Source organism: Lathyrus oleraceus, chromosome 3, assembly GCF_024323335.1.
Source record: "Lathyrus oleraceus cultivar Zhongwan6 chromosome 3, CAAS_Psat_ZW6_1.0, whole genome shotgun sequence".
In the NCBI taxonomy this organism is placed as follows: domain Eukaryota; kingdom Viridiplantae; phylum Streptophyta; class Magnoliopsida; order Fabales; family Fabaceae; genus Lathyrus; species Lathyrus oleraceus.
Window position 1 is genome coordinate 158,568,419 of NC_066581.1, and position 72,089 is coordinate 158,640,507.

At 40.3% G+C, this 72,089-nt stretch overlaps 1 protein-coding gene and 1 non-coding gene across 2 annotated transcripts; one reads left to right on the forward strand and one right to left on the reverse strand.

The window, feature by feature from the left end:
- Positions 1-24,753: 24,753 nt before the first annotated feature.
- LOC127133268 (small nucleolar RNA R71) lies at positions 24,754-24,860 on the reverse strand. The gene has a single exon (XR_007807256.1). It is a non-coding gene; the product is annotated as a small nucleolar RNA R71 (small nucleolar RNA).
- Positions 24,861-31,854: 6,994 nt separating this feature from the next.
- Positions 31,855-40,480, forward strand: LOC127130185 (uncharacterized). Its single transcript, XM_051059249.1, has 2 exons — positions 31,855-31,961; positions 39,271-40,480. Exons 1-2 carry the CDS (start codon positions 31,855-31,857, stop codon positions 40,478-40,480), a joined length of 1,317 nt encoding a protein of 438 aa, XP_050915206.1.
- Positions 40,481-72,089: the final 31,609 nt, after the last annotated feature.

Here is a 72,089-nt window from a genome sequence, read left to right on the forward strand (position 1 = left end):
CTGTAGGGAGAAGAATTATGGTGTGCAATCTTGAATTCAGCGCACAACTCATCCATCATCTTATTATTCAGATTAGATCCATTATCAGTAATGATCCTCTCTGGCACACCATAACGGCAAATCAGTTGGTTCTTGATAAACTTCACAACCACCTGTCTGGTTACATTCGCATACGAAGCGGCTTCAACCCATTTGGTGAAGTAATCGATTGCTACGAGAATGAACCGGTGTCCGTTAGACGCTTTCGGCTCAATCATGCCAATCATGTCAATTCCCCACATAGAGAAAGGCCATGGTGATGAAATCACATTCAGAAGTGTCGGAGGAATATGAATCTTATCCGCATATATTTGACACTTGTGGCATTTCTTCACATATTTGCAGCAGTCAGACTCCATTGTCAGCCAATAGTAGCCTGCTCTCAACATCTTCTTAGCCATGGCATGTCCATTGGAATGAGTACCAAATGAACCCTCATGGACCTCAGTCATCAACAGGTTTGCTTCGTGTCTATCCACGCATCTGAGCAAAACCATATCAAAATTTCTCTTGTACAACACTTCACCACTGAGGTAGAAACTGCCTGACAACCTTCTCAAAGTTTTCCTATCTTTCACGGATGCCCCATGCGGGTAGACCTGGTTCTGGAGGAAATTCTTGATATCGAAATACCAAGGCTTGTCATCATTCACTTCTTCAATTGCAAATATGTGAGCTGGTCTATCCAAGCGCATCACAGTAATGTTGGGGACATCATTCCACCATCTGACCACAATCATGGAAGCAAGCGTAGCAAGAGCATCTGCCATCCGATTATCCTCTCGAGGGATGTGATGAAAGTCGATTTCTGTGAAGAATGTTGAAATTCTTCTTGCATAATCTCTGTATGGGATGAGACTTGGCTGATTCGTCTCCCATTCACCCTTGATCTGATTAACAACCAGGGCCGAATCACCATAAACATCAAGGTACTTGATTCTCAAATCAATACACTCTTCAAGTCCCATGATACAGGCTTCGTACTCCGCCATATTATTCGTGCATTTGAAAGTTAGCCTTGCCGTAAATGGAATATGGGTACCTTGCGGATTAACAATCACTGCCCCAATTCCGTTTCCATACTGATTAACAGCGCCATCAAACACCATCGTCCATCTGGAACCAGGTTCTGGACCTTCATCAAGTGTAGGCTCATCGCAATCTTTCATTTTCAAATACAGAATTTCCTCATCAGGGAAGTCGTACTGAATAGACTGATGATCTTCAATCGGCTGGTGCGCTAAATGGTCAGCCAAGATACTACCTTTAATAGCTTTCTGAGCTCGATACTCGATATCATACTCAGACAACAGCATCTGCCAACGGGCAATCCTCCCAGTTAAAGCAGGCTTCTCGAAGATATACTTGATTGGATCCATTCTGGATATCAACCAAGTTGTATGATTTATCATGTATTGGCGCAAACGCTTAGCAGCCCAAGCCAAAGCACAGCACGTCTTCTCAAGCATAGAGTACTGAGACTCACAATCAGTAAACTTCTTACTGAGGTAGTAGATAGCGAACTCCTTCTTCCCTGATTCATCTTGTTGACCGAGTACACAACCCATCGAGTCTTCAAGAACTGTCAGATACATAATCAGAGGTCTTCCTTCCACAGGCGGAGACAAGATCGGAGGTTCGGACAGATACTCTTTGATGCTGTCGAAAGCCTTCTGGCAATCCTCGGTCCAATCATGAGACTGATCTTTCCGAAGGAGCTTGAATATCGGCACACATGTGGCAGTCATGTGGGATATAAATCTGGAAATGTAGTTCAAGCGGCCAAGAAAACCTCGGACTTGCTTCTCAGTTTTGGGTGCAGGCATCTCTTGTATTGCTTTGACCTTTGCAGGATCAACTTCAATACCTTTCTCGCTGACAATGAAACCCAATAACTTTCCAGAACGGACTCCAAAGGTACATTTGTTCGGATTCAGGTGAAGTTTAAACTTCCTCAAACGCTGAAAAAGCTTCAACAAATGCTCAACATGTTCAACTTCCGTTCGGGACTTAGCAATCATATCATCAACGTAGACCTCTATCTCCTTGTGCATCATGTCATGAAACAAGGTAGTCATAGCTCGTTGATACGTGGCTCCGGCGTTCTTCAGACCGAAGGGCATCACTCGATAACAGAATGTTCCCCAAGGTGTGATGAATGTTGTCTTCTCCATATCCTTTGGTGCCATCTTAATTTGATTATACCCGGAAAATCTGTCCATAAACGAAAAGACTTTGAATTTAGCTGTATTATCTACCAACATATCGATGTGTGGTAGTGGAAAATCATCTTTTGGACTAGCTTTATTCAAATCTCTGTAATCAACGCACATGCGGACTTTTCCGTCCTTCTTAGGAACAGGCACAATATTGGCCACCCATTGAGGATATACAGAAGTCACCAGAAACCCTGCATCAATTTGCTTCTGAACTTCCTCTTTGATCTTCACTGCCATATCTGGATGAGTTCTTCTGAGCTTCTGCTTCACAGGCACGCACTCAGGCTTCAAAGGCAGGAAATGTTGCACAATATCTGTATCCAAACCCGGCATGCCTTCATATGACCAAGCAAAGATATCTGAATATTCTCGTAGCAAACTGATCAAATCTTTCTTGACAGACTCTTCAAGGAGTGCCCCAATCTTCACCAGGCGAATACAATCTGCGGACCCCAAGTTGACTGTTTCCAAGTGTTCGAGATGCGGCTGAATGATCTTCTCCTCGTGCTCAAGGAGACGGGTGATCTCATCAGGAATCTCTTCAATATCATCTTCCTCTGCCTCGAATACAGGGGACTCAAAATTGGGAGATGGCGTTGGATCATTATGTTCAATGGGTTTTAAGATCAACCTGCATAATGATTTTGGTTAATGAAAAACTTTAGAATTTAAACAAGCAAATCACTATGCAGATGAAAAACGTTTGCTTTTATTCTTGTTTTTATGGGTTTTTTGTGATCACTGATTTCATGCAAAAGCGAAAAGTGAAAACAAATGGAAAAACAAATGTTTGACAATGCATTAATTGAATGAAACATCATTGTATATATGAGCCAACAATGTCATCACTTCTCCTTTTGGCATGGGAGAAGGGTTTTAAAAAAAGTGAGCATATTACTCTGATTTATGGATAACTGTAGGAACATCCACAGCGACCCAATTGTGGCAGACACCACCAGGAATAACAAAGTTTCTCGTATCCTCTGCATCTTCTTCAATGATAGCAGCAGCTTCCTCTTCAGGCTGATCATGATGGATGAATCCTCCACTTGTGAACATACCTTGCTCATTATATGCCCCAGAACAGTAGCCAATGCCAGTCCGGGATTTATTGTCTTCTAGCTCGATCACCTTCCCTAAACCAGCGACTGCACCACATTCAATGGCCAGCTTTGCATCTTTATAGGAAATGAATGAAGGAGACTTCTTCTCTACAGGTTCATCAATAGATAAAGCTTGGAACGGAGTTCCAACCTCATCCTCTGCATCAATATACGAGAAGGAAGACAGGTGGCTAACCAGGAGAGCCTTTTCTCCCCCTACCACAACCAGTTTTTTATTCTTCACAAATTTTAGCTTCTGGTGTAGGGTGGATGTCACGGCGCCAGCCTCATGAATCCATGGTCTGCCAAGGAGACAGCTATATGATGGGTGGATGTCCATTACCTGGAAGGTAACCTGGAAATCACTTGGGCCTATCTTGATAGGGAGATCAACTTCCCCAATTACAGTCTTTCGCGACCCATCAAATGCCTTCACAACAACCCCACTCTGCCTCATAGGAGGACCTTGATATGACAATCGAGCGAGTGTAGATTTTGGCAACACATTTAATGATGATCCAGTGTCCACTAGCACGTTGGACATAACATCAGATTTGCAGTTCAGAGATATGTGTAGAGCCATGTTGTGGTCTCTTCCCTCCTCAGGGAGATCAGCGTCACTAAAACTCAAAGTGTTGCAAGCAATGATGTTTGCAACAATACTGTCAAACTGTTCAATAGTGATGTCGTGATCAACGTACGCCAGGTCCAATACTTTCTGCAGAGCCTCCCTATGGGGTTCTGAATGCATCAACAATGATAGTATGGAGATTTTGGATGGCGTGTGTAGAAGCTGGTCTACAACGTTATACTCGCTTTTCTTGATGAGCCTCAGCATCTCATCAGATTCTTCGTCCACAATGCCACTCGGGCCAACTGAAGAAGTAGGAGTTTTTTGTATAGAGGAGGGTCTGGCAACATCAAGTGCCGGATTCTGACTATTAACCGCAGTCCCAACTGGACGCTCAGTAAATTCTGAAGCAACGGCCTTAGGAGGCGCAGAGAATACTCGACCACTCCGGGTCAGACCGCTTACATCGGCAATATTGGTCACAGCAGTCGAAGGCAGAGGCACTTCGACCCCATCTTGCACAACAACTGGGTTGTATCTGAAAGGCACAGCTTTATCAGATGAATATGGCACAGGGCCTGCAGGTTTAATGACCAAAGAAGGAGAAGTCTTCGGCTTGCTGCTATCGTAGCGAATAACAACAGGCTCTGGCAGCTTGAACACGGGAGATATAACATTGACTTCCGGTTCGTCTTCATCAACATTGCGATTCTGGAGAATCTCAATGGTTCCTTCGTCAAGCAATTCTTGCAGTTCTCGGCGGACCAGATTGCACCCCAAGCAATTTACTGAGCAGATCCGGCACTTGTCATGGTCGTGCTCCATATGGCTGTATTGGCATAACAACCGATGTAACTCCACCAGCGATCGTCGAATATGGCTGACATATTTGACTTTATATTTCCCAGGGCATCCCTGGACCATGTTCACAGATTTCCCATGCGGAGGCAATGGGTTCTTGGTGACGTTTGGGCCCGAATCTTCGAAGCTCAAAATCCCACATCTCATAAGGTCCTGAACCTTAGTCTTGAGTGGATAACAGTTTTCGATGTTGTGGCCCGGAGCTCCGGAATGATACACACAATGTTGATCTGGTTTGTACCACCACTGTGGATTAGCAGGAATAGCAGGAGGATCCCTGGGAGTGACCAATTTTCTCTCCAATAAGGAGGGATAGAGCTCTGCGTATGACACTGGGATAGGATCAAAGCTGATCCTTTTCCGGTCATAACTCAAGTTGGCTTGATTTGTCGTGCTCCCACGAGGCTGGTAGGCCTGTTGCTGTGGGCGTTGTTGTTGCTGATATTGAGGCTGCTGGTACTGTTACTGCTGATACTGCTGATGTTGAGCATTATCTTTGAATACAGGTGCTATGTGAGCCACCTGGTGCTGATGTCCGGCACGGCGTGCTGGTTTCCTCTAGATTGGAGGTTTCCTGGATCTATGGGACTGCACAACATGTGCTTCCCCATCCTTCTTCTTAGAAAACGAGCCATACCTCTTGCTAGAAGAGCCTTCATCTTTGGCCAAACGTCCTTCACGGACACCCTCTTCAAGTCTCATCCCCATATTCACCATCTCGGTGAAGTCAGAGGGAGCACTAGCCACCATTCGCTCATAATAAAATGAGCTAAGAGTTTTCAGGAAAATCTTAGTCATTTCTTTCTCCTCGAGCGGTGGAGTGATCTGAGCCGCCAGCTCTCACCACCTTTGGGCGTACTCTTTGAACGTTTCCTTATCCTTCTGCGACATAGACCTGAGTTGATCTCTGTCAGGCGCCATATCGACGTTATATTTGTATTGCTTGACGAAGGCCTCGCCAAGGTCGTTGAAGGATCTGATGTTGGCGCTGTCCAGGCTCATGTACCAACGAAGTGCAGCACCAGACAGACTGTCCTGAAAGTAGTGGATCAATAGCTGATCATTGTCGGTCTGAGTAGACATCTTCCTGGCGTACATAACCAGGTGGGCGAGAGGACAGGTGTTCCCTTTATATTTTTCAAAGTCAGGAACTTTGAACTTGATTGGTATTTTCACACCGGGAACCAAGCAGAGCTCGGCAGCAGACTTGCCGAATAGATCTTTACCTCTGAGGGTCTTCAATTCCTTCCTCAGCTCGAGGAATTGGTCGTTCATAGCTTCCATCTTCTCATTGACGTCCGGGCCCTCAGACGGCTTGGAATGATAGATGGTTTCATCTGCCCTTGGCAAAGTATGCACAACAGGAGGAGCAGCAGTAATGACCGGGCTAGATGCCGGCAAGTGAGCGAAAGTTGGAGCAGGCAAGTCAGGCATGAAACCTGGGGGCATTCCCCACGGGAACCCGGCTGGCATGGCATTGGGCACGGTTCTCTTGCTCTAGCTGATCCATTACTCTTGAGGAATTGGCACGGGTATAATACCGGTGAGTCAGCTTGTCTTCAAAATAAATGAAGAACACAGAGTTAGGACAAGGAGACCGGAAACAAGGGTACCTGCTTATGCAAAATGATGCATGAAATGCTCGTGCAGATGCTTTGTTTTATTTTCAAGGAACCCTTAGGGTATTATTTGCAATATTTTGAATGTTTTAAGCATTTTGAATTTCATATGGAAAATATCTCATTCAATACATTCAATCAAAGAAGTACAACATTTTTCGATTATTACAAAGAGAAAAGGAAAACAACATCCTATGGATCCCTAGAAGCTCGGGATGCTGGGAGACGATAAGTACACAACTTCTTGATCTCTCTCTCATAAGCTGCTTCCATATCTGCTTTCTCCTTAGCTAACTGATCATATCTCCTCTTCCAAAACTTAGAAGACTGAGGTAGCAGAGAAGTCCATGTGTCATTAGGATCGTCGATCACCTTATGCTCAAGGAACTCAATCAGGGCGTCCTTCTCCTTAAGCTGTTGCAATAATTCCTCTCTTTCACGGATCCAAGCACGTGAAAGGTCTTCCTCTCTCAACTCCTCTACACGTTGGATAGGGAGGGTTGAAGGCCCAGCCACATCCAAAGGTGTAGGTCTCGGATGGTCGTATGGCATCAAGTAAGTGGCAGCTCTCTGTCTGACCCAGGAAGTATATGGTTCCAAAGCAATGCAATTCTTCGGACCCAACTCATTCCTACTCTTCTTGCAGATCCTGCGCCATGCGCGGACGAATCTAGCTTTCAGGCCTTGGGGATCTTTACCCTCCTGAAAGAATACACCCTCTAACAGAATGTTATGAGGTTTATCCTTTAGGGGGAACCCAAGCTGACGACGCACGAGTATAGGATTGTAGCTAATCCCACCACATGTACCGAGAAGAGGCACATTCGGGAACTCACCACAATAATCAATGATCTGGACGGTCTCGTACACACGATCATACCAAGAGATATCATTATTAGTGAGAGACATAAGCCTCTGAGACCAACGTAGACAACTCTTGTTCTCCTTAAAAGCAACTGTCTGCGGCAAGTGCGAAATAAACCACTTGTACAGCAGAGGCAGACAGCAGACAATGACTCCACCACCCTTCATATTCCTCAGGTGCAGAGAGAAATAGGCATCGCCCAACAATGTCGGAACTGGATTAAGCACTGAAAAGATCCTAATAGCATTCATGTCCACGAACTTGTCAAAGTTGGGAAACAACACTATCCCATAGATGAGTAATACAAATAGAGCCTCAAAGGCATCTTCACTCCTGGCTTCTCCATAGAAGGTAGCTTGAGCGACAAGGAACTCGGAAGAAAAACCCTGAATTCCACCTTTGGTAATCAGATTAGCTCTAATCAGGTCTTCGTCGATATGCAACAGACTGGCAATCTCTTGAGCAGAAGGAATTCTCTCTAGGCCACTGAACGGCACCTAATCCAGAATCGGGATCCCAATGATGTGAGAATACTCCTCCAAAGTAGGCAATAACTGGAAGTCCGGAAAAGAGAAGTAGTGATACAGCGGATCGTAGAACTGAGCTAGAGTACTCATCAATCCCTCATCAACCTGAGTAGTGAGCAGAGGTAGAAGCTTCCCATAGCAAGCCTTGAAACCCAAGGGATCTAACACATAGGATGTCAGGTTCCTTAACTCCTTTACATCGGGCTGTCGAAAACTGTACTTCTTCGTATGCCTTTTTGGTCTTTCCATGTCTGAAAATTTTGCAAATAAACCCTTTTAAGTTCCTTGAAAATTTTCTCTTTTCGATGACATGGAATGCGGATGAATGCATGAATGTATGAATGCAACAATCACACTCAAGGATCAAGCAAAGCACACCAAACAAAGGTCATGGGAAAGCTCATTGTATCCCTAATATCAATCATCCATTTTGGTGGATTTAGGTTTTCACCTTATCGACACCCAAGTTCCATTGATATTAACGGTACATGAACCGGATCTGACATCCTTAATATCAACCATCCTTCTTGGTGGATTTAGGTTTTACACCTGATCAACACCCAGGTTCCATTGATATTAACGGTGTCTGAATGACTCAACCATGAATCACGGGTTTGTTGAGAGTCACGAGCATGGAGTCTCGGTTAAGAACCACCCAAAGGGAGTGTACTAGGGTTTAAACCTGCCAGACATGTTCTATCAGAGGTTCCCATAATCATCGTTCCATCTTTTGGATATTATCGGAGGAACGAATACTCGTATTCCAAAAATATTCTCAAGAGAAACTCTTATGAGTGTAGTATCGTGTGACAATCGTATCAGAACTTACATCTGAACGACCTCCGCACTACGTCCTAAAAATAGGCCAATATGGGCTTGGTAAACTAAGGTCCTTGGCTTCTAAGGCACATGATTGAAAGAATAATGCCTAACCACAAATAACATGTGTGACATTATTAATCCAACATGACCTCCACCAAGTGAATGGACTCGCAAGTCAACTGGCTAAGGAATACTCTACACCAGTCAACAAGACTATGCCATTCTCCTATCCTAGAGTGCACTCGAGTTCGGGTATAGAACTCATCTCACAGAGATCACCAAAGCAAACAGCATTCGTATATCAAGCAATTCAAACATTACAATCAATACAGTTATCCCAAATTGTATAAAAATATGTCAAATAACAAATAATAACATATCACACAAATGGTGAAAAGTAGGCAATACCACCAAGGATATTCTCCCCAACAGAGTCGCCACTTTTCTGTAGCGGTGTATTCGTCGCTATATGATCTATTGATTAAATCATAAGCAAGGTATACAATAAACATAGAGTCGCCACCGCACTTTTATTTATCCTAAGGACTGGCTAAAAAGCGAACAAAAGCCTAAGAAGTTTTACACATAGAAAACTAATGAAAAGATCAGAGATCGGGGTAAGGGGTAAATTACGCAAAGGGAAGGTGTTAGGCACCCAATGCGTCCTAGGTACTCCTAGGGAGCCCTTTTCACACTTGTTGTTTGAAAATTATTATTTGTTATGACATAAGCATTGTGCAAACATGATTGGGATGAAGAGGAAAGAATGTACAAGTTAATTATTTTTGTGTTCGAACGGATGAACCCGTTGCCTACGTACCTTTCCATAAAAGGTAAAGGATCAAAACGCCGTAGTTCGGCTAAAAGATTTCCAAAAGGTTTGTGAGTTCAATTTTAAAACAATAGCACTAAGGTTTTTCATTACCAAGGTGAGAACACTCAACCAATAACAACAAGTCCACCATGTGAGAAAAGCTTCCACTTGCTAGGGAGGGGTTAACCCTATAATAAGCAAGGAAGTCTTACAATTCAATCACTAAGGACACGGTAAGATTTACATCAACCACCATGATAATTGAAACCTATGGCTAATGTATGAAAACATATTGACAAGTATGGACAAAGCCACAAAATCATTGAATGGGTGAAGTTAATTGATTTGGATTATTCACAAAGTATGGTCAGAGTATGATTAAAGTCAATTCAAAATGAGTATTTACAAAAATGGAATTTGGAAAATCATGGACTTAAGGTCCAAGTTTCTAATTTGGAAAGAGGGTGAGGATGTTTGCATAACACTTATTTCAAAGTTTTAAAACATGTGTGAAAAGGTTTAGGACACAATGGATGAATGGATAATGGATGAAGGAATGTAAAACTTCTTAGAAGGTTCACCTCTTGAAATCATATAGAAGATGATTCAAGGGTGTCCTTAGGAATAAGCAATGGACAATGAGGAATAAACAAGATAAGGTGATACCGGATGCCACTCAATGGTCTTACACCAATCTCACAACAAAAGCGGATACCGGATACCAATATATGGATTTACACCAATCTCCTAAAACAAACATGGATATCAGATGCCACTTAATGGACTTACACTAATCTCCTGAAGGCAAAACAAATAAAAGGGATACCGGATGCCAATAAATGGGCTTATACCAATCTTCTACATATGATCATAGGAATACAAATGCCACATCACAGGGACTTACAATGAATCCTCACATAAACAAAATGAAAGCAAAATATGGATGTCAGATGCCAATCTATCTGGGCTTACTCTAACCTCCACAATATGGTCATTGGCATACAAATGCCACATAACAGGGACTTACAATGAATCCTCACATACAACACCAACAAGGTGCATCAAGCAAAGAGCAAAGAGGATATGAGTGACCAATGAGGTCTTACACTCTATCCCTTCCATATCATGGGAACAAATGCCAATCTACATGGGCTTACAATTGTCCTCAATGGGTAAACAACAATGTGTCACAAAGACAAATGAAATGATCATGCATTAATGGCAAACAATGATGATGAATGCACAATGGCAAACTCAAGTAATCATGTATAAATGAATCAGGTAATCAATCACATAAGTTCAAGTAGCACACACTATAACCATTCAATTAGGCTTAAGCAAGTGGGTGAGGCATTAAAGCCAACTGGAATAGGGTTAAAGTTGCTCTTAACCTTGCCATTGAGGGGCTAAGGTGAAGCAGATGAAAGGATATGAGGGGTGTGCCTCATCACTCTTATCTCTGGTCAGAGAGGGTATTGAATATCAGAAGGTGTGGGAGTTCAGAAAGTTGGAACTCTCTCCACATTTTATTGACTCTATAGATCTTGGGTTTGGATCTCAATGCTACAACCATGTAATGGGAGCAAAGAGAAGACTCACAGAATAGTAGGAGATAGGCTACATATCTCTTTGATCTACCAATTGCCTTATTTAAAGGACTTTTCCTGCTTGGGACAAACATAAACAATCACAAACATTGCCTCTTAAGGAGGACTTCAGACAGGTGCCTGGCTAAGTAACAAGCCAGGTCTTCCAGACTACATGGAGACAAGAGAGTCTACCTCAATGCAAATGCTATCAAAGCAAAGCAATGCAAGTTCTTAAGAGAACTGAGCAACTAAGGGTACCTGAAATCAATCAAATATAATCAGCATCCCAATCATTAAAACAGAACAGACAAGGTAATAAACCAATAGTCAATCACAATCAAACATGTGCAAAAGCACAAGGCTCAGAGCTCAAATGAGATAAGCATCCTACAAAACAAACAATTAGTCAAATGAATTCAGCTCAGATATGCATCAACCTTCTTAAGGCATTAGCTTTTTAACCTGAAAAGTCAAAGTCAAGCTCAAACATAAGTAACAAGACCACTAGGACAAGCCTAGGGTCCAAAGGATGGAAAAATCTTAAAACAGCAAGTGAATCATGATCAAAGTCAAGATAATTCAAATAAGAAGAGATCCCAATTGGTCTCACATCCAAACTATGCACTAATTTCATTTTATGCACAAATTAAGACAAAGTGAACAAAGTTGAATCACATATGAACAACCAGAATGATTACATCCAAACAAATATCAAAACAGCTCCAAAAATTCTACAAAAATTATATCCTAAACAGAGGACATTCAATGAGCTACCTATCAATTTTCATGCCATTTGGACTAGTGGAGCTATGTCAATTAAATCAACATGTTAAGGCATGCAAAAACACAACCAAATTAAGTCACCAAATGTACACCAACTTCAATCAATGGTAAAACAGTGAAATCAAATCAAAAATGAGTGGGACCAAAGCCAAATCAAAGCTATACATGTTAGGAAGCACTCCACCAAATTTCACATTCATAGGACAAGGGATGAGCATTTAACAACACATGTACATTTGTCACTCATAAAACAAACCAAAATTGCTAAACAGCAATCAAAAATCCAAATCAATTAGAAAATGGATCAATTAAATCTACAAAAATTCAGGGTGAAACCTAATACATATATTGTATCTCATGCAAAAAATCAGGGCCATAGGCCTAGGGGAAGCATGGAAAAATAATTCATGAACTCAGCCTAGCATAGTGTGACACATTTTGTCACACTCAAAAATAATAATTCATATCTAACAAACTAGAGGTCCAAAAATTACAAATCATATATCAAAATCTCCAAGAATGTGTCAAGAATCATCATATGAAATTTCATTAAATTTGGATAAGGCATGAATATTTGGTGATCAAAATGGTGAAACATGCAAATTTGTCACACATGTCAAAAATCAATAAGCCATTCTAAAATTCTACCAGGCACAACTTACACTACTATGCCTAAAAAATTCTAGAGAAAAAATGGGATCCAACAAAAAAATTGCCACCTAATTTGGACTAATATTGGATTTTATATGAATTTTTTAAGTTTTGTAATATTTGTTGAATAATTATTTAAAGATTATGTGAATTAATTAACAGCGATGGCATTACTGTAATTACGCCCAGCCGGTCCAAAACGACAGCGCCTCATTTATTTGCTGGCAGCGTCTGATTCGTCAGCTTCCGCGGGAAACACCATTCGAAAGTTGCCATGCGAATTAGCGGATCGAACAGGAAAAAATTCCAGAAAATCTCGTGTTCTTGCGCCTCCATGTGTTCATCAAGCTGCAGATTTAGTTAGGACCTTTTCTCAACGAAAATCAACGAGCCTTATACCGTTGTCTTTGTCTTTCAACGTAGGTTGCAATTATGGCCACGCTTTTGTCTAAAGGTTAACGCACGCAAAGAACCGATCGAAAGAAGATTCACATACAAATATTCAGATCAACATATCTAGCTCGATACCTAATGGATTCGCACGATTCGAAGTTTAACGTAACCTACATGCTAAGATCTACAAGATCCATATAGAAATTGCAAGAATCGAAGACATTGAAATCTTACCTCTTGATGAATCCAATGTGAAATCCGCGTGAGTTTGACTCCAAATGATGAAAACAGATGAAGTATGTTGCTTAGTAAGGTGTATGGTGATGATCTTTCAGCTCAAGAACGCACGAATCAGAGGATCTTGCCAACTGCCATTGAAGAAGACGCTTTGCACAGTTGGAGTTTTGGACGGTTTTTGCTTCAATTTGCTACAAACAGAGCTCTAAGATTACCTGCCAATGAAGATTCAACCAAGAATTCGCAGAAACAATAGTAAATTATTGAAGAATTGATGAAAAAGTGTATGTGGAAATTGGAGAAAAAGTGAGAGAATTTGAGAGTTTTTTTGGATGAATCTGAAAAAGTGATTATTGATCTGAGTTTCTGTTATAATTAGACTTATATATGTGCTCTTAATCTCAACTTTAATCATGATTAGTCAAATTTGAGAATTAGCAAAATGAGCACATTATGGCAAATTGGCATTTTTGCCCTTGGAGAGTTCCATGCAATGCAACAGTGAATTTTCAATTTGAACAAGTCATAATTTGCATTTAGAAGCTATTGGAATTGGTCCCATGCCAAAATTCCATGTACTTTGAGTTTTGGACCATTTTGCCCTTGCATTTTAATTGGTTCACTTGAAAAATGGCCTTTTTATGTGAAGGTTTTTGGCAAAATGTGATGATGGATTATGAAAGTACATATCAAATGTGGTTTGCTCAAAGAAGAACCATCCAATTCGTACATTCCATGTGCAAGTTATGCCACTTTGAATTCGGGCATTTTCTGAAATTGATCGGACCATATCTTGTCAACCACACATGGGAATTGAGTGTTCTTGGACTTTTTGGAAAGGTGAGAATAAGATCTTCAACTTTCATGTTGGACAAAATTTCATTTGAAGCTTTCTTGGACATGTAATTTTTGGGAGAAAAAGTTTCCATTTTGGGCAGGTGAGAATTACAGGTCATTTCCATTTTGGGAAACTTTTTGTCTGACTTCAAATCCTTCAACCTTGGTCTTTGAAATGTCAAATGAGACTTGTATGGACATGAATGAGGTCTTTCTAACCATCTCACACCTTCCAATCCCTGATTAAATCCACAGTTGACCATGATTGACTTTTCTAGGGTTTTGGCTGACTGATGAATGTTCTGATGAATTCCAAGCTTCTTTCAATTGAGATCTTGATTCCAAATGATATCACAAGTTATATGAACTCTTGATGATTGATCATAGTGCCCAAATTCTTCAAGAATGGCCACTATCCATTGCTCAAGGCCTGATTCAACTGCTTTGACCTAGTTAGCTTCATCTGCAAATAACATGGTTAGACGACAATATTTTTGTACTTTTGGTTAGTAAACATATGAAAAGCAATGATATACAAATGCAATACATGCTTGGTGATCAAGAATCTCACTCAAAGGCATCCCACCCACTAGGAAGGAAGTTAGGGCATGCAATGGTCCTTGAGGCCATGATATGATATGATATGGGCCATGAGGGATCTTAGGGCCAAAATTGGGGTCTTACACTTCAACTTTAGCTTGATCAACTTCGAGGCCTTTGGAGGAGACTTTATGGTCGAGCACAATACCCTTCGTAACCTGAAATTGCATTTTTCCCAATTGAGAACCAAGTTGGTTTCCACGCATCTTCTTAACACGGTATCAAAATTCTTTAAACATGGATCAAATGACGAACCAAATACAAAGAAATCATCCATAAAAACTTTGATTCATTTCTCGATCAAGTCAGAAAAAATAGCTTGCATACATCGTTGAAAGGTTGTCGGTGCATTACATAACCCAAAAGGAATTCTTTGATAAGTAAAGATACCAAAGGGGTATGTAAAAGCAGTTTTCTCGTGGTCTTCCGGATTGAATATGATTTGATTGTAACCCAAATATCTATCCAAAAAGCAATAAAATTCTTGACCGGACAACCCCTCGAGCATTTGATCCATGAAAGGTAAAGGGAAGTGATATTTCCCCGTAGCTTGATTAAGCCTACGATAATCAATACACATTCTTCATCCCATCGTTCTTATCATTCTGAATCACTGTTATTCCACCCTTTTTAGGTACCACTTGAACATGACTAACCCACGCACTATCCGAAATTGGATAAATCATTATGACTTTCAACATCTCACCAATTCCTTCCTCACAACCTCTTTTATGGTAGGATTCAAGCAACGTTGAGGTTGGGCTACCGGTTTGAAATCATCCTTCATCAATCTCTTGTACATACAATAAGATAGACTTATTCCTTTTAAATCGGAAAGAGTACAACCCATTGCACTTTGATTTTCTTCAAGACATCAATCAAGTTTTCTTCTTCATTCTTGGATAGAGTGTTGCTTATTATCACCGGTTTGTGCCCATCTTCTTCAAGAAATACATATTTCAAGTGTGAATGTACCATCTTCAGTTCAAGTTTGAACTCTTCTATCTATGGTTCTTCTTTAAAATTTTCAACTTTTGCTTCCAATGGAGAAATTTCTTCCAATGCCTCAAGCCCTCTTAGACATTCTTCAATTTATTTTTCTTCGTCCTTATTGAGAACTTTGAGCGCATTGGTAAGAGATTTTTCAAGGGGAGTGGACACATGGACTTGCCTTTTTTACTTCCATTATAGCCTCACCGGTTGCATCAATTCGGAAATAATCACCTGTATCCTTTGAATTCTTCATGTCTTCAAAGAGATTGAAGCAAACCTCTTCATCTTGAACTCTCACCTTCATTAGACCATCGTCGATGTCAATCATCATTCTAGCGGTCTTCATGAAAGGTCAACCAAGAACTAATGGAGCATCATCGTCTTCCTCTATGTCAACGATAACAAAATCAATCGGGAAAAAGAATTTATCCACATTTACTAGCACATCTTCTGTTACTCCATGAGGACGGGTTATAGACTTGTCGGCTAATTTCAATGTCATCCTTGCTGTTTTCAACTCGATGCTTCCTAACCTTTTCACAACGGATAACAGAATCAAGTTGATGCTAGAGCCCAAATCAATCAAATATTTTCCAATGTAAACATTTCCTATTGTGACCGGTAATGTAACCCTTCCTGGATCGCTTTCTTTTCGCGGTAGAGTCTTTTGAATGATTGCGTTATAACTAGCATCAAGAGTGATTCTTTCTTGATCCAAATATCTTCTCTTCTTTGTAAGGATTATTGGTGTAAGCCCTAGAGGCCAATACTTTTGGTACTTGTATCGAATTATTTATTAATAATAAAAGGCATTTTCTTTATTATGTTTGATTAATAAAGTCCCTAGAATAGTTAGTCCGTTTAATGCATCAAGTGTGACTTGATCATGAGACCACATTAAACATAAGGACACTATTCTTAAAGTATCCGTAGTCGAGCTTTATTGGGAAGTGGGATAACAGTAAAGCATTGAGACTATTATGTTTGTAGACTGATGATCACATCTCATGGATAATGGATAAAGAGTTATCAAGTCTTAAACATAGGTATGAATATTAAGAGTAATATTTATACCGGATTGACCCGCTATGAGAATACTATATAGAAAGTTATGCAAAGTGTCATAAGTTATTCTCATGGTGATAATGGTGTATACCACTCTTCGACCTGAAACCACTATGGATCCTAGATGTAGAGTCGAGTGCTTTATTGCTGATCCAACATTGTCCGTAACTGGATAACCATAAAAACAGTTGATGGGTACTCCACAAAGCATGCTGAGGGACATGAGTGTCCTAGATGGAATTTGCACATCCTGCGTAACAGGATAAATGTCTATGGGCCCAATATTGAACTGGACAAGGATGACACGGTCTATACCTTGTGTTCAATATAGACATAAGGGCAAAAGGGTAATTATACACATAATTATTATCACAGGAGGTTTTGTCAGATCACATGACATTTTCGTGACTTGGGTAGCAGTGATGTGTTGCTAGATACCGCTCACTATTTATTATTTTAAATGCGTGATTTAATATAATTGCCAACGTCGCGAAAACCTACAGGGTCACACACAAAGGACGGATTGATGAGAGATAGATTAACTAAGGAACACCGTAAGGTATGGTGCACTTAAGTGGAATACGAAATATGGTAAGGTACCAAATACTTAAGTGATTTTGGCATATTATGAGATATGGGCCAAAATACACTTAAGTGGCTTTTAGCTTGAAGCCCACACAAGTGGTTCTATAAATAGAACCCTTGGGTAGAAGCATTGTAACTTAGAGACTCAAATTCAAGTGAAGACTTGGAATTTCGTTTCCCTCTCTCTCTCTCTCTCACTCAAAGCCTTCATTTGTACCAGCTAACACCGAGATTGAAGGAACTCATTCGTATGGACTGAGTAGAGACGTTGTCTTCGTTCAGCGTTCGTGATCGTTCCGTGGATTTGTATCCAAGGTTTTGATCGTTACAAGAGATCTGCACTTAAGGTTTGAATCGCCACAAGAGCTAACGATTCTATCACTGATCATGCCCATTCGTAAGGATCACTAAATGGAGAAATTTTTAAATTCCGTTGCGCCTTGGATGGTAATTCTCCTTCAGTGGTATCAGAGCCACTTACGAAACCATGAATCTGATAACTGTTTTTTGTTCTGTATTAATATGACTAAAGATAGAATGAATCAAAGATTAAATTGAGATCGATCAAGTTACATATATATGATATATGTAATCCTGATGCAAAATACATTATATATGATATAGTGTTCTCGTTTCGTTCATTCAAACACTCAATGATTGTTTTCCTTTGAGCGATCAATGGTCGTTTGCTTCTTGATCCGACATTAGTATGGTGAAGCAATGACGTGTTGATCAATCATACTGAATTAACAATCGAGATATGTTTGACGGTCTGAAATTGGTGCATCAGGGTTAGTGACGGCACAAGGGTTGTGTTGTCAGAGAGTTATGCGATTAGGGTTTGACTGCACAAGAGTTGTGCTTTCTAAACACTTTTTGAAACAGTGTTAACCGGTTAACGCATATGGTTAACCAGTTAACGCAATACGAAATAAAATTTTTGAGTTTTTCAAACAGTGTTAACCGGTTAACGCTTTTGGTTAACCGGTTAACGCAAGACGGTATACAGTTTTCCAAGAGATTTTCAAACAGTGTTAACCAGTTAACACATTTGGTTAACCGGTTAACGCAAGGCAGAAAACAATTTTCTGAACAGATTTCAAACAGTGTTAACCGGTTAACGCATATGGTTAACCGGTTAACGCAAGGCAAAATTCACCCGTTCGGCTAACTCAATGCTTTAAAAGTATCAAGTGTTGATACGAAAAATGACGTCGATTTTAAATAAATTGTTCATTAAAATTTCGGCTTTGCGTAGTGTGATCGGTCGTCGAAATTTTATTTGGTTTTAATTAATTAAAGGATTAATAATGAAGTGTTTATTATTGTCTTGTGGTGATCGGTTATGGCCTTAGTTTTCCTTTATTCTGTTTTGGGTTTTAAAATACGACCTGTGTGTCGTGCCTCTCTCTTAATCTCCCAAATGTAACTTCTTTTCTCATCTCACTCCCTCGTATGTAAAACAAGTTTCTTTTATGTAATGTAATGTTATGAAGAAAGCAAAGAAGTCAGTGCCAAAGGAGGACAACCTTGAAGATGTTTCTTGGAGAAGCTTAGATCGTTGTTAGGTTAGCTTAGGTTCTCTCATTGGCTTGGGAGAACAATTGTGCTAGGGGCCATAACTGTTTCATTATGTATTTATGTATGTTGATGCATGTGAATATATGTTGATGCATGTGAGAGACGGTTTATATGATAAACAAGCCGGTGATATCAGAAAATTGCAATCCCCTCAAATTAAATATTAAGTTTATGCTTTCCAAGTTTTAACACTCATCAAGACTAGTATCGAATAATGTAGGTTTCGCCTACGCGAGGTGCATGTTCTATATTAGTAAGGTGCGATGGGATAATTGTAATATCCAACTGTTAAAACAATGGGTCAAACTTAACTAAACAAATTATAATAAGATTATATATATGTTTAGAAGCAAGAGTTGGGAATGATCCGTATGATGGATTGGAATAAGGAGTTATTCACCCAACTAAATTTTTTGAGAGTTGTATGAGATACAATTGGAAGGAGTTCCTACCTAAATAACCTAGTTTTGTGTAATCCGCCTACACGGACTTAGAACGAAGTGAAATATGGATCTCGACCCACTAGAAAATCTTCCAACGGGATTTTCTGAATCAAATGATGAGGGTCATTTGTTTTGAGTAAAATAGTGGGAGCATATTCAATTAAAGGCCTAATTAAATATGTCAATGATACTTATATTTTCATTAATCCTTATGTAGATTACCATGACAACAAACACCTCTAACAACATCTTGCGATCAATCCCTGACAAGGAAAAATTATCTGGGATAAATTTTCTTGATTGGTACCAAAACCTGAGGATTGTCCTCAAACATGATAAAGGGAAAGGCAAGGAAGTTGCCAAACCCAAACCCACTAGTGCTGCTTTAAAGCCTAGTGGAAGCATAGAAAAGGAAGGCACCTGCTTCCATTGCGGTAAGACCACACACTGGAAGAGGAACTGCCCAAAGTACCTGGAAGATAGGAATAATGGAGTAGAGACTCCAACTTCAGGTATTTTTGTTATTGAAATTAATTTATCTACTTCTGCATCATGGGTATTAGATACTGGATGCGGTTCTCACATTTATACAAATGTGCATGGACTAAAAAGGAGTAGAGATTTGGCAAAAGGTGAAGTCGACCTACGAGTTGGCAATGGAGCAAAGGTTGTTGCCTTAGTCGTAGGAACTTATGAATTGACTTTACCTAGTGGTTTAATAATTCAGTTAGAGAACTGTTATTATGTACCAGCAATTAGCAGGAATATTATTTTCCTTTCTTGTTTGGACAAGTTTGATTTTTCATTTATAATAAAGAGCAACTGTTGCTCAATTTATTTGAATGATATATTCTATGCTACTGCACAAATGACCAATGGACTATATGTCCTTGATCTTGAAATGCCTATTTATAACATTAATACTAAAAGGATTAAACCTAATGAGTTAAATCCAACTTACCTTTGGCATTGTCGATTAGGCCACATAAATGAGAAACGCATTCCCAAACTCCATAAAGATGGACTCTTGGACTCTTTTGATTATGAATCATATGAGACATGCAGATCTTGTTTAATTGGAAAGATGACAAAGTCTCCATTCACAGGAAAAGGTGAAAGAGCTAATGATCTTTTGGCCCTCATACATACTGATGTATGTGGACCACTGAACATACCAGCCAGAGGAGGCTTTCAATACTTCATCACATTTACTGATGATTTCAGTAGATATGGTTATGTGTATTTAATGAAACACAAATCAGAGTCCTTTGAAAAGTTCAAGGAATTCAAGAATGAAGTACAAAACCAACTAGGTAAGAATATTAAAACTCTTCGATCAGATCGAGGTGGTGAGTATTTAAGCCTAGAGTTTGATGACCATCTGAAAGAGTGTGGGATCCTTTCCCAACTTACTCCTCCTGGAACACTCCAATGGAATGGTGTATCTGAGAGAAGAAATCGAACCCTGTTAGACATGGTCCGATCCATGATGAGTCACGCCGATCTTACAAACTCCTTTTAGGGACATGCGTTGTTGACAGCAGCTTACACACTTAACCGTGTTCCATCCAAAAAGGTTGAGAAGACACCATATGAGATATGGAGTGGTGAGAAACCACATATGTATTACATGAAGATCTGGGGTTGCGAAGTTTATGTGAAATGATAAATTTCAACTAAGCTTGAGCCCAAATCTGACAAATGCTTATGTGTGGGGTATCCTAAAGAAACAAGAGGGTATCACTTCTACAATCCTTCTGAGGGCAAAGTGTTTGTCGCTCGAACTGGAGTTTTCCTAGAAAAGGATTTTATTTCCAAAGGAACCAGTGGGAGGAAAGTAGAGCTTGAAGAAATTCAAGAATCACAAAGTATCGATACACCTATGGAGGAATTAGAGCAGTAAACACAAGTGGTTGTGGAAGAGCAACCTGCTCAAGTAGAACAAGACCAGCGTAGGTCAAGCAGGATACGTCACCTACCTGAGAGATATGGATATCTCATAACAGATCAAGGTGATGTATTACTCATGGATCAAGATGAGCCTGTGACCTACCAAGAGGCCATAACTGGTCCCGAGTCTGAGAAGTGGCTAGAAGCCATGAAATCTGAAATGGATTCCATGTACACAAACCAAGTTTAGACCTTGGTAGAGCCTCCTGTAGGAGTTAATCCTATAGGATGCAAGTGGGTCTTCAAAAAGAAGACTGACATGGATGGTAAAGTACATACCTATAAGGCAAGACTGGTTGCAAAAGGATATAAACAAATTCATGGAGTTGACTATGATGAAACCTTTTCACCAGTTGCAATGCTTAAATCTGTTCAGATTTTACTTGCTATCGCTGCATATCATGATTATGAAATATGGCAGATGGATGTCAAAATTGCTTTCCTTAATGGGAATCTTCTTGAGGATGTGTACATGACACAGCCTGAAGGATTTGACATACCAGAAGAAGCCCAAAAGATATGTAAGCTACAAAAATCAATCTATGGATTGAAGCAAGCTTCCAGAAGCTGGAATCTTCGTTTTGATGAAACGGTAAAACAATATGGATTCATCAAGAACGAAGATGAGCCTTGTGTCTACAAGAAGGTTAGTGGGAGCATGATCGTGTTCCTGGTGTTATATGTAGATGACATATTACTCATTGGAAACAATGTCCCTACCCTGCAACAAGTAAAGTCTTGGTTGGGGAAATGCTTTTGTATGAAGGACCTAGGTGAAGCAGCCTATATATTAGGAATCATAATCTATAGAGATAGATCACGAAAACTGCTTGGCCTAAGTCAGAGTACATACATAGACAAAGTGCTGAGACGCTTTAATATGCATGATTCCAAGAAAGGATTCATACCTATGCAACATGGCCTGTGTCTATCAAAAACACAATCCCCTTCAACTAAGGAAGAAAGGGAACACATGAATAAGATTCCAAATGCATCTGCAATAGGATCTATCATGTATGCCATGTTATGTACTCGACCAGATGTCTCGTATGCTTTAAGTGCAACGAGTAGGTACCAATCTGATCCTGGTGATGCCCATTGGGTAGCTGTTAAGAATATCCTTAAGTACTTGAGAAGGACTAAGGAATCATTCTTGATATATGGAGGTCAGGAAGAGTTGGCTGTAATTGGTTACACCGATGCTAGCTTCCAGACAGATAAGGATGACTTTTGATAACATGAAATAATATCACACTTTTGGACTCGATTTAATTAAATTATATTATTATTTATTTCGATTTATTTTATATTATTCGATATTGCTTGGTATTTTCCTTCTATTTATTTCAGGTAACACTATTTGAAGCATACGTGAAAAAGAAAGAAATGGGGTGTAAAAAGAGGATGAAAAGCATTTCACTAAAGCCCAACCCACAAAGAAGCACTGAGACTCTGTGACGACCGCCACACAAGGCGTGACGAGCGTCACGCCCCTGCTAAGTGTTACGAGCGTAACACATGGTGTTACGAGCGTCACACCCCATTCCTATATTTTTGGTTTTGACGCGTAACAGAAGGCACGTTCCTCCTTTTCCTTCGCTTGACCAGTGGACTCGTTGAAGCAAACTGAATGGATTGACGCGTAAACGGTCACCTAATGGATTGATATAAATAGGTACAATTATGGAACCCTGGGGCTCTCGTTCAATTTTCCAGATTTCGGCACCGTACATTATTTTTACTACTTTTTAATTTTCCAGCACTTTACTTCCCTAGCAATTTTTATTTCCTTTTTTCTTTTCCAAGCATTCAATTAATTTTTCACACAATAGTTTCTACACCGGAAACTATTGTGTATCTTTTACTGGATCTAACCTTATGTTAGGTCATAGTATTTTATTCCTTCGATTTTATTTTCCTGTCTGATCGAAGATTGTGAAGAACAAATCCAACCGGTTTGTGGTGGAGTGTTCAAAGCATTGAGGCTAGGAATAATCAAGATTTCTATTAATTTTACAGGTTCTTTAATTTTATTATTTTAATTTATATATGCTCTATACTATTGTTTATCTATACTGTTTGTCTGATATGGCTGTATTTAAGCATAATTATTGTTTATGCGCGTTTAGCATGTCCGGTTAATTACTTAGATATCGGTATGTAAAGTAAGCGGAATAAAGGAATCAAAACTAAGTTGGTTTAAATTTGTTTACAAATAAAGTCACTCTTTTTAATGGTCTCAATTTAAAGAATTAATACCAAAGTTTTTGTACGAGAGTAAAAGACATAAAGAAGTTAAAATCAATAGAATGACGGTTTGAGCTTTTAACTGGACAGTGTAAATTGGACATTAACCTTAAATCAGGGAGAGATCAATTTTTAAGGTTAATTAAATTCTAATCATTTTCAAAAAGTATTTTTAAAGGTTAAATGTGAGGACGAGAGTTAAGCATTTAGGTTTAATCATATAATCTAAGTCAACAGAGCGAGAGTTTGAGACGAGGGCGTTTAAATGGTTAGTATTTTCTAAAAAAGAGTTTCTAAAGATCCTATTGTTTTCAAAAAGTGATTTTAGACTTAACTAAATAGTGAGAGCATACGTTAATTTAAAGTCATAGTTTTATTCAACAGAGCGAGAGTTTGAGAAAAGACTTTTAATCAATAGTGTCTACCGAAAGGACTTATTTTAAAACTAAGAAACCAACGAAGATTTGATTCCCCAATTACGACGAACTACATACCGATATCCGCGTTATCTAATATTTAATCTAGATCTTATTTTAGTTTTATTTTCCTCCCCAATCATAAAAATATCATCCGCCTTAGCTTTACGAAGTAACCTTAGAGAAACGGTATATCGATTCATAAGTCCCTGTGGGATCGATATCTTTTAAAACTACGCGATTAGACTGTGCACTTGCAGTTAATACCCCAATCGACTCATAAAGTCGCGATCAAGTTTTTGGCGCCGTTGCCGGTGACTTTTATTTAGTCGATATCGTAACTCTTCTGTTACGCTGTAGAGACTAAGGCAATTTTTATTTCTTTCTTTCGTTGATTTGTATGCCACATACTCGCTCACAAAGCAAACTGTTTTACTTACGAATCAACGACGTTGAACTATATCTCTGAATCTTACGACGAATTCGAGAGTATCGTGCTGCAAACAATCTTTCTCCTACCGAAGTTCCTGATCTCAAAAATCTTCTTCCTTCGCAGATACCCGAGATGGCAGAACCATATCGTGCTCTTCGAGATTACGCTGCTCCATCGCAAGATGAGCCACATTCGAGTATTGCTCCATCCGCAATCGAAGCAAACAACTTCGAACTTAAACCTTCGCTGTTGCAGGCAGTGCAACAAAATCAATTCTCTGGAAATCCTACCGAGGATCCAAACCTTCATTTATCCGTATTTGTCCAATACGCTGATACTGTCAAAGCTAATGGTGTCACTTCAGAGGCAATTCGACTTCGTCTTTTTCCTTTCTCGTTAAGAGATAAAGCTAGAAGATGGCTTCAGTCTCTTCCTTCCAACTCAGTCACCACATGGAATGAGTTGAAGAAAGTCTTTCTTGCCCGATATTTTCCTCCAAGCAAAACAGCTATGTTAAGAGCCCAGATAAATGGATTTAAATAGAAAGATAACGAGTCTCTTTTCGAAGCATGGGAAAGATACAAAGACATGATGAGACTTTGTCCACACCATGGCTTAGAGGACTGGTTAGTGATTCATACCTTCTATAATGGTCTCTTATACAACACAAGGTTAATAATAGGCGCCGCCGCAGGTGGTGCGCTTATGGATAAACCTTATGTCTATGCTTACCAACTTATCGAAAGCATGGCCCAAAACCATTATCAGTGGGGAAGCGACCGAACAATGGTAGAGAAACCTCAAACGAAAAGTGGCATGTACGAGATAAGTAGCCTTGATCACGTTAATGCGAAAGTGGATGCTCTTGCCCAGAAAATTGAAAGTTTAAATGTATCACCTCCAGCCACCGTGGTTGCCGTAACTCAAAATTGCGAAATTTGTGGAATTCAAGGTCACACTCCTACAGATTGTCAACTCCTAACAGGAATCCAAGCAGAGCAAGTAAACTATGCTCAAGGAAATCCCTATTCGCATACCTATAACTCAAACTGGAAGAACCATCCTAATTTTTCATATAAGAGTAACAATGCTTTATATGCACCAGGTCAAGCTCCCAGTCAAGCCCCAGCTATACCTCCTGGATATCAAAAGCCGACCCCATCTACACCTAACAACAATGTTCCTAGGAAATCCAACCTAGAAGTCATGATGGAGAACTTCATAGCTTCTCAACAGCAAACCAATAAAGAGTTCTTAAACCAGAATGTACACACTAACGAACAGATTAAACAACTAGCAAGTAAAGTAGATGCCCTGGCTACCCATAACAAGATGTTGGAAACACAAATCTCACAAGTAGCTCAACAACAAGCGCCTACTGCTGCCCCATCTGGTACATTTCCTGGACAGCCCCAACCTAACCCAAAAAGCCACGCTCATGCAATTATATTGAGAAGTGGAACAGAGGTAGAAGGACCGTCTGACCCAAGAATTGAAAACCAAAACTCTAAAAAGTCAACTGAGGAAGAAAAACCTAAGGAAAAGGAAGAGAGTAATAAGGAAACCATAGAGAAGAAAGAACCTTATGTACCTCCGCCGCCTTATAAACCACCCATCCCTTACCCTCAAAGGCTTATTAAAACCAAAGACGCGGGCCAGTTTAAAAAATTTGTTGACCTACTGAAACAATTAAACGTCACAATTCCATTTACAAAAGCTATTACACAGATGCCCTCATATGCTAAGTTTTTAAAAGAAATTTTATCTAATAAAAGGAAACTTGAAGATAGCGAAACCGTCACACTCACTGTTGAGTGTAGTGCTATAATCCAGAATATGCCTCCTAAACTTAAAGATCCTGGTAGTTTCTCTATACCCTGTCACATAGGAAAATTTGTCATAGATAAAGCCTTATGCGATTTAGGAGCTGGTATCAGTGTTATGCCCTTATCCATATGCAAGAAACTTGAAATGGGAGAATTAAGACCAACTAAAACGTCTGTGCAATTGGCCGATCGTTCTGTTAGATATCCCGTAGGAATTCTTGAAAACGTTCCCGTGCGTATAGGACAATTCTACATCCCAACCGATTTTATAATTATGGACATAAGGGAAGATGAAGTTACACCCATTATATTAGGAAGACCATTCTTAGCAACCACCGGTGCCATCATAGACGTAAAACGAGGACGACTCACTTTCGAAGTAGGAGAAGAGAAAATTGAGTTCATTCTTTCCAAATTTTTGAAGGCACCTGCAATAGAAGACACATGTTACTTCATGGATATCATCGACAAATGCATAAAAGATACAAAAATAGAAAATGACAAATTGTCTGACTATCGTACATAAGACAAACTGAATCAATGTTTAGCAATAACATCAGATCCTACGCAAGGCCTTAAGAAACCGACCCTCGACCTGAAAACACTTCCCAAAAATCTGAGATATGAATTCCTAGACCTAGAACTTGAACGACCAGTGATAGTTAATGCTGACCTAGGAAAACTCGAAACCGAAAAACTCCTACATATCTTAAGAAAATATCCAACCGCACTAGGATACAACATCTCTGATCTTAAAGGGATAAGTCCTTCTATTTGTATGCACCGCATCATGCTAGAAGAAGACTGTAAAACTTCTAGGGAACACCAGAGGAGACTAAACCCGATCCTGAGTGAGGTAGTGAAGAAGGAAGTAACGAAGTTATTAGAGGCGGGTATAATATATCCTATATCTGATAGCAAAAGGGTTAGTCCTGTACACATAGTACCAAAGAAGGGAGGTATAACCGTTATCGAAAATGAAAAAGGAGAAACTATAACCAAACGAATCGAATCGGGATGGAGAATATGCATTGACTATAGAAAGCTAAACAAAGCAACCCGAAAAGATCACTTTCCTTTACCATTCATAGACCAGATGTTAGAGCGATTAACAAAGCATTCTCATTTCTGCTATCTGGACGGTTACTCAGGCTTCTTTCAAATACCAATTCATCCTGATGACCAAGAAAAGACAACATTCACATGCCCTTTTGGTACCTTCGCTTATCGAAGAATACCGTTTGGCTTGTGCAACGCTCCCACAACCTTCCAAAGGTGCATGATGGCAATATTCGCCGATTTTCTCGAAAATAGCATGGAAGTCTTTATGGATGACTTTTCCGTATGCAGGCAAAGTTTCGAAGAATGTCTTGAAAACCTAGAAAGAGTTCTAGAACGATGTGTAAAAGTAAACCTAGTACTTAATTGGGAAAAATGTCACTTTATGGTACAAGAAGGAATTGTTTTAGGACACATCATATCAAATAGAGGAATTGAAGTAGACAAAGCCAAAATAGAAGTAATCGAAAACCTTCAACCCCCGAAAACTGAGAGAAGTACGAAGCTTCCTAGGACATGCCGGTTTTTACCGACGATTTATTAAAGATTTCTCTAAAATAACTAAACCTTTAACCGGATTACTATTGAAAGACGCTGAATTCATATTCGACAACAAATGTTTAGAAGCATTTCAAACACTTAAACAAGCATTTATCTCCGCGCCCATAATGCAGACTCCGGATTGGAATGAACCATTCGAAATAATGTGTGACGCAAGTGACTACGCCGTAGGCGCTGTTTTAGGACAACGAAAGGATAAAAAACTTCACGTCATATATTATGCAAGTAGAACTCTAGATGAAGCACAGATGAATTACGCCACGACCGAGAAAGAACTTTTAGCAGTAGTGTTCGTATTAGATAAATTTCGTTCTTACTTGGTCGGAGCTAAAATAGTTGTTTACACTGACCACGCTGCCATTAAGTACCTCTTAACAAAAAAGGATTCTAAACCTAGACTTATAAGGTGGATCTTGTTGTTACAAGAATTTGATTTGGAAATCAAAGATAAAAAAGGAACTGAAAACGTAGTAGCAGATCACCTTTCTAGACTTGAAAACCTGGATCCAGAAAGAACATCGATCAATGATGACTTCTCGTACGATAAACTCATAGCTAATCTGGAAGAAAATAGAGCTGATGAACAGGTAAGGACCACCTTGGTTGTATGCGTTACACCATGGTACGCCGACTTTGTCAATTATTTAGCCGCCGGAATAGTTCCACTTGATTTATCCTACCAACAAAAGAAACGATTCTTCCATGACATGAAACAGTATTACTGGGACGACCCTTTACTTTTCAAAAGAGGCCCCGATGGTATTTTCCGTCGGTGTATACCTGAAGAAGAGGTGGAAAGTATAATCCAACATTGTCATTCCGCTCCTTATGGTGGACACGCAAGTACATCCAAGACCTGCTCTAAAATCTTACAAGCCGGTCTTTATTGGCCAAACATATGGAAGGATGTACATGCTGCTATCAAGAAATGTGATAGATGTCAACGCACAGGAAACATATCTAGACGTGACGAGATGCCACAAAAGGGCATTTTGGAAGTAGAGATTTTCGACGTGTGGGGAATAGATTTCATGGGACCTTTTCTACCTTCTTTCGGTAACAAGTACATACTTGTAGCGGTTGACTACGTATCGAAATGGATTGAAGCTATAGCTTCTCCAACAAACGACACACGAGTAGTAACTAGACTCTTTAAGAATATAATCTTTCCAAGATTTGGTGTCCCAAGAATAGTCGTCAGTGATGGTGGATCGCATTTCATATCCAGGATACTCGAAAAATTATTGGTTAAGTATGGTGTAAAACATCGAGTAGCAACACCTTACCATCCTCAAACCAGTGGACAAGTGGAAGTGTCTAACAGAGAAATTAAACAAATATTGGAAAAAACAGTCGCCACCTCAAGGAAAGACTGGTCAACGAAATTACCCGAAGCTTTATGGGCATATCGAACCGCTTACAAGACTCCCATAGGAACAACCCCATTTAAGCTTGTTTATGGTAAATCCTGCCACCTCCCTGTAGAGTTAGAACATAAGGCCTATTGGGCTATTAAAAACTTAAATTTAAACTATAAGGCCGCCGGTGAAAAGCGAATCCTTGATATAAACGAATTAGAGGAACTCAGACGAGACGCTTACGAAAATGCCAAGATCTACAAAGAAAGAACGAAAAAATGGCATGATAAGCGCATATCAAGAAAAACTTTCAACCAAGGCGACGTAGTCCTGTTGTTTAACTCTAGGCTTAAGTTATTTCCAGGAAAACTATGATCTAGATGGTCAGGCCCTTTCCAAGTCACTAATGTTTTCCCTAGTGGAGCTGTGGAAATTAAAGGCAAATCTACTGAAGCATTTATCGTAAACGGGAAGCGTCTGAAACATTATCACTATGATGAAAACAATGAAGACTCACAAATCCTGCACTTAGACGTATTGTCTCCTAAATCTATAGATTAAGATTTACTAGTTTTATGTCGAGCTTGCGACATTAAACAAAGTGCTTCGTGGGAGACAACCCACAACTTTCTATTTTTATTTTTTTTCTTTGATTATCCCTTTTGATTTTATTTAGTATTCATTCTTCAGTTATTTTATTTTATAAAACTTTTCTTCTTTTCTCCTTTCGGCATCTGGCCAAATCCTGACTAAATTCCTGTTTTTCTTTTCTTTAGTTAACACTAACCTGATGGGACAAATTGATCGTATGGGTATCAAATTCAGAGGGAAAGCTCAGAAACAAAAGTTTGAAGAACTAGCAGAGAGAGAGATGCTACCTAGTTTCTATGCTGATGATTGGGCAATGACTGCCCTTGGACTAAGAGAGAGTGTCATGTATTTGCTGAGTCAAATAGGGTGGGAAACCACTCCTATTCGAAGATAATTTGTCACTTACCGGAGGCTAACTCTAGAATTCCTTAGCTCCCTGATCTATCTACCCAGCCATGGAAAAGGAATAAGCAGAGGTTTCATTCAGTTCAGGATGTTCAATATGGAGTATCAATTTAACATTCAAGACTTCACTAACCTTTTAGGGTTCCCTACCTCTTTTGATACATTCACAGTGAGCCAAGAAGACTTTTTTGAATATAGAGAACTTGAACAATTTTGGGGAAGTTTGACTGGAAATGACGACCCCGAGGAACATGAGTTTCTTTCTGGGAACATACATAACCCTACCTTTCGTTATTTCCATAAGATCCTGGCCCACACCCTTTTTGGGAAGAAGTCAAATATTACTACAGTTTCACGTGATGAACTCTTCATCATATTTTGTGCTTCCCAAAACCGCCCAGTTAATGGTGCCACTTTTATGTTGGCGAATTTTGACCGCCTTATTCAAGATGACCGAGCACCAATTCAAATAGGCGGATTGATAACCATGATTGGTAATGCTATCAGATTACGCCAACCCATGCTTGACTTGAGCCCTTTTTGTGGCATTGCACCTATGAGTATACCCTTCCTCTTCAACACTATGTATATAAGAAACCTAGGGCTTGAAGAGTTTGAACTGATAGTCAACAACCAAGTTCTTTGCTTATTCACCTTGCCTAGTCCGAGGACTAGTGTTCATAACCGAAACAATTGGCTCTACAATCTGAATGGAATACCTTCTCCTGTTAGATCTACTGAATCCATCCAAGACTATGAGATTTGTGACGACCTGACTCCTTATGCTGAGTCTGACCCTCAAACACCATCTGGTTATTATGATGTTGACTCTCCACCTCATCCTATCCCGACCGAAAAGTCGGCAATACCTGATCTTAGACATCATATGCCCGGAACTGATTATAACACCGCCATTCAAGCTTTGATGTCAGAACAAGACGCCATCAGGGAAGAGTTAGCTAATATGGGACAAGAATTTATGGAATGCATGGGTCGAATGACAAATCAATTCCACGAGTTGCTAAACCGTGTTGACTCCTTTGCTCCTCCGGCAAAAGATACGTTAAGTGGCTAGAAGTTTTTAGTTAATTAGTTTTAGTTTTAGGAAATTTATAGTTTGGTTTCACATTACTTTTAATCTTAGTATTTGTTTTTCGCATGTTTTCTCTTATCTTCAAATGTTACATTATGTTTATTTTATGAAGCTATTGCATTATTGGTTTATTTTATTTTATCTTGATCTATGCAATATCTGCAATTATCAATAATGATATTTATTATATGCTACTTACATGGCCTATTAGAAGAAAAAAATATTTACACTATGGTGTGTAATAGAGTAACAGCAGTTCAAAAAGGTAACAATAGCCAACTATAATAAACATAAACAAAACAAAATAAAAACAATAAAAATAATAATAACAAATTATGAAGAACCCACGAAAGTGACCGTTGCAAGCTGGTGTGATGAGCGTCACACAAGTCATCACGGTCGTCACGCAAGTGCATGTGACGCCCGTAACGCCCCTATCACGAGCGTGACAGCCCCAGAATAGGTGATCGTTGCTAACCGTTGGGGACACGACCGTTGCTCCCCCACCTTTTTATTTTCCCCATTCATTCACCTCTTTACTCCATCCCACTCACATTCAATCACATTTATTTTCCTTTCACCCACCTCTCTTCCAACTTCCAAAAACTTTCCCTATAAATACCTACACTCAATTTCTCCCTAAATCACATCATTCTAACAAACAATTCTATACAAATACATTTTCATCTTCTTTCCTTCTTTCAACCCACCTGTCAATATGGCAGAAAACCAACAACTCGGAAATATTATCTTCCGATCCGAAGATGATAATTACCAACGCGAGCAGTTCGAGCGGTTTCAACAACGAGGTGTCGTCTCTACCAGGTATCCTGATTTAAATTGCTTACAAGAATTAGGACTGCTTCAAGGTGTGCAATGGCTACTTAGGCTTGCTGATTTAACCTTTCTGTGCACACACAATCAACCTACCTACCCATCACTCACCTTAAAATTTTTAAGTTCCTATTCCTACACAACTTCAACCGGTGAAGACGAGTATTTAACCGGTACCGCAACTTTCCGCATGTTCAACACCGAGTATTCACTATCCCAGAACCAATTGAGTGCCATGCTACACTTCCCTGTAGAAGGCCAGGTCCACCCAAGAATCCCTCCGAACTCACAGTGGCACATAAACGCCTTTGACCTCTTTAGAAGAATATCCGGTGTGGAAACCAACAACTGGGATGCACTACTTGCTTCGCACATACATAACCCAACCATTCGGTACTTTATCCGCATCATGCAAAACACCATTTTTGGTCGACCCAACAACAGCAAAGTCAACGCCAAGGAATTATTCTTCCTCCACTGCGTCTTTGAAATGAATACAAAGGTAAACGCCGCCTCTTTCTTATTTCATCATATTCGCACCCTATGTGCTAGAGGCCGCCAACCTTTTGTGATTGGGGGATTAATAACCACAATAGCGCTTGGTCTGAATCTAGGGCACCGACTCCAAAATTTACAATCCTTGCCACCCCTTTTATGGACATAAGCTATTGTCGTTCCAGCCGCCTAATCAAAAACAGGGTAGGCGGAAGGTACTATCTTATGGTAAATAACCAAGAAGTCCCAAGCGTTGTCTTGCCCAACATAACCCTCACAGATGTCACCAACCCCGACCGATTCCTCTACGACCTGAATGCTCCCGAAGATACCGAGGCTACACAAGCAAACCCGCCCCCGGACGAGTTTGAGGAAATGGAGCAAGGTGATCAAGATCCTGAGCAACAGTCAACCCCGCTAAACCCTTCCGAGAATGCAAGCGGTCCATCCTCCCGACGTCGTCGAAGAAGAAGGCCAGCCACTAATGATGACATCATGGATGCTATAGAACATCAAACCCAACGACTTGATGCCATGCAGGTGCAGAACAACGAAGTGATGCAACTGATGCGCCAGATGCAACAACAACAGGAAGTAAGAAATGCAATAACCGACCAGCGGTTCACCGATTTGCTCAGTAGGTTCGATGACTTGGAAGTTCATCAACGATCACCGGGGCCGAGAACAAGAGGACGTCGGCAAAATTAAGCATTTTTTTTTATTATTTCCCTTCTTTTCGCTTTTCTTCAAAACATTGAGGACAATGTTTCGTTTAAGCATAGGGGGGAAAACTTTGTTTCAGTATGATTATTCCTCTTTCAACATCTCTTTTTCAAGTATGCTATTTTCCCTTTCATTGTTATTTCCCTTTCATTTATATCATAATTTAAAAAAAAAATTAATAATATATATTTATTTTAAGTTGAATCCCTAGTGTGAAAATTTCTATTATCTATTCCCCTCAATTTTCTTGAGCCACAACAAAAAATTAACACACTCGATAAGTATAAAGGTTGCTTAATTTAAAACTTGAGTAAATTAAGACAAAAAATTATTACCGCCCCAACGCTCTAAACAAACCTCAACATGTTAGATCAGAAAAAGTACCTATTATACCAAGTCCTTGAACTTTTAGTTTTATAGTAACCCCAAGTAGTTTATACGAGAAGTCAGCACCATCCTAATAGCAAACTACGTGGAGAGCCGATGAATGTAAGTGAATGATTCCCAAGACAATATATTAGAAAAAAAATCAGGAAATGCACTAATTAAGTTAGGTGATCGTTACCCGATCATTTAATCCAAAGGTTGCGAATCCTACAAAAACATGGTATGAATGATCCATTGTGAGTTGGTTCAGCGGTTTCTGGTGCTGAACTTGGTAGGGCGGACTACGGTCCGATCCTCCGCAATCTGCAATGGACTAAATAACGAAGTTATCCAACTTATGTACCAGAACTTCAAGCTAAAAAGGGGATCAGAATCACTAACCGGTTACTCCACTATGTGCGCGAAAAGATAAAGGGCTTAATGTGATTTCGCTAGAATGAAAACGGGTGAAATAAGAGTAAAGGAACCAGGATAGCTGTAATAGCGTGACTCGAACTGGTTTGCATAAAGGGGGATTATTGAGTATTGTAACGGTAGTTGTTGATGTTAAGATTAAGCTCAGGCTATCTTTTAAACGAGATTCACTTGCAACCTACTATGAATTGATGTGTGTTTGGAAATTTCATCTGGCTAATATTTTAAAACAATTTCTATACTGTATCTTGCTTGAGGACAAGCAAAGGTCTAAGTATGGGGGAGTTTGATAACATGAAATAATATCACACTTTTGGACTCGATTTAATTAAATTATATTATTATTTGTTTCGATTTATTTTATATTATTCGATATTGCTTGGTATTTTCCTTCTATTTATTTCAAGTAACACTATTTGAAGCATACGTGAAAAAAGAAAGAAATGAGGTGTAAAAAGAGGATGAAAAGCATTTCACTAAAGCCCAGCCCACAAAGAAGCACTGAGACTCTGTGACGACCGCCACACAAGGCGTGACGAGCGTCACGCCCCTGCTAAGTGTTACGAGCGTAACACATGGTGTTACGAGCGTCACACCCCATTCCTATATTTTTGGTTTTGACGCGTAATAGAAGGCACGTTCCTCCTTTTCCTTCGCTTGACCAGTGGACTCGTTGAAGCAAACTGAATGGATTGACGCATAAACGGTCACCTAATGGATTGATATAAATATGTCCAATTGTGGAACCCTGGGGCTCTCGTTCAATTTTCCAGATTTCGGCACCGTACATTATTTTTACTACTTTTTAATTTTCCAGCACTTTACTTCCCTAGCAATTTTTATTTCCTTTTTTTCTTTTCCAAGCATTCAATTAATTTTTCACACAATAGTTTCTACACCGGAAACTATTGTGTATCTTTTACTGGATCTAACCTTACGTTAGGTCATAGTATTTTATTCCTTCGATTTTATTTTCCTGTCTGATCGAAGATTGTGAAGAACAAATCCAACCGGTTTGTGGTGGAGTGTTCAAAGCATCGAGGCTATGAATAATCAAGATTTCTATTAATTTTACAGGTTCTTTAATTTTATTGTTTTAATTTATATATGCTCTATACTATTGTTTATCTATACTGTTTGTCTGATATGGCTGTATTTAAGCATAATTATTGTTTATGCGCGTTTAGCATGTCCGGCTAATTACTTAGATATCGGTATGTAAAGTAAGTGGAATAAAGGAATCAAAACTAAGTTGATTTAAATTTATTTACAAATAAAGTCACTCTTTTTAATGGTCTCAATTTACAGAATTAATACCAAAGTTTTTGTACGAGAGTAAAAGACATAAAGAAGTTAAAATCAATAGAACGACAGTTTTAGCTTTTAACTGGACAGTGTAAATTGGACATTAACCTTAAATCAGGGCAAGAGCAATTTTTAAGGTTAATTAAATTCTAATCATTTTCAAAAAGTATTTTTAAAGGTTAAATATGAGGATGAGAGTTAAGAATTTAGGTTTAATCATATAATCTAAGTCAACAGAGCGAGAGTTTGAGACGAGGGCGTTTAAATGGTTAGTATTTTCTAAAAAAGAGTTTCTAAAGATCCTATTGTTTTCAAAAAGTGATTTTAGACTTAACTAAATAGTGAGAGCATACGTTAATTTAAAGTCATAGTTTTATTCAACAGAGCGAGAGTTTGAGAAAAGACTTTTAACCAATAGTGTCTACTGAAAGGACTTATTTTAAAACTAAGAAACCAACGAAGATTTGATTCCCCAATTACGACGAACTACATACCGATATCCGCGTTATCTAATATTTAATCTAGATCTTATTTTAGTTTTATTTTCCTCCCCAATCATAAAAACATCATCCGCCTTAGCTTTACAAAGTAACCTTAGAGAAATGGTATATCGATTCATAAGTCCCTATGGGATCGATATCTTTTAAAACTACGCGATTAGACTGTGCACTTGCAGTTAATACCCCAATCGACTCATAAAGTCGCGATTAACTTTAGATCGCAATCTGGTTATGTGTTTTGCTTGAACGGTGGCGCTGTGAGCTGGAAAAGTTCAAAGCAAGATACAGTTGCTGATTCTACAACCGAGGCCGAGTATATTGCTGCCTCAAGTGCAGCAAAGGAAGCTGTTTGGATAAAAAAGTTCATTAGTGAACTTGGCATGGTCCCTAGCATTGTGGATCCCATTGGTCTCTATTGTGATAACAATGGTGCTATCGCACAAGCTAAGGAGCCTAGATCTCACCAACGATCCAAACACATACTCAGGCGTTATCATCTCATTCGAGAGATAATAGATAGAGGAGATGTGAAAATATGTAGAGTACCTACACTTGACAATATTGCTGACCCACTGACAAAGCCTCTTGCGCAGCAGAAGCATGATGGCCATACTAGATCAATGGGCATTAGGGGTATGCCTGATTGGCTCTAGTGCTAGTGGGAGATTGTTGGTGTAAGCCATAGAGGCCAATACTTTTGGTACTTGTATCGAATTATTTATTAATAATAACAGGCATTTTCTTTATTATGTTTGATTAATAAAGTCCCTAGAATAGTTAGTCCGTTTAATGCATCAAGTGTGACTTGATCATGAGACCACATTAAACATAAGGATACTATTCTTAAAGTATCCGTAGTCGAGCTTTATTGGGAAGTGGGATAACAGTAAAGTATTGAGACTATTATGTTTGTAGACTGATGATCACATCTCATGGATCATGGATAAAGAGTTATCAAGTCTTAAACATAGGTATGAATATTAAGAGTAATATTTATACCGGATTGACCCGCTATGAGAATACTATATAGAAAGTTATGCAAAGTGTCATAAGTTATTCTCATGGTGATAATGGTGTATACCACTCTTCGACCTGAAACCACTATGGATCCTAGATGTAGAGTCGAGTGCTTTATTGTTGATCCAACGTTGTCCTTAACTGGATAACCATAAAGACAGTTGATGGGTACTCCACAAAGCATGCTGAGGGACATGAGTGTCCTAGATGGAATTTGCCCATCCTGCGTAACAAGATAAATGTCTATGGGCCCAATATTGAACTGGACAAGGATGACACAGTCTATACCTTGTGTTCAATATAGACATAAGGGCAAAAGGGTAATTATACACATAATTATTATCACATGAGGTTTTGTCAAATCACATGACATTTTCGTGACTTGGGTAGCAGTGATGTGTTGCTAGATACCGCTCACTGTTTATTATGTTAAATGCGTGATTTAATATAATTGCCAACGTCGCGAAAACCTATAGGGTCACACACAAAGGACGGATTGATGAGAGATAGAGTAACTAAGGAACACCGTAAGGTACGGTGCACTTAAGTGGAATACGAAATATGGTAAGGTACCAAATACTTAAGTGATTTTGGAGTATTATGAGATATGGGCCAAAATACACTTAAGTGGGCTTTTAGCTTGAAGCCCACACAAGTGGTTCTATAAATAGAACCCTTGGGTAGAAGCATTGTAACTTAGAGACTCAAATTCAAGTGAAGACTTGGAATTTCGTTTCCCTCTCTCTCTCACTCAAAGCCTTCATTCGTACCAGCTAGCATTGAGATTGAAGGAACCCGTTTGTGTGGACTGAGTAGAGACGTTGTCATCGTTCAACGTTCGTGATCGCTCCGTGGATTTGTATCCAAGGTTTTGATCGTTACAAGAGATCTGCACCAAATGTTTGAATCGCCACAAGAGGTAACGATTCTATCACTGATCATGCCCATTCGTAAGGATCACTAAATGGAAAAAATTTTAAATTCCGCTGTGCCTTGGATGGTAATTCTCCTTCAAGGATGTCCTTCATGAACTTTGCATATGTAGGCATTTTCTCAAGGGCCTCGGAAAATGGAATGTTGATTTGTAACTGACTAAATATATCCAAGAACCGAGCATAATGCCTAGCATTGTCCTTCTTGGAAGGAGCATGAGGATATGAAAATTTTTGAATTGGAATATTATTCAACTTCTCCTTCCCCTTTTGATTATTTTTCTTTTCTACTTCTTCTTTCTCACTTTTCTCTTTTTCAACTATTTCCCCATCAACATTTTTTCTACTTTAATCTCATCTTTTTCCTTCTCCTTTTCTACTACAATTTTCTCTTCATCCACTTCATCACTAATGCCCATGTCAATTTTTCTACCACTACGGGTTAAAATAGATTTACAATGCTCTTTCAGGTTGTCTTGAGTGTTTGCGGAAAAAGTTATTTTGTATTGATCGACTAATTGTTTAGACAATTGACCAACTTGAGTCTCAAGATTTTTGATGGCCGCATCGGTACTCTTTTGGTTAGCCATTGAGATTTGCATGAATTGGGTGAGAGTGTCTTCCATCTTTGAGTTTTCACCTTGAGGTTGGGAGGTTGATTGTAGTTTTGATAAGGATTTTGACGGTTAGAAGGCCCGACCTCTTGTCTCCAACCTTGTCTCCAACCTTGGTTATTTTCTCTTTGTTGGTAATTGAAGCTACGCAAAATATGCCCGGACACATTGCACGCTCAAAGATACAACATAGTCACCACCGAACTTTATTTAATCCCAAAAGAGGAAAAGAAAAATACCGATAAAACTCAAGGAAAACAGAGAAACGGGTAAGAAAGTATGTTATGCAAGGGGAATATATTATCACTCATCACATTCATGGTATTTCATGGGAACCGTTTTGAATGCTCTTGCTTGGATGATTGTTGTTATCTTCATGTACCTACAATAGAAAATGGGTTAGAAAAAGAGTAATTGAGTCTCCACATATTCATCTAAAATCTTAAAATTATAAAAGAGGAAATCTCTCACTTATAAATACTCAAGTCTCCACATTTTCAATCAATGTGAGACTATTACTCATACTATTCACATTGGATAGATTCTCAACAGAAATGAAATAGTTTTCAAATTGAATTTTAAGAGTTAGAAATGAAAACTTAGAAGAAAAAAAATAATGATGAAAGAGCCAGAATTGAAATACTATATGACTTTTGGCTTGCTATTTTTAGCACGTGGGTTAGGGTTTTGTTAGAAACCACAAATTTATTTAATTATTATTATAAATTAAAAATAATTGGTTTGCTATTTTTTAGCTGTGTACGTTAATTTGGCTTGTTATTTTTTAACCGTGTGGATTAATTTTTTTAATTATTATTATCTATTAAAAATATTTGATTGGTTATTTTTTATCCATGTGGGTTATTTTTTCAGAAAGCAATAAATTTAATTAATTATTCTTATTTATAAAAAGTGTGGCTGACTATTATTTAGCCAAACGTGTAGGTTACAAAAACAAACTCAAGTTCAAATCTCTATCTATTGTCTCTAAACAATTTCTCTCCATCACCAACCGTCTCATATTCTCTATGAAAATTGATCATCTTCATCTTTGTTATCTCTCTCGTTTCTTCCATAGATTCTCCAACCTTAATTCCCTTGAACTCTTGTTTGGCACCCATAATCTCCACGCAGACATTGCTTTGGCTCTACGTAGCAGACCAAAATTGAAATCTTTATCTTTTTCCGGGTTTGAGTTAAACGATTCGAACTACATTTCACATTACATTGATTCCTTCCTGAGTTTGAAGGCTTTAAATTCTCTTATGTTCGTGTCTTCGCAAATATCTGATCACTTTCTTTATTCTGTTGCAAGAGAAGGTCTTCCTTTGAAGAAGTTTGGTCTTGCAAATTGTATGGGTTATAGTTACCATGGAATTTATGATTTCTTATCCAAGTGTCACACCATACAACATTTGGGTCTTCAAGGTGTTCATTTTCTAAAGAATCATCATGTTGCCCGGTTGTCTTTGCTTCTTCCTGATTTGATTTCTATAAACCTTACTGAATGTTCCAAACTCAGAGAACCAGCTTTATTGGCACTCATTAAGAACTGTCATTCACTTGTTATGATCAAAATGGAAAACATATATATTGAGAGGAAGACGGTAGCAAATTCTCATATTTTGAAAAAATTTGATGTCAACCCTCAATTTAAGTATCTATGTTTGGCTAACACTTCATTCGTAAACCACCAGACCATCCTATTGTTTGCTTCAGTTTTCCCTAATTTGGAGGTTCTCGATTTAAGTTTTTGCCATGACATATCTAGAAATAGTATTTGTCAAATTTTAAGTAGATGTTGTAAACTTAGATATCTAAATTTGACCAACTGTGAGAATGTGAGCGGACTTAAAATGAACTCTGTAGTTCACCAGTTAGAGGAGTTGGACTTATGTGCTACAAATGTTGATGATGAAACACTCTATGAGATCTCAAAGAGTTGTTGTGGACTTTTGAAACTATTATTGACATGTTGTAAATATGTCACGGAAAAGGGAGTGATGCGTGCTGTTGAAAACTGCACACAATTGGAAGACATCTATTTGATGTATTGTGATAAAGTGAATCCTGATACGGTTGTTTCAATGCTTTCATCAAGACCATCATTACATGTGTGGTGATCAAGCTAATGATGACGATGTTGTTGTCTCAATGTTTTCATCAAGGACATCATTAAAAAAAAATCGTCCAACCTCTTTTTTGTTTTAGTGACATAAAGAGAAAACTCTTTTTGTTAGAATTCTCTTTTTCTAATTATGGATGTATTATTTGTTGAAGTTTTCATCGGATGTATTTTGTTTTTTAGATTTGTTTCTATTTAATCGTCATTTTATTGAATAATATTCATCTAAATATAGTTAATTTTTTATATGAAGTTTTAAATTTAGATGTTTTTCTTTCCTCTAACTTGAGTTATATAATTTTCATATATGCAAAAGAGTTTTATTATGATATATGTAAGAAATAAAAGACAGTGTGGCCATGCATCCCAAGCATCAATTGCAGTAACGTCATAACTGATAACACCATGTGGATTGTTCGTCTTGGCCATGGTTTACTAGCAGCATGGCTTTGAGATTTTGTAAGGACTGATAAGTCAAGATTAAGTATTAACATTCTTTGGAGCAATTGAAATTAGCAATGAGTATATGAAATTTCTCAGTCCATTATTTTCAATTTTTCCATTTGAAAATTGGCATCTTTGATCATTTCTTGAATTTTAAGGCTTGGATTTCTTGAATTTCATTTGTTGTGGCAACTTTGTGATAATAATCAATTTTGGTGGTGTTGCGCCGTACATGGGGCACTAGCTGGATGACAGGTATGTGTGAGGCACCATGCGGTTTAGTCGTTCGTCTCTGTCGCAGTCTGGTTTCAGGGAGTCTGGTCAAGACGGGTGTGCTCTGCAGTTTTTGGTTTGCAGCAGCCAGTCGAGTCTGCTGTTTCTGGTTTGTTCTAGTGCAGGTTTTTGGTCTGGTGGGCCTATCCACAATGTTGTTTCGGTCTGCTTCAGGCTAGTCACACTCTCATTTCGATCTGCTACGGCCTATCCTTTGAGCTGTTTCGGCCTCTGTGGGTCTATGGTCTGGTGCGAATTGGTTGCCTGTTAAAAAAACAGTGATACTTTTTGAAATATCAAGCAGTGATATAAGACATGTATTTGAAAAACAATGGTGCTTCATAGTTAAATTTACACAATGTCCTTTAACCTTTGTCGTAATCTTTCTATATGGGAAATTTTCATTAAATTGGCATCACCAAATATTTCTTCTTAACACATTAAATTGGCATGAGACTTTTCTTAGTCACTAGGATTAGAGGATTAATGCAAAATTTTCGTTTTACACTTTCATGTTATAAAAGGCATAACAGTGCATAAATAAGTTTATAGACCTAACTTGGAACTTTATTACAAGAATGCTATCTACACATCAAATTCTTAATAAACCAGAGACGAGACGTGTCACGTTGAGTTTTCTTTAATTTTAATCAATAACAAACACCGAAATCAAAAAGTGTGACTATTATTCTTAAGGATGACCTTGTAAATGTTACCATAGATAAAAGTTCATCAACCAAACTACAATGATTTATAATGCATCAGCGCTATCAATAGGGTCAACTTTCACTGTCTGATTAGATGTATTCGCTAGTTTTTCTGGTTGTATCTTCATTTCACATCACATCAAGTTTATTTCACTTTTACCTATTAGAATTCCACTCATACATTCAGTGGCATTGGAGACCCTATATGAATGGATTTTCATTAAACTGATTCATAATGAATGCCTTAACCTTTCTATTTGATCTTAGACCATGATTCTAGCGGATTGGTTATTATGGAATTAGAGTTTTTTTTTCTTTACTGTCAAAATGCATTGTAATGTCTTGTCTCAGATTAGATGTATATGAGGTTAAATTTGTTTAGTTCTCTTTCTTTCTTTCTGGTTCAATTGAGAACCTAGGAAAGAAGTTATTACTTCATTATATTGTTTTGATAAGTGTCAAATTAACTTGTTTCACATAAGGACATATTAACTAGAATCCAAGTAATCACATGAAAAATCTCTCAATTTTTCATAAAAAGAATATAAAATATTTATGTGAACTTTTTAACTATGTTACTATAAGTGAAAATATCCAAGAAAATCACAAAACATTAAGTTTAAGTAGTTGAGAACTCGTTGGGTGAAGTAGTGGCTCACCCAACTAAAAGCAGACAAAACAGAGCACCCTTCCGGTAGTTTTCTCGTTAGGCGAAGACATTGGCTCGCTAGACAAGCAAAGGCAGTTCAAATATAACTTCCAGGCTAAGTTATTTTATGGAAAAGTAAGACAACTCATTCGGCGAGATGGAAAACTCGTTAGGTAAAACAAGGTGGTTCAGAGACCTCCTCACTAAGTAACTTCAAGGTGAGGGAATAGTTTTCTTGCTGGGCAAGAATGGGCGGCTCACTAAGCGAAATATAGAGTCCAAAGCCAACTTGGAAAAGTTGGACATAACTTGTGGATGAAGAAAGTAGGTTCTCTGGGCGAACTAAAGGCCTCACTAAGCGAGAATGCATGCTCATACTATAAATAAAAGACACAACCATTCAGTCAAGAAATCACTCATTGTATAATTCTATATCAGAGAAACATAAATTCAACAGAGAGAAAGGAGATATTTAAGATTTAAGGTGGAGGCATTGTTCGGTCACAAAAAATTTATTGATGTTATTCCATCTCTTTCTTCTTGATCGTTATTATAAAACTATTTTGAGTAAGAGTATCTAATTTTCTTTTGTTGGGATTAGATGTAGTTGTCCAAACACATATCTTGATCATTGCATTATACGTAGTTCTAGTTATGAATTAATAATGAAGATTGTCTTCGTTATTAATGTTTGTTGTAACCTAGCTAACTATAATTTGTTTTCATAGTTTTGAATCGATATTAAAAAATACTTTTCATTACTAGACCAAAGACTTTCATTTGTGAGAAGCTAAAACTCATGAGACGGAATTAGGTTTAGCATCACATATACTATATAATCTTTATGCTACCATATTGGTTTACAGGTGTAGCACCTCAAATTTTCCCTCCTCATTCATACATTCATTTTTAGGTCATTTAACATCTCATATTGCATTTCAGCAAAAGTTCGTTCCTGAGCTGTCATGCTCGCTAGGCGAGCAGGATGGTTCGCCTAGCGAGTCCCAAACTGTCATGCTCGCTAGGCGAAGCCCACGCGTTTTTTAAAAATAAATAAAGATATAACAGAAAGATCATGAGCTTGAATTGCCTTCATTTTGAGCCCACCAAGCCACGAAAATTAGAGTATAAACTCTGAAAATTCCTTGGAACAAAACCCTAGCCTAACTAATCAGAGCAGCCTCCAGACAGGGAAGAAAGGACTCATTTGCACAAAAACACCTCTACCAATTCCATCTCATATAAACCCTAAGATTGCTCTGCAAACCCAACTGTGCAATTCAATTTCAACCGATCTCTCCAATCAGGTTTGCCTTATTTCCATTACTTTACGCTTTCAATCTGAAATTTCTGAATTATGAGGTATTATGGGTGAATTTGGAAGAGTGGGTATCGTTAGGTTTTGCATGTGGGTTTAGATGTGTATGAATATGTAGAACAATGCCTTGAATGTTTAATAACTTAATTTCTGAAATGAGTACCATAGGATTTGGGGTTTTGGAAATCGTACTGTTATCAAAGAAGAATCCAGAACCCGCAGGCATTCTCTAGCACCTCACTAAGCGAACATGTAGCGAAGCTTCGCTGAGTCTTCGCTAAGCGAAGCAGTAGCGATCGTGACAGTAGCTTTTTTCTGTTTGCTCTCTAATCTGTTTTGTGTTTTGTGTGACATGTTTTCTATTGCACTTGTGTACTGTTTACCTGACGCTGTTGTTATTATGATTCTTCTGTTTGGTGCAACTCTTGATTGCACCCCATCTTATTATGCTAACTTGTTTGTTGAGTTTTTGTGAGGGATCACATGACTCTTGAAGAGATAGCTTGCTCGGTATTCCACTTTATTTGTGGGGTACCATTGTGGAGATTTATTCTGATTACTTCGCTGACTTGCTTTCTTTGGTGGTGCTAGCTTGAGAGATCTCTGGGTTTCTTGTTTCTTTAGTTGCTGTTACTCCGGATCTTTATCCGTGTGGTAGATCTCTTGATCCCTTTTACATCTTTCCCGCATTTTACCGTTTTCTTAGTTGGAAGACCTCGATAGGAGGCAATGTTTTTGTGTGTTTACTTTTGTGCCAAAAGACCTCCAAGAAGAGGAACCAGTGCTAAAGACCTCCATGGAGAGGCAATTGACGGATAAAAGGGATTAGTAGCCAACCCCCCGTTATTCAGTGTGTCGTTCTTTATGCTCGCACTACGTGTCGATGCTTCAGAACAAAAGCCCAAGATTTTCTGTCCGGTCAGTCAGTGGAGAGGGTTCCATCTTTCTGAACCCCACGCTTTGTCATGAGCTCACCTTGTCCAGGGTTAAGAGCTATGAGGTCTTACCCTCATTACCCTTTTGATCTGCTCACCCTGACATTCAATGTCAGTGGTTAAGAGCCCATTTGATTACCTTTCCATGGCTTGTTTGTCGAGGTTGATATGACCCCTCTTGAATAAAACCCTACCCATGTATGTTTAAGCCCCCTTGTTGGTGTGTTTACTCTATGCTATATGTTTTTTTTTGTGGTGTGATCGTTTTCCCCATAAGATTGCTAGGCTTCGTATAGTATCTCGTTTGCATGTCAATTAAGGTAGCACGGTTCCTTCGTCTAGGACTTCCTTTTTTGCATGAGCATTCCTAAAACACAAACAAACTCATTGATTTTTCTTCTCCTAAGAACACGTTAACTCCTTCTACTACAGGCGAGTAAGTCTCCAAAGGTCGAGCATCCGGTAGATTGCGTAGTAACATCGTTCATCTAAAAAACACAAAAACAAACAAAATAGGTTAGTCCAGCTACGGTGCTCTGATTCTCAATCCTTCTTGAGATACGTATGCAGCAGGGTAGGGCCTGTGCGAGCAATAACTCTTTCTTTTCCCTACTTTGATTTTCTCTCTTTCACATTGCATATATGACTTTTTATACACACACTTTAGACATAAATAGCAAGCGTGGATCCTGTGGAGTACCACAGACGTGAAGGGGTGCGATAACCTTCCCTTCACGTAACCGGCCCCCTTACTCGGTTTTTCTTTGGTTCGAGACTTTGTTTTATCCGTTCCCTTTTGGTTATGCAGTACTACCTTTCCCTCCTCTTGGGATAAAAGTACATAGCTGGTGACTCTACACTCTTTCTTCCTCGCCACTCTCTTTTCGCGTTTGTACCTTTATTCGGGAAATCCTCGGGGAGCGACAGCTGGCGACTCTGCTGGGGACTTATTTTCCCTAGTGGGCCTTTCCTAGCGTGTGTTTGTTAATTGTCTATTGTGTGTTATTTATTTATTGCTTTGCATACTTATCTGCTTGCATTGCATCTTATGTGCGCTTTACTGTTTCATGCATACTGTGCTGGCTGTGTATCTGTTTCGCTGTTGGGTGGGAGTCACAAGAGGTAAAAGGCCCAATACATAGGCTATGAGTGAACTTTAGGACACCTAGGAATAGAGTGATTCATGGGAAGCGGGTGGTATGACGCCACTTAGTGGAACATGGTATCACGAGCAGTTCAGATTCTGATGGGGTATTATCGTTGCATACACCTGGTGTGCATATGATGATATCCTTGAAAGGATTATTTATCCTGCGTTTCTCTTGACGTTACCCTGGCCTAGATTACACCTGTGAGTGGGGCGGGAATGAATCATTTACAGGTACTGATGGTGACTTGTTCTGATGGTAACTGTGTCCTGTTGGTGACTTTTGTTTGGTTCTTGTTGGTGACTGTGGGTTCTGAAGTATGGGTTCTAAGTTGATGACTGTGTTCTATGGTTCCCGGTTCCGAATTCATGCTGAAGTTTTGATCCTGTGCCTCGTGATACACAGCCAACCAGCCACTGTTTCATCATTTTGCATCATAGCATGTTTATTTTCAAAAAAAATAATGCATAAAAAAAGAAAAAAAGTTAACCTGCATATGCATATCATTTTTCAGGTTTATTCAAGAGTCTGTTCACACCGAGAGATGGATGCCATTCCAGAGTTGAAGAGGAAGACTTGCATCTACAGCTTTTACCGTGAGCCGTTGACACCTTTGGAAGAATTGGGTAATCTCGTAACCGGCCGTAATCAGAAAGTTTTCGATGATCAGTATGGGGATATCTTGGCATTATTGAAGATGGTGGTTAATCCGGTACCTCTGCAGACTCTCTTACAGTTCTATGATCCGGAGCTTCGTTGCTTTACTTTTCAGGACTACCAGCTAGCTCCCACTCTTGAAGAGTATTCCATCCTTATGAATGTCCGAATCCAAAATCGAGTACATTTCCTGGATGTGCCAAAGGAGGTGGATTTCAAAGTTGTCGCTAAGGCTCTTTATTTGAGCATCAAGGAAGTGAGCGATAATTGGAAACCAAGCGGTGATGTTGTGGGTTTATCCTTGAAGTTCTTGGTAAGGATGGCTAAGGAAGAAGCAAAGAAAGGAAATTGGGTAGCTTTCAACGCTCAGTTGGCTGTCATGATTTATGGAGTTATTTTGTTCCCTAGTATGCCTAGTTTCGTGGACCTGGCAGCAATCACTATTTTCATTGGAGGAAACCCGGTGCCTACCTTGTTAGCTGACACCTATTATGCAATACACGGCAGGCATGGTAAGTGTGGAGCTATCAAGTGTTGTCTCCCGTTGCTACTCAAGTGGTTCTTGTCTTTTCTACCAACCAATGGACCGTTTGTGGATACGCAGAATACTCACAAATGGACTCAGAGGATCATGTCGCTCACATCTTATGATATAAAGTGGCAAGCTTATAGGATTAATGTGCGCAACATCATTATGAGTTGTGGAGAGTTTCGCAATGTTCCACTCATAGGAACTAGGGGTTGCATCAACTACAACCCGGTTCTTTCTCTCCGTCAGTTAGGTTTTGTCATGAATGAAAGGCCGCAAGATGTCGAGATAGCTGAAAATGTGTACTTTGAGAAACGGAGCGATCTAGCAAGAGTGGAGCAAGTGGGAAAAGCTAGGGAGAATATTGGTATAAAAGATGGATCTGTTTTAGGGAGGAAGTTCGCAATTGCTATGCCTGCTTACACTGAGTGGGTCAAGGAAAGAGTTGGGACTTTGTTGCTACCGTATGACCGGATGGAACCATTACAGGTGCAACCGCCTTTGATCCTGTCTGAGAGTGTGCCTGCTGAGTATTACAAACGAGCCCTAACAGAGAATCGCCAGTTGAAAGAAAATGAACAAGAGATCCAAATGGAGTTTTACAAAGCAAAAGCTGATAGTCTGAATTTGGCTCATAAACTCAAAGGAGTACAAGGTGAAAGTACTAGTAGATCAAGAAACAAAAAGAGGTCCTATGATGAGATAGAAACAATGTTGGATGAAGAACACCATGAACGTTTGAGATTACAAAAAGCGGAAGCCAATTACAAAAAGAAGATACGAGACTTGGAAAGATAGCTTAAGGACAAAGATACTCCGTTGAAGAAAGAGGTAGATCTGAGGTATGCAGTAGAGAGCCAACTCAGAGGAAGTGGGATCCGTGCATCTCATTTCCTAGAGGAAGTTGTTGAACTCGGGGTGCAACTGAAAGAGAAGCTCACCCCTCTACCTGAGTGTTCAGAGTGTGACCGATTGATGGATCAATGCCAGTATTTGAAGACTCTCATTCCTGAAGGACGACTTCCCTAGTTTGTCTTGTTGTTTAAGTTGATAATCACCTCCAGGATTGTTGGATAGGATTCCTTGTTCTACACTGATGAGCTGAATCTTTGCTTGAACTATGTTGTATGAACTTTATTTCTTATGTCTATGGATGAGATTACTGATGTTTCACTTTTGCTTGCCGTCCAATGTATGTTGCTTCCTTGTTATTTATATTCCGCTCACGAGTGCAGGTTGCCATTTTTCAAAGGTGGACGAGACTCTTGAATACCTGAGAAATGATAAAAACATAGCATACGCATCATACACATATCATTCTTGCATCATTACAGGTGTTCTTGAAGAGGATTTCTCATTCTTGTTCCCGTTTCAGACAGGATTGCTGAGTATCGTCCGCACCGTTACGCAACAAGGAAGAATCGATAGAAGATTATGAATTAATTTCAAGCAGATCTAGCAGAGATGAGGACCAACATGACCTAATTCATGAGTATGATACAAGGGGTAATGCGAGGGCAAGAGGAACCCCGAGCCTTGGTCTAGAGACAAGAAACTGTGATTCCCCCTGTCGGTCAGAATCCGCTAGTAGGAACCCCTGTCAATGACACCACTGCTGCTACCAACCCTGTCAACAACTATGCTACTGGTGACGAATTGCGTGGTATTAGAATCGATGGACAACCCCTCATTACAGAGGCTGCTAATGCTCGAGCGCCACGTGCTCCAGTTCACCATCCTTCTCATTTGGTTGACAAGCAAGAATATATGTTCACTATTCCCAATGATGATGAGGAATTTGGAAAGGCGGAAGAGAGAGATAGAAAGGTTGACGCCCTTGCTGAAAAGATTCGCGCCATGGAGTGCCAGAATTCTTTGGGTTTTGATGTTACTAACATGGGTTTAGTTGATGGGCTGAGGATCCCGTACAAGTTCAAAGCGCCATCTTTCGACAAGTACAATGGCACTTCTTGTCCCCGAACTCATGTGCAAGCTTACTACCGAAAGATATCCGCTTATACTGATGATGAAAAGATGTGGATGTACTTTTTCCAAGACAACTTGTCTAGAGCCTCCTTGGATTAGTACATGGACTTGAGAAAAGAATCTGTCAGAAGCTGGAGAGAGTTAGGTGAAGCTTTTCTGAGGCAGTACAAGCATAACATGGACATGGCTCCGAGCAGAACCCAGTTGCAGAGTTTGTTTCAAAAGACCGATGAGAGTTTCAAGAAATACGCCCAGAGGTGTCATGAACTAGCTGCGAGAGTACAACCTCCGATGTTGGAGAGAGAATTGACTGATATGTTCATTGGAACCCTGCAAGGTGTATTCATGGATCGTGTGGGAAGTTGCCCATTTGGTAGTTTTTCGGATGTTGTGATTTGCGGAGAGAGAACTAAAAGTCTTATCAAAGCGGGAAAAATCCAAGACCCTAGTTCTTCAAGTTCTTCAAGTGCTAAGAAACCATTTTCAGGGGCACCCAGAAGGAGAGAGGGTGAGACAAATGCTATTTATAATCAGAGGAATGGAAACAGAGGACCACAATACCGTCAAGTTGCTGCTGTGACTATTCCAGCAACCCAACCTCAACAACAACAAAGAGGACAACCACAACAACAACAACAACAACGCCAATTCCAACCAAGACAAAGAATGCCAGATCATCATTTTGATCCGTTGCCAACGACTTATGCTGAATTACTCCCCGAACTACTCAGGTTAAAGTTTGTTGAACTTCGCACTATGGCTCTGTTAACAAGGATTCCCGCTGGTTATGATGATAATGTCCGTTGTGATTTTCATTCTGGTGCGCCAGGGCACCACATCGAGAATTGTCGAGCTTTTCACCATAAAGTTCAAGATTTGATTGATGCCAAGACGATTAACTTTGCTCCTACTCCGAATGTAGTGAATAATCCTATGCCACGGCATGGAGGGCCCAGAGTAAATGATGTGGAAAATGGGGAAAATTTGAACTTGGTAGTCAATGTTAATGATGTTCAGACTTCGTTGTTTATAGTGAAGGAACGTCTGCTCAGAGGGGGAGTATTCCCGGGGTGTGACAAGAACTGTTCAGATTGTGGTAATCATGAAAACGGCTGTGTGAAATTGAAAGAAGGTATCCAGGAATTGATGAATGAAGGTTGTTTACAGTTTGATCGAGTGGTGAAAGACCGTGAAGAGGTATCGACTGTTACCATTTACTTTACACCGTCAGAAGGTCCTGTACATGCTCCAAGAACTATTAGTGTGCCTGTGACTATTGGTATTCCTGTGACCGTAGCTGCGCCCGTGACCATATCTGCTCCGGTGACTGTTGGTGTTCCCGTGATTGTTAATGCTCCAGTAGCTGTTAGTACTCCTACCACCATTGCTGCTTCTAGTGGAAGACTTTTTGAGAATAGTAGAGCAATTCTGTGGCAATATGACAATGCTCTTTGCAGAAATAGAAGACCAGAGAATCAGACCAGATCAGTAAATCATACTCTAGTGATGATTGGTTCGTCGAATAAGGCTCCAGTAACAATCGGTTCAGCTGTGGGTAATGTGGGAGGACCCGGAGGATTTACGAGAAGTGGTCGTTTATTTGCGCCACAGGTTCCGAAGGATAATAACGTTGAGGCTCTTGCTAGAAAAAAAGGAAAAAAAGTTGTAGTTGAAGAAGAACCAGTGCGAAAGGAAGTGCCCGAGAGTTCTTTTGAGGAAGATGTGGAGGAATTTATGAGAATTATCAAGAAGAGTGATTACAAGATCGTGGATCAGTTGAACCAGACACCGTCCAAAATCTCTATTCTCTCTCTGTTAATGTGTTCCGAGGCACGTCGTAACGCCCTGTTGAAAATGTTGAATATGGCTTATGTGCCTCAAGAGATTTTTGTTAACCAGCTTCAAGGTGTTATTGCAAATGTTAACACGAGACATGGTTTGGGATTCACGGATCTAGACTTGACACCTGAGGGTCGCAATCACAATAGAGCTCTGCATATCACGATGGAATGCAAAGGAGCGGTTTTGTCGCATGTTTTGGTTGATACTGGTTCTTCTTTGAATGTGTTGTCCAAAAAGGCTCTGAGCAAGCTCGATGTCGAAGGGGTTGTTCTCACACCAAGTGATCTTGTTGTCTGTGCTTTTGATGGATCCAAGCGATCGGTTTTTGGTGAAGTCACGTTGCCTGTGAAGATCAGCCCGAAGGTGTTTAATATTGTCTTCTATGTGATGGATATTCAACCAGCATATAGTTGTCTGTTGGGGCGTCCCTGGATACATGGAGCTGGAGCAGTTTCCTCGACTCTCCACCAAAAGCTAAAGTATGTGTAGGATGGTCAAGTTGTGACCGTGTGTGGCGAAGAGGATATCTTTGTGAGCCATTTATCCTCCTTCAAATATGTGGAGATGGATGGAGAAATTCGTGAAACTCTATGTCAAGATTTTTAGACTGTCAGTATTGAGAAGGTGGCTTTTGTTGAACAGAAGAAACCAGGTACTTCGATTGCGTCCTATAAACAAACTCTGGTGATCATTCATTCAGGTAACGCGGAAGGCTGGGGCAAGATAATTGATGTGCCCGTAAAAGAAGACATGTTTGACATTGGTTATCAGCCTTTTCAATCATCAGAGCAGGGTGTCCAGAATCAGAAAGGGCCGTGTACTTTCACTAGTGCCGGATTGATGAATCATGGGGATGTCTTTGCAACAGACAATGAAGATGGTGACAGTGATTGTGATATGGATAATTGGGTGCGCCCGTGTGCTCCAGGGGAGAGGATCAACAACTGGACTGCTGAAGAAATAGTCCAAGTTACTCTTCAGACAGAGTAATTTTCTTTTGTTTTTCATTTTGCATGAAAGCCCTACGCTCTGCCCAAGGCATAGTGGTTCATTGTAGGGCCACATCATGTTTTGAATTTTCAATGATTATCATCAATAAAGGACGTTTTGCAATCAAATTTGTGTTCATTGTCTTTCTGTTTTTATTTCTTTCATTTTCAAAACAATAAAAAATGGCAATGTTTTTTTGTGACTTCCTTGAACTCTTTTCTAAAATAAAGCATGAAACATCGTTCGTGCAGAATTGATCTTGCGAATTCCATTAAAAACAGTTCTGTTATGGCTCAATATGACTTCGATAATCCCACTTACCAAGCCGAAGAGGAGAGTGAGGAAGAAATAGTCCAAGTTACTCTTCAGACAGAGTAATTTTCTTTTGTTTTTCATTTTGCATGAAAGCCCTACGCTCTGCCCAAGGCGTAGTGGTTCATTGTAGGGCCACATCATGTTTTGAATTTTCAATGATTATCATCAATAAAGGACGTTTTGCAATCAAATTTGTGTTCATTGTCTTTCTATTTTTATTTCTTTCATTTTCAAAACAATAAAAAATGGCAATGTTTTTTTGTGACTTCCTTGAACTCTTTTCTAAAATAAAGCATGAAACATTGTTCGTGCAGAATTGATCTTGCGAATTCCATTAAAAACAGTTCTGTTATGGCTCAGTATGACTTCGATAATCCCACTTACCAAGCCGAAGAGGAGAGTGAGGAAGATTGTGAACTCCCCAAAGAATTGGCCAGACTATTGAAACAGGAGGAAAGGGTTATTCAACCTCATCAGGAAGAGTTGGAAGTCATTAACCTTGGTACTGAGGACACAAAGAAAGAGATCAAGATAGGGGCTGCTTTAGAGGAAAAGGTCAAGAGAGGGCTGATTGAAATGCTGCAAGAATATGTGGATGTATTCGCATGGTCGTATCAAGATATGCCTGGTTTGGATACAGATATTGTGGTGCACATGCTACCTCTCAGAGAAGATTGTCCTTCGGTAAAGCAGAAACTTCGCAGAACTAGTCCTGATATGGCTGTCAAGATCAAGGAGGAGGTTCAGAAACAGTTGGATGCAGGTTTTCTAGCAGTTACCAATTATCCCCATTGGGTGGCCAACATCGTACCCGTGCCGAAGAAGGATGGTAAAGTCAGGATGTGTGTCGATTACCGAGATTTAAACAGAGCCAGTCCGAAAGATGATTTCCCATTACCTCACATTGATGTATTGGTTGATAACACTACTCAGTCCTCGGTTTTCTCTTTCATGGATGGATTTTCTGGCTATAATCAGATCAAGATGGCGCCAGAAGACATGGAGAAGACGACATTCATTACACCTTAGGGCACGTTCTGTTATAAGGTAATGCCATTTGGGTTGAAGAACGCCGGTGCTACTTACCAAAGAGCTATGATGACTCTCTTTCATGACATGATGCACCAAGAGATCGAAGTGTACGTGGATGATATGATTGCGAAGTCTCAGACAGAAGAGGAGCATTTGGTAAACTTGTAAAAGTTGTTTGAAAGATTGAGAAAGTTCAAACTGAGGCTGAATCTAAACAAGTGTACATTTGGAGTGAGATCTGGAAAGCTGTTAGGTTTCATTGTCAATGAGAAAGGGATTGAGGTTGATCCAGCGAAAGTAAAAGCTATTCAAGAAATGCCTGAACCAAGAACAGAAAAGAAGGTTCGTGGGTTTTTAGGGAGGTTGAACTACATTGCACGGTTCATATCTCACCTAACAGCTACGTGTGAACCGATTTTTAAATTGCTAAGAAAAGATCAAGCAATCAGGTGGAACAATGATTGTCAAAAAGCTTTTGATAAGATAAAAGAATATTTGCAAAAACCTCCAATTCTTATACCTCCAGTTCCTGGGAGGCCTCTGATAATGTACCTTTCGGTAACAGAGAATTCGATGGGGTGTGTACTAGGACAACATGACGAGTCTGGTCGAAAAGAGCATGCAATATACTACCTTAGCAAAAAGTTTACCGACTGTGAAACAAGATATTCGCTACTCGAGAAAACTTGCTGCGCTTTGGCATGGGCTGCTCGCCGACTAAGACAGTATATGTTGAACCATACTACCTTGTTGATTTCTAAGATGGACCCAGTAAAGTATATCTTTGAAAAGCCAGCTCTTACCGGACGAGTGGCTCGTTGGCAGATGATTTTGACAGAGTATGATATCCAGTACACGTTGCAAAAGGCCATCAAGAGTAGTATTCTGTCTTATTACCTTGCCGAGCAACCAATTGATGACTATCAGCCGATGATGTTTGAATTCCCCGATGAAGATATCATGTACTTAAAGATGAAAGATTGTGAAGAGCCTCTTGTCGAGGAAGGACCGGATCCCGATGATAAATGGACACTGATGTTTAATGGGGCGGTAAATGTGAATGGAAATGGTGTTGGGGCAGTACTCATTAATCCTAAAGGTGAACACATACCTTTTTCCGCCAGATTAACTTTTGAAGTAACCAACAACGAAGCTGAGTATGAGGCCTGTATCATGGGGATTGAGGAAGCCATCGATCTAAGGATCAAAACTATGGACATTTATGGAGATTCCGCTCTAGTGATTAACCAAGTCAATTGAGACTGGAATACTCATCAGCCGCATTTGATTTCTTATAGAGATTACACCAGAAGGATCCTGACTTTCTTCAAGACAGTAAAGTTGTATCATGTATCCCGAGATGAAAATCAAATGACTGATGCCTTAGCCACTTTGTCTTCCATGATTAAAGTTCATTGGCAGAATCATGTGCCACATATTGATGTGAATCGACTCGAGAGGCCTGCGTATGTGTTTGCAGCCGAGTCTGTTATTGATGAGAAGCCGTGGTTTTATGATATTAAGAATTTCCTCAAAAGCAAAGAGTATCCTGAAGAAGCGTCAAAGAATGACAAGAAGCCATTGAGAAGGCTAGCTGGAAGTTTTTACTTGAACAAGGATGATGTGTTGTACAAGAGGAACTTTGACATGGTTCTGCTCAGATGTGTGGTTAGACACGAAGCAGACATGTTAATGCAGGAAGTACACGAGGGATCTTTCGGTACCCATGCTGGTGGTCATGCAATGGCCAAGAAGTTGTTAAGAGCCGGTTATTACTGGATAACCATGGAATCTGATTGTTTCAAATACGCTCGGAAGTGCCACAAATGTCAGATCTATGCAGATAAAGTGCATGTACCACCAAACCCTCTGAATATTATGAGTTCTCCTTGGCCATTCGCGATGTGGGGCATCGATATGATTGGAAAGATTGAACCTACCGCTTCTAATGGACATCGCTTCATCCTAGTCGTGATTGATTACTTTACCAAGTGGGTGGAAGCAACTTCCTATGCCAATGTTACCAGACAAGTGGTTGCTCGATTCATTAAGAAAGAAATTATCTGTCATTATGGGGTTCCTGAGAGAATCATCACTGATAATGGTTCGAATCTCAATAATAAGATGATGAAAAAGCTTTGCAAAGATTTTAAGATCGAACACCACAATTCTTCTCCTTACAAACCAAAGATGAATGGTGTTGTAGAGGCGGCAAACAAGAACATTAAGAAGATTGTGCAAAAGATGGTTGTGACGTATAAGGATTGGCATGAGATGTTGCCTTTCGCTTTGCATGGGTATCGTACCTCAGTGCGTACGTCAACCGGGCCAACTCCGTTTTCACTTGTGTATGGCATGGAGGCAGTCTTGCCAGTAGAAGTTGAAATCCCTTCTTTGAGGGTGATGATGGATGTAACTTGACGAGGCTGAATGGGTTCAAGCCAGGTTTGATGAGTTAAATTTAATTGAGGAAAAGCGGTTAGCAGCTGTGTGCCATGGACAACTATATCAAAGAAGGATGAAGAAGGCCTTTGATCAGAAAGTGCGTCCTCGAAGCTATCAGATAGGTGACTTAGTTTTGAAGAGGATCCTTCCTCCCGGTACAGATAACAGGGGCAAGTGGACTCCGAATTATGAAGGTCCATATGTTGTTAAAAAGGTCTTTTCTGGTGGAGCCTTGATGCTTACAACTATGGATGGTGAAGATTTTCCGTCTCCTGTGAATTCAGATGTAGTCAAAAAATACTTCGCATAAACTGACCCGTTGGACAAAGAAAGAAAGTCCAGGCAAAAAGGGGCATCCCGGCGAACCAAGAGAAAAAGAAAGGAAAAAGGTTCGGGCAAAAGTTAGGGATAAAGAATAAAAAAATAATATGTACACCCGGTAAGTCGAAAATCTGCAAAGGCGGCTTAGGCAAAAATGGGTATCCCGGTGGATTGAAAAACTGAAAAGGCGGTCCAGGCAAAAGAGGGATTAAAGCGAAGACTACAGTCTTAGTTACCTGTACTTCATCGCGTTTCAGTGTCTACCATCTTGAAGGATATGATCGGTCCAATCACTCTTCTCAAAAAGCAAAGAATTTGGGGGAAATTGAAGATCTATGAGTCATAACAGAATTGGAAAATAGTGGAATGCCGTATTCACATTGCCAATAGGATAGTTTGTTTTCTCTTTTGGCGCAATTACCTCTTCCTATGAATTGCTTCCTGATGTATTTGCCTTTATAGGCCATTTTCAATCAATAAAAGTCGTTATTCAGTCAAATTGCTCTCTTGTTTTTTTATTTCTTCTACTGTTTTGTTTGCAAAAAACGTCCGAATTTTTGATAAACATCGCATCTAAAAACATGAAGGCTAGACAATGACGTGCGGAAAGATAAAACATCTGAAAATCATTTTGAATGTTGAGTACACTTGAGTATATTTTGTCCATACAATCCCCTGGGGCATGTATGTCTTGCCGTTTTGCAGGTTACTATCTTTGATTTTTGGCTAAAACAGATGAGCCAAAGTTTGTTCGAAGGAAGACCCTGTTGTTTCAACACTGTCCAGCCGTGTAAGAAGTTGGGTCGTCTAAGTCGGGTTGAGAATTTGTTTCCCCAGCATGGTCGAGAGGTTGGTGTTTTCCCAACAAGTGACTCCCCAGTTGAGTTGGTTTCTCTACCGTTCTGAGAATGTCAGATCAGTAAGTATCCTCAGCAAAATTGTTGTACGTCCCCACAGAGTTGTTAGATCGAATCAGAAATTATGTGCTCAGTAAAGTGATCATTTGCTTTCCCTGTAGGAGTTTTTCTCCCTTTGCATCTTGCATGTAGTAATCATCATTTGCATTCGCATTCTCAAATCACGTAGCATTTCCATCCAGTATGGAGCATTACACCATGGAAAACTCAAACATATGCATACATGTATTAAACCAGATTGGATCATATCTCCGGAAGAGACGGATCATTTTTCAACATCAGTGTAGCATATTTGCAGCAGTTGCTCTCGGCAACATTCAGAATCAATAATCCCAGTGAGATTTATTTTCTCACCAGTCTGTGAAAGGAAAGCTTGATTCTCTTCCGATTTAGTCACCAGTAAGTGTCTACCTTATTTCGACATATGTAAATGTCACCCTTGCGATACCGGTAAGTGTCGTGTTGATCCCCGTAAATGTCTGTGCTTTTCTTTGATGTCGGTAAACATCGAATTCCAATCGTTGGCCAACAACAAATGGCATGTCTCTCATGATGTCTACAAAAAAAATCGTTCTATCAACACCCGTGTGTGTCCTCTCTCTTTTTGGTGTCGGTAAACATCATTGTTCGATGTCGGTAAACATCAGCCGCATATTAACCATCGGTAAATGGTTTGGTCGTTTAAATAACTGTGTGTTCTCGCTATCCGTAAACATAGAGTATTTTGTTTTCACCATCGGTAAATGGCTTTGTTTCATAAATGTATTCTTTCCTTGGTGTCTGTAAACATCATTGTTCGATGTCGGTAAACATCGAGTTCCTTCCCAGTCATCGGTAAATGTCTGGTCTTGTTTCACTTACAAAAATCTTTGTTCGATGTCGGTAAACATCGAGTTCTTTCCCAGTCATCGGTAAATGTTTGGTCTTGTTTCAATTACAAACATCTTTATTCGATGTCGGTAAACATCGAGTTTCTTCCCAGTCATCGGTAAATGTCTGGTCTTGTAGCGCTTTCTTGGATATCGATAAATATCAATTTTGTTTTGAAGCCGCCATCGGTAAATGGCCTCGCTTTCTTTGATATCGGTAAATATCAAATTTGTTTTGAAGCCGCCATCGGTAAATGGCCCCGCTTTCCTTGATTCGTCACCTACATAGTGCAAATTCTCCGGTTCTTTTGGTATTCAATCCCTATTTACCTTGAAAGTCTGATAGCCGTTGCTTTCATCCGTTTAGGTTCACAATTGATTGAATAGGGGAAGCTGTAGCACCTCAAATTTGCCCTCCTCATTCATACATTCATTTTTAGGTCATTTAACATCTCATATTGCATTTCAGCAAAAGTTCGTTCCTGAGCTGTCATGCTCGCTAGGCGAGCAGGATGGTTCGCCTAGCGAGTCCCAAACTGTCATCCTCGCTAGGCGAAGCCCAAACGTTTTTTAAAAATAAATAAAGATATAACAGAAAGATCATGGGCTTGAATTGCCTTCATTTTGAGCCCACCAAGCCACGAAAATTAGAGTATAAACTCTGAAAATTCCTTAGAACAAAACCCTAGCCTAACTAATCAGAGCAGCCTCCAGACAGGGAAGAAAGGACTCATTTGCACAAAATCACCTCTACCAATTCCATCTCATATAAACCCTAAGATTGCTCTGCAAACCCAACCGTGCAATTCAATTTCAACCGATCTCTCCAATCAGGTTTGCCTTATTTCCATTACTTTACGCTTTCAATCTGAAATTTCTGAATTATGAGGTATTATGGGTGAATTTGGAAGAGTGGGTATCGTTAGGTCTTGCATGTGGGTTTAGATGTGTATGAATATGTAGAACAATGCCTTGAATGTTTAATCACTTAATTTCTGAAATGAGTACCATAGGATTTGGGGTTTAGGAAATCGTACTGTTATCAAAGAAGAATCCAGAACCCGCAGGCATTCGCTAGCACCTCGCTAAGCGAACATGTAGCGAAGCTTCGCTAAGTCTTCGCTAAGCGAAGCAGTAGCGATCGTGACAGTAGCTTTTTTTCTGTTTTCTCTCTAATCTGTTTTGTGTTTTGTGTGACATGTTTTCTATTGCACTTGTGCACTGTTTACCTGACGTTGTTGTTATTATGATTCTTTTGTTTGGTGCAACTCTTGATTGCACCCCATCTTGTTATGCTAACTTGTTTGTTGAGTTTTTGTGAGGGCTCACATGACTCTTGAAGAGATAGCTTGCTCGGTATTCCACTTTATTTGTGGGGTACCATTGTGGAGATTTATTCTGATTACTTCGCTGACTTGCTTTCTTTGGTGGTGATAGCTTGAGAGATCTCTGGGTTTCTTGTTTCTTTAGTTGCTGTTACTCCGGATCTTTATCCGTGTGGTAGATCTCTTGATCCCTTTTACATCTTTCCCGCATTTTACCGCTTTCTTAGTTGGAAGACCTCGATAGGAGGCAATGTTTTTGTGTGTTTACTTTTGTGCCCAAAGACCTCCAAGAAGAGGCACCAGTGCTAAAGACCTCCATGGAGAGGCAATTGACGGATAAAAGGGATTAGTAGCCAACCCCCTGTTATTCAGTGTGTCGTTCTTTATGCTCGCACTACGTGTCGATGCTTCAGAACAAAAGCCCAAGATTTTCTGTCCGGTCAGTCAGTGGAGAGGGTTCCATCTTTCTGAACCCCACGCTTTGTCATGAGCTCACCTTGTCCAAGGTTAAGAGCTATGAGGTCTTACCCTCATTACCCTTTTGATCTGCTCACCCTGACATTCAATGTCAGTGGTTAAGAGCCCATTTGATTACCTTTCCATGGCTTGTTTGTCGAGGTTGATATGACCCCTCTTGAATAAAGCCCTACCCATGTATGTTTAAGCCCCCTTGTTGGTGTGTTTACTCTATGCTATATGTTTTTTTGTGTGGTGTGATCGTTTTCCCCATAAGATTGCTAGGCTTCGTATAGTCTCTCGTTTGCATGTCAATTAAGGTAGCACGGTTCCTTCGTCTAGGACTTCCTTTTTTGCATGAGCATTCCTAAAACACAAACAAACTCATTGATTTTTCATCTCCTAAGAACACGTTAACTCCTTCTACTACAGGCGAGTAAGTCTCCAAAGGTCGAGCATCCGGTAGATTGCGTAGTAACGTCGTTCATCTAAAAAACACAAAAACAAACAAAATAGGTTAGCCGAGCTACGGTGCTCTGATTCTCAATCCTTCTTGAGATACGTAGCAGTAGGGTAGGGCCTGTGCGAGCAATAACTCTTTCTTTTCCCTACTTTGATTTTCTCTCTTTCACATTGCATATAGGACTTTTTATACACACACTTTAGACATAAATAGCAAGCGTGGTTCCTGTGGAGTACCACAGACGTGAAGGGGTGCGATAACCTTCCCTTCACGTAACCGGCCCCCTTACTCGGTTTTTCTTTGGTTCGAGACTTTGTTTTATCCGTTCCCTTTTGGTTATGCAGTACTACCTTTCCCTCCTCTTGGGATAAAAGTACATAGCTGGCGACTCTACACTCTTTCTTCCTCGCCACTCTCTTTTCGCGTTTGTACCTTTATTCGGGAAATCCTCGGGGAGCGACAACAGGATGAGAGATCATCTGTTAAGTGTCGCAACCTGAAAAATACAGTGCGCGAAAAAACAACCGGCGAAAGAAAAAGACAGGAGAGTCGCCACCGTGCGTTATTCATCCCAAGGGAGGGAAAGGAAACGCTCGAAGTAAACCTGAAAAAGGAAAGGAAAAGACAAGGTCTCGCAACCAAATCTTGGGTTCGGGAGTCGGTTATGCGAAGGGAAGGTATTAGCACCCCTACGCATCCGTAGTACTCTACGGGATCCACTTGTGTAGTTCTTGTCTAAAGGGTGTGGGTTTACCTAATGTGTTTATTTACTAAAAAAAAGGGTTAAAGGAAAAGGACTCGCACGGATGTCGCATCCACTGCATACGTATCTCATCTGAATATGAGAATCAGAGTCTTCGTAGCTCGGCTGACCTATGGGTTGGGGGATGTGTGCTCGCTAAGACATCGCGTCTTATGCCTACGTATCTCATCTGGAATGAGAATCAGAGCACGCCGTAGTTCGGCTAACTACGGGGTTATGGATTGGGTTTTGGGACGAACGACGTCACTACGCAATCTACCGGATGCTCGACCTTTGAAGACTTACTCGCTTGTAGTAGAAGGAGTAAACGTGTTGCTTTGGGTTTTAGGGTTTGGGATGCGCGAGGGCAAACAGGCAGCCCTTAACGAAGGAACCGCGCTACATGTGGGGATATGAATACAAAACACAAAACATGTATCTCAAAGTAAAATGCCACCAAGGGGCTCAAACATTGCCTCCTATCGAGGTCTTCCAGCTAAGAAAACGGTAAAAATAAAAGGGGAAGAAGTAAAATACCACACGGATCAAGACCCGAAGTTACAGCAATTAAGGGATAAGCAACCCTGAGATCCTCCCAAGCTAACACCATCAAAGAAAACCAATCAGTACGGGTAATCGGAATAAACCTCCGGATGGTATCCCTGCAAAAGTATGTGAGCCCTCACAAAAACTCGACAAAAGGGGTTAGGCGAACAGGATGAAATCAAAAGATAACAATGTCATGGCAACACCAGACATGTTAGAACAAAACAAAACAAAAAGAACGAGTACTGTCATACTCGCGACTGCATCGCTTAGCGAAAGCTTAGCGAGGCTTCGCTGCGTGCTCGCCTAGCGAAGCGGCCTGCGGGTTTTGGATTTCTTATTGATAACAGTCCGATGTTAGGGATTCCAAACCCTATGGCATTCATCTCAGAAACGAATTTGTTAAACATTCAAAGCATAAATCACATATTCATACACAAATATAACCCGTGGGCAAAACCTAATGTTACCTCATATAGTATTCAGATCCAAGGCATAAAGTAAGAGGAACAAAGGCATACCTGATGAGAGACCTATTAAAATTGGAAGACACGGCCGGATTGGCGAAGCAACGTTAGGGTTTGCGTGAGGCGGAATGAACTTCTCAGGGCTGCCCGAAGGTTGCTGCAGAGTAGTTCTTAGGTTTGAAACTCCACGCGAACTCCAAGTCTATTTCTTAGGGAATTTCCAAGTGTCTGAAACCCTACTGAAACTCTTATATTTATAGCTGATTTTCGCGGACTTGTGGGCTTGGAATGAGGTCAGCTCAGGCCCACAACTTTTCTGTCATTTTCTGAAACGCGCGCCCTTCGCCTAGCGAAGGATCTGCTCGCTTAGCGAGCATGACAGTGCTTTTCGCTAGGCGAAGCATCTGCTCGCCTAGCGAGCATGACAACTCAGTAGCAGATTCTTGCTTCTTCCAGCTTGGCGATTTGCACGGTGAATAGGCCCCATTTGGTCCTATTGGTAGTACCTCAGGTTTTTTCCTGGTGTTGACTGATCATCTGGATGATGTTCAAGCTTCTTGGAGCTAACTCTGATTGACATGATGCAATGTAATATGAAATGCTACATGACCTAAACAATGAATGCATGAATGAGGAGGGCAAATTTTAGGGTGTTACAGCTGCCCCTATTCAATCAACTGGAGACCAAAGAAGATGGCAGCTGCTTTCGTACTTTCGAGGTATCAAGGGATTGAATACAATAAAAGCCCAAAAATTTGCACTGAAGTGAAGTGAAGTGACAATGCCTATCAGAATCGGCAAAGAGGTGGCCTTGAAAGAAGAATCTGTCTGGTACGGTGAGAGTCAGTCTGAATATCGAAAAAGAATGTTAAACTGGATACCAAAATAAATGGTAACACAGAAATAACCATGGCCTGCATGCCGCTCATCAGTCTGAATATTGGAAAGGACTTCGATCTGAATCATCGGAAAATTGGCCTGAATGCCACAAGTCGCATCGACCTGAACGTCGGAAACTTCTTCGATCTGAATATCGAAAAGACTTGGCCTGAATGCCACTTCGATCTGAATATCGGGAAAACTGGCCTGAATGCCACTTCGATCTGAATATCGGAATACTGGCCTGAATGCCTCTTCGATCTGAATATCGGAACACTGGCCTGAATGCCACTTCGATCTGGATACCGGAACACTGGCCTGAATGCCACTTCGGTCTGGATACCGGGAAACTGGCCTGAATGCCACTTCGATCTGAACATTGGAACACTGGCCTGAATGCCACTTTGGTCTGGATACCGGAAAACTGGCATGAATGCCACTTCGATCTGAACATCGGAACATTGGCCTGAATGCCACTTCGGTCTGGATACCGGAAAACTAGCCTGAATGCCACTTCGGTCTGGATACCGGAAAACTGGCCTGAATGCCACTTCGATCTGAACATCGGAACACTGGCCTGAATGCCACTTCGGTCTGGATACCGGAAAACTGGCCTGAATGCCACTTCGGTCTGAATACCAGAAAACTGGCCTGAACGCCACTTCAGTCTGGATACCGGAAAACTGGCCTGAATGCCACTTCGATCTGAACATCGGAACACTGGCCTGAATGTCACTTCGGTCTGGATACCGGAAAACTGGCCTGAATGCCACTTCGGTCTGAATACCGGAAAACTAGCCTGAACGCCACTTCGGTCTGGATACCGGAACACTGGCCTGAATGCCACTTCGATCTGAACATCGGAACACTGGCCTGAATGCCACTTCGGTCTGGATACCGGAAAACTGGCCTGAATGCCACTTCGGTCTGAATACTGGAAAACTGGCCTGAACGCCACTTCGGTCTGGATACCGAAAAACTAGCTTGAATGCCACTTCGATCTGAACATCGGAACACTGGCCTGAATGCCACTTCGGTCTGGATACCGGAAAACTGGCCTGAATGCCACTTCGGTCTGGATACCGGAAAACTTCATGCCCGTCAGCATCGGCAGAAATAGGGAAAGATAATAGAGGCGGCGCATGGGCCAATGACACTTGCTGGGGATAACCAAGGTGGGTCATGAACAATCTTCAGTCTGAGTACTGGAAACAACTTCTAGCTTATCACTTGGGATACCGAGAATGTTTTATGCTTACATGCGTATGTTTGAATCTTTCAATGGCGTAATGCTCCATGAAAATGGAAATGCTACGCGATTTGGAAGGATGCAATGCAATATGATTCTACATGCAGGGATGCGAAATGCCGGGTAGAATGCCAAGTCGAGGCAAGGGGATCTGCCGAGGAAATGATCACCATCTTCTGGACCTTAGCAAGGCTGTTGGAGATGCACAGCGCAAAGAATTCTCTGGGGAAATGACCCGCCACACGGTGTTCTAGCAATGACGAAATACCGAGATTCTGATTAGGGAGAGAACGACACTGAAAACCTGCTGTTGGGGAAAGCGATAGTGGTTTTGGCAACCACGATCTGCGAGAGATGGCTCAATAGGGGAAGCAAACACTGATACGGTACCGAGGTTCTGCTTCAAGGAAAGAAAATATGGATCTGGCATTGGGATTATTGATCTGGCCTCGAACTCTAAGGAGCAGCCACTTCTGCTGGGAAGATACAGTCTGGCACTGTCAACTCCGCTGGGGATATACAATCTGGTACTGTCAACTCTACTGGGGAGTGTATATTCTGAAACAACCACTTGGGGAAGTACACTGGTGAGAACCTACTGGGGATTGAAGAATCCAACATTCTGATCAGCTCTGTAGGGATAAGACACCGGATTCGTCTGTTGGTGACCTCACTGGGGAAGATATTCACGATCATCTGCAGGGGATTTTAAGGAAATGCCCCGAGGGTATCTGTTCTGAATAGACGATCCAAAGCACTTCAAATTTACAGCATTTTTAAATGTTTATTGAGCATGTACCTGTAAAGCCCTTATGTGTCATGATGCAATGTTTATCAAAAATTCGGACGTCATTTTTGCAAACAAAACAGTAAAATGAAAATGAAAACAGAGATATACTGAATAACATGATTTTATTGATTGAATGGCCTCTGAATAGGCATTTACATCAGGAAGCAATCCCTGGAAAGAGGTAATCGCACAAAAGATAAAAACAGAAATTAATCTAATGGCAATGTGAAATGGATTTCTATTGGGTTCCAATTCTGCTATGACTTGCTTGTCTTCAAGATCCTCCAGATGATCAGCCTTCTGAAAAGGTGATTGGACTGTTTCCTACCTTTCGAAAATTTCCAGTCATCGACATGAGATGAGATTCAGAACTAACTCAGAACGCAGTCATTCGCTTAATCCCTAACTTTTGCCTGGATCGCTCTTTTCGGGTTTTCAATCCACCGGGATGCCCATTTTTGCCTAAGTTGCCTTTTCAGGTTTTCAACTTACCGGGTGTACGATCTTTTCATTTTTAATCCCTAATTTTTGCCTGAACCTTTTCATTTTCTTGGTTCGTCGGGATGCCCATTTTTGCCTGGACTATTCTTTTTACTGTCCAGCGGGTCTATTTTATGCGAAGTATTTTTTAACTGCGTCTGAGTTCACAGGGGAAGTGAAGTTTTCACCATCCATAGTTGCAAGCATTAAGGCCCCACCATCAAAAACCTTGCTGACAATATACGGTCCATCATAGTTAGGAGTCCACTTGCCCCTGTGATCTGTCTGAGGAGGAAGGATCCTTTTTAACACTAAATCTCCGACTTGAAAACAACGAGGACGCACTTTCTGATCAAAGGCTCTCTTCATCCGACTCTGATACAACTGCCCATGACAAATGGCTGCCATTCGCTTCTCTTCGATAAGACTCAACTCATTGAACCTTGTCTGAGTCCATTCGGCTTCGTCTAACTTGACGTCCAACAAGACTCTTAGAGAAGGAATCTCCACTTCAACAGGTAGGACTGCTTCCATACCATACACCAGGGAGTAAGGGGTTGCCCCGGTCGATGTACGTACTGAGGTACGGTATCCATGCAAGGCGAAGGGTAGCATCTCATGCCAATCTCTGTACGTGACGACCATCTTCTGCACAATCTTCTTTATGTTCTTATTTGCCGCCTCAACAGCGCCGTTCATCTTAGGGCGGTAAGGGGAAGAATTGTGATGCTGAATGTTGAAGTTCTGACACAACTCCTTCATCATTTTGTTGTTGAGATTAGAACCATTATCAGTAATGATTCTTTCGGGAATGCCATAGCGACAAATGATTTCTTTCTTGATGAAACGGGCAACCACATGTCTGGTGACATTCGCGAATGACGCTGCTTCGACCCACTTGGTGAAATAGTCGATGGCAACAAGGATGAAGCGATGCCCATTGGAAGCAGTCGGCTCAATCTTTCCAATCATGTCAATGCCCCACATAGCAAACGGCCACGGCGAATTCATCACATTCAGAGGATTTGGCGGCACATGCACCTTATCAGCATAAATTTGGCATTTATGACACTTCCGAGCATATTTGAAGCAATCTGATTCCATGGTCATCCAATAATAACCCGCTCTCAACAATTTCTTAGCCATTGCATGTCCGCCGGCATGAGTACCGAAGGAACCTTCATGAACTTCCTGCATTAACATGTCCGCCTCGTGTCTGTCCACGCATCTGAGCAAAACCATGTCGAAGTTCCTCTTATACAGCACATCGTCTTTGTTCAAGAAGAAACTGCCTGCCAATCTTCTCAAAGTCTTTCTGTCATTGTTGGATGCCCCTGCAGGGTACTCTTGATTCTTCAGAAAGCACTTGATATCGTGATACCAGGGCTTGTCATCGACTACCAGTTCAGCAGCAAACACATATGCGGCCCTGTCAAGGCGCATCACATCGATCCTAGGAGCATGGTTCCAACGAATTACCTTGATCATGGAGGATAGAGTAGCAAGCGTGTCTGCCATCTGGTTCTCATCACGAGGTATATGATACAATTTTACTGTTGTGAAGAAAGTCAACAGTCTTCTCGTGTAATCTCTGTAGGGGACCAGAGTGGGTTGGAGAGTATTCCAATCACCATTTACTTGATTGATCACCAGAGCTGAATCTCCGAAGATGTCCAGAGTCTTGATTCTCAGATCAATGGCTTGCTCAATACCCAAGATACAGGCCTCGTACTCAGCTTCATTATTTGTGCACTCAAAAGTCAAACGAGCGGTGAAAGGCATGTGGGCACCTTTCGGAGTAGTAATGACAGCGCCAATTCCGCTTCCTCTAGCATTGACAGCCCCATCAAACAACAAAGTCCACTTTTCGTTTGGATCAGGTCCCTCCTCAACAACTGGCTCTTCACAGTCTTTCATCTTGAGGAACATGATGTCTTCATTAGGGAATTCAAACTTCATCGGCTCATAATCATCAATCGGCTGCTGAGCAAGATAATTTGACAGAATACTCCCCTTGATGGCTTTCTGGGATGTATACTGAATATCATACTCTGTTAAAATCATTTGCCAACGAGCGACCCTTCCGGTGAGAGTTGGCTTCTCGAATATGTATTTCATTGGATCCATCTTAGAAATCAACAAGGTAGTATGGTTCAACATATACTGCCTCAGTCGGCGAGCAGCCCAGGCCAAAGCACATCAAGTTTTCTCGAGCTGTGAATATTTGATTTCACAGTCGGTAAACTTTTTGCTAAGGTAGTATATGGCATGCTCTTTTCGACCAGGCTCGTCATGCTGTCCCAATACACATCCCATCGAGTTCTCAGTCACTGACAGGTACATTATCAGAGGTCTCCCAGGAACTGGAGGTATAAGGATTGGAGGTTTCTGTAGATACTCTTTTATCTTGTCAAAAGCTTCCTGACAATCATCGTTCCACCTGATAGCCTGATCTTTCCTCAGCAATTTGAAAATTGGCTCACACGTGGTCGTTAGGTGAGAGATGAACCTTGCAATGTAGTTCAACCTCCCTAAGAAACTACGGACTTGCTTCTCTGTTCTTGGCTCAGGCATTTCCTGTATCGCTTTCACTTTGTCAGGATCCACCTCAATCCCTTTTCCACTGACAATAAAACCCAGCAATTTTCCCGATCTCACCCCGAAAGTGCACTTGTTCGGGTTAAGTCTTAGTTTGAATTTCCTCAAACGCTCAAACAGTTTCTGCAAATTCACCAAATGTTCTTCTTCTGTCTGAGATTTGGCAATCATATCATCCACATAAACCTCGATTTCATGATGAATCATATCATGGAACAGAGTCACCATAGCTCGTTGATATGTTGCTCCGGCATTTTTCAGACCAAACGGCATCACCTTGTAGCAGAAGGTGCCCCATGGGGTTATGAAAGTTGTCTTTTCCATGTCCTCTGGTGCCATCTTGATTTGGTTATAGCCAGAAAAGCCATCCATGAAGGAGAATACCGAGAACTGAGCTGTATTATCCACCAAAACGTCGATGTGAGGTAATGGGAAATCATCTTTAGGGCTAGCTCTGTTCAGATCCCGGTAGTCGACACACATCCATACCTTTCCATCCTTCTTAGGTACTGGGACGATGTTTGCAACCCATGGCGGATAATTGGTGACTGCTAGAAACCCTGCATCCAACTGCTTTTGCACTTCTTCCTTTATCTTGACGGCCATCTCTGGTCTTGTTCTTCTGAGCTTCTGCTTGACCGGAGGACAACCTTCTTTGAGGGGCAAGCGGTGTACCACGATGTCTGTGTCCAGCCCAGGCATGTCCTGATAAGACCAGGCGAAGATGTCAACGTATTCTTGCAGCAATTCAATCAGCCCTTTCTTCACATTGTCTTCTAAAGCAGCCCCTATCTTGATTTCTCTCTTGGCGTCCTCGGTGCCGAGATTAATCACTTCAACAGACTCTTGATGCGGTTGAATAACCCTTTCCTCTTGTTTTAATAACCTGGTAAGCTCCTCAGGGAGTTCACAGTCTTCATCATCCTCTTCTTCAGCTTGAAAGATTGGATTTTCAAAGTCGAAGCGAGTCGTAGCAGAAACTTTATCAATAGGATCCGGTGATGTGCATCTGCATGAGTGATGGTATGTGCTTATGAGTGTGAAAAAAAATGTGGAAACTAAACAAAACATTGTCATTTTTTTTTATTTTGAAAAACTGCAAAAATAGAAAGACAGGTGTAATACCCCAAAATTTACCCTTCATTTTTCCTGGAAAAAAAAAATATAAAAAATAAAAAATAAAAAAACAAAAACGAATAAAAAATAAATAAAAAAAACGAAAAAAAAAATAACAAAAAAAAAAAAAAATTAATTAATTAATTAATTAATTAATTAAATAATTAAAATAAATAAATAAAATATAACAAATTATTTTGGACTTGGGTCTCCCTCATTTGAGCCCATCACCCACGAAAATCAGTCTATAAATACTGAGGTTTCAGTAGAGGGAAGGACACTTGGAGTTACACTGGGAGATTCACTTGAGAAAAAGGGAGAGAAGCAAAAATACTCTGAGATTTCCTTGGAACAAAACCCCGAGGAAAAAGATAGTGAGAGAAGAACTAACAGAGTTCAGAGCAGCTTCCAAACCCTGAAGGGAACTCAACTTGTAAACCTCACGGGTGCAACTCAATTTCAATCAAGCTCTCCAATCAGGTTTGCCCTATATCCATCATCTTTATGCCTTTAATTTGAATGCTCTAAATGTATGAGGTATTATGGGTGAATTTGATACCTTTTTTGTGAGCCTTTTGTGAATTTTGATGGAATTATTCATGTGGTTACATTTTGATTTAGAGGCAACTCTGAGTTACCCTATTTTGTTTATTCTAACCTGTCTTGTGTTTCCATGACATTGTTTTCTCTTGATTTCATCCTGCTGCTCTAACCCTTTGTCGAGTTTTGTGAGGGCTCACATGGCTTTCGCAGAGACACTCGCGTGGTTTCCCACTTTATTTGTGGGATACCCCCTGGAGTTTTATTCTGATTATTCGTGTTGACTGATTTCCTTTGACGGTCCAGCTGGAGACATTTCAGGGTTTCTTGCCCCTTTAACTGCTATAGCTTCGGATCTTTATCCGTGTGGTAATTTTTTCCCTTTCTCATACTTTATCGCTTTCTTAGCTGGAAGACCTCGATAGGAGGCAATGTTTGAGCCCCTTGGTGGCATTTTACTCTGAGATACATGTTTTGTGTTTTGTATTCATATCCCTGCAGGTAGCGCGGTTCCTTCGTCAAGGACTGCCTTTTTGCCCTTGATCATCCCAAACCCATACCCTTTATTGATTGTTCTTCTCCATAACACACGTTTACTCCTTCTACTACAGGCGAGTAAGTCTCCAAAGGTCGAGCATCCGGTAGATTGCGTAGTGACGTCGTTCGTCCAAAACCCAATCCATAACCCCGTAGTTAGCCGAACTACGGCTTGCTCTGATTCTCATTCCAGATGAGATACGTAGGCATAAGACGCGATGTCTTAGCGAGCACACATCCCCAACCCATAGGTCAGCCGAGCTACGAAGACTCTGATTCTCATATTCAGATGAGATACGTATGCAGTGGATGCGACATCCACGCGAGTCATTTTCATTTAACCCTTTTTTTCTTTGGTAAACAGCACAAGATAAACTCACAACCGTTAGATAAGAACTACAAAAGTGGATCCCGTAGAGTACGACGGATGCGTAGGGGTGCTAACACCTTCCCTTCGCATAACCGACTCCCGAACCCAAGATTTGGTTGCGAGACCTTGTCTTTTCCTTCCCTCTTTTCAGGTTTACTTCGAGCGTTTCCTCTCCCTCCTTTGGGATAAATAACGCACGGTGGCGACTCTTCTGTCATTTTCTTTCGCCGGTTGTTTTTTCGCGCACTGTATTTTTCAGGTTGCGACAGCTGGCGACTCTGTTGGGGACCCTAAGAAGTTGACCTCTTGCTGGTCCATCTTCCCTAAGCGAGTCCCTCCTAGCTTTTATAGGTTGTTTGTGTATTGGGTGTTCATGCTCTTGTACAGTTATTTACTTACCTGCTTTACCTTATTACATTGTGTACATATCATTATTGTATCTGTTGGTTGGCTATGGCTGCTTGGTGATCTTTGTGAGATGAGTTCTATACAAGAACTCGAGTGCACTTAGGATAGGAGAATGGCATAGTCCTGTCAACTTGTGTGGAATACGAGTAGTCGTTCCTCTGATAATATCCGAAAGATGGGATTATGACTATGGGAACCTTTTGTAGAACATGTTTGGCAGGTTTAAACCTTAGTACACTCCTTTTGGGTGGTTCTTAACCTAAACTCCATGCTCGTGACTTGCGACAAACCCTTGATTCATGGTTGATCCGATCCGGTATCCTTAATATCAATGAAACTCGGGTGTTGATAAGGTGTAAACCATAATCCGCCGAAATGGGTGGTTGATATTAAGGATAACATGATCCATCCCATGACCTTTGTTTGGTGTGCTCTTGATTTCTCTCCAGACAGTGCAACCTGACAGATGTTCAAGCAGATACAGCAATCCTGATTCCCATGCCACTGCACTGCATTCACATCATTTTGCATCACATCATTTTGCATTCATAATCATTCACACATGTTTATCCATTTCTGTGGGGTTTATATCTTCCACTTGATTCTAGTTGGAATTTTCTTGGTTCTCATCAACGGCTTTGTCTTTTTCTTACACTGTTTATCAAATGTGAGACTGGAATCAAGGGGGTAGAATACCTTTGGAATTGATAAACATGTCATTGCATTTGCATATTCATTAGCATGTCTTGCATAACAGGTACTGCCGCAGGGGTGACCATTCCAGCTGCAGCACCACTACAACAACAACAATCACAACGTCAACCAGCTCAGTATCAACAGCAGCAACAATCGGGTAACAGACCCGCTTATCAACAGAGGCAAAGGATGATGGACCGGCGTTTCGACACCCTTCCAATGTCGTACGCCCAGTTGCTTTCTAGTCTTCAACAACTACAACTTGTGCAATTGCGCACTTTGGCTCCTCCTGTTGGTAGACTTCCGGTGGGTTACGACGCCAACGCTAGGTGTAGCTTTCACTCTGGGGCACCTGGCCATGACTTTGAGAACTGCAAAGCTTTTAAGCACGTAGTTCAGGACCTCATAGATTCAAAGGCCATCGACCTTGCACCGGCTCCGAATGTCGTTAACAATCCCATGCCCCAACATGGTGGTGCGAACGTTAACATGATAGAAGGAAAAGCCAAGTCCATTAAGGATGTGTTGAAGTTGAAGACTCCATTGTTGGATATCAAAGGATGCTTGC

Coding starts and splice junctions, on each gene's coding strand:
- LOC127130185 (XM_051059249.1), top strand. CDS start 31,855: ATGGCAGAAAACCAACAACTCGGAAATATTATCTTCCGATCCGAAGAT. Junction 31,962..39,270: donor CGAGGTGTCGTCTCTACCAG/GTATCCTGATTT, acceptor ATTTATAAAAAG/TGTGGCTGACTATTATTTAG.